The sequence below is a fragment of the Gymnoscopelus braueri genome (genome assembly GCF_963280865.1).
Source record: "Gymnoscopelus braueri genome assembly, chromosome: 14".
Lineage (NCBI taxonomy): Eukaryota > Metazoa > Chordata > Actinopteri > Myctophiformes > Myctophidae > Gymnoscopelus > Gymnoscopelus braueri.
In genome coordinates, this window is record NC_137619.1 from 20567408 (window position 1) to 20639496 (window position 72089).

At 42.4% G+C, this 72089-nt stretch overlaps 3 protein-coding genes across 4 annotated transcripts in view; all 3 read right to left on the minus strand.

The window, feature by feature from the left end:
* Positions 1-19410: 19410 nt before the first annotated feature.
* Positions 19411-29917, minus strand: LOC308101009 (elongation factor 1-alpha 1-like). The gene is made up of 8 exons (XM_080450280.1): positions 29869-29917; positions 26820-26996; positions 26273-26452; positions 25044-25340; positions 24176-24326; positions 22481-22737; positions 21208-21442; positions 19411-20491 (listed from the first exon to the last, which is right to left on the minus strand). The coding sequence occupies exons 2-8, from the start codon at positions 26961-26963 to the stop codon at positions 20367-20369; spliced, it is 1389 nt and encodes a 462-aa protein (XP_080306406.1). The 5' UTR covers positions 26964-26996; positions 29869-29917; the 3' UTR covers positions 19411-20366.
* Positions 29918-31314: 1397 nt separating this feature from the next.
* On the minus strand, positions 31315-51289 carry slc17a5 (solute carrier family 17 member 5). The gene is made up of 11 exons (XM_080450275.1): positions 51104-51289; positions 45938-46134; positions 43737-43970; positions 41838-41925; positions 41188-41274; positions 39352-39470; positions 38667-38828; positions 36203-36335; positions 34732-34879; positions 33997-34087; positions 31315-32201 (listed from the first exon to the last, which is right to left on the minus strand). Exons 1-11 carry the CDS (start codon positions 51186-51188, stop codon positions 32049-32051), a joined length of 1497 nt encoding a protein of 498 aa, XP_080306401.1. The 5' UTR covers positions 51189-51289; the 3' UTR covers positions 31315-32048.
* A 15578-nt stretch (positions 51290-66867) lies between these two features.
* Positions 66868-72089, minus strand: part of ugp2b (UDP-glucose pyrophosphorylase 2b) — a 47903-nt gene continuing 42681 nt past the window's right edge. For both annotated transcript variants that reach the window (XM_080450274.1, XM_080450273.1), the window contains 3 exons: positions 71774-72016; positions 70682-70786; positions 66868-70305 (listed from right to left, as the gene is read on the minus strand). In XM_080450274.1, the coding sequence (XP_080306400.1) occupies positions 70198-70305; positions 70682-70786; positions 71774-72016 (456 nt within the window). In that variant the 3' untranslated portion in view covers positions 66868-70197. The remainder of the gene's footprint in view (positions 70306-70681; positions 70787-71773; positions 72017-72089) is intronic.

A 72089-nucleotide genomic window follows, 5' to 3' on the forward strand; every position in this document is an offset into this window, starting at 1 on the left:
CAATTTTGGCCCTGTTCACATATTCCTATAAAAGACCATGAAAGTCGATAGCAGAATCCTTGAACTTGACCAATCATGGAGTCGAAAACCAGACAGGCGTTCTTCTCTGTGGCTGAATAGCAGCACTGCAGCAGCTCATGAAATCATACAAGGAAGTAAAATGTATAATAAGCAAGAAAGGAAACGCGACGGCAATAAATAGATCCAGGGAGAAAGCGTGGCAAAGTATTGCAAGCACACACAGAGTGACGGGACGCGCGACGGGACGCACGGAGGGGGGGGGGGGGGGGTGGATGTTGACGCGCAATAACCCCACATTTGCAAGACCACTTTGGTAGAGGTTTGGGTTGTGTAGTTACCTTGCTATCATGATGTAACTCCAAAGGTGGACAAGAAATAAAAAATCACACCCAGTGTGAAGTGGGCGGTGTGGTCACAGTGGTCATCACAGTGATGGAAGTTCACTTAAAGAAAAGTTATATTGTGGACCAACCATTGTACACCCCTAACTTAAAAAAAACGTAAGTGTGTTTTTTTTAAGTGCATAGTCCTATTTATAGGGCTATGCACATGTGTCATGTGTTCACTAGCCAATCACAGTCCTGAATAGTCCTGAATTGGCCACCATAGTGTACAATGGTGGCCAATCACGGTGCAGGGTTAGGGGGGTACAATGGTGGCCAATCACAGCGCAGGGTTGGGGGGGTGCAATAGGTGGTGGGGGGGGTACAATGGTGGCCAATCACAGTGCAGCAAATATCAATGTCCAAACCTCACATATAGGGGCGGTTTCACCGCCCAAAAATCACACCCAGTGTGAAGTGGGCGGTGTGGTCACAGTGGTCATCACAGTGATGGAAGTTCACTTAAAGAAAAGTTATATTGTGGACCAACCATTGTACACCCCTAACTTTAAAAAAAAACATAAATGTGTTTTTTTTTTAAGTGCATAGTCCTATTTATAGGGCTATGCACATGTGTCATGTTTCACTAGCCAATCACAGTCCTGAATAGACTGTGATTGGCCAATCACGGTGCAGGGTTAGGGGGGTACACTGGTGGCCAATCACAGCGCAGGGTTGGGGGGTGCAATGGGTGGGGGGGTACAATGGTGGCCAATCACAGTGCAGCGAATGTCGATGTCCAAACCTCACATATAGGGGCGGTATAGTCCTATTTATAGGGCTATGCACATGTGTCATGTTTCACTAGCCAATCACAGTCCTGAGTAGACTGTGATTGGCCAATCACGGTGCAGGGTTAGGGGGGTACACTGGTGGCCAATCACAGCGCAGGGTTGGGGGGGTGCAATGGGTGGGGGGTACAATGGTGGCCAATCACAGTGCAGCGAATGTCGATGTCCAAACCTCACATATAGGGGCGGTTTCACCGCCCAAAAATAATTTCTCCATTGACTAGAAATTGATAATTTAAATGTATATGTCAGACATTTTTGGGCGGTGTAACCGCCCCTATATGTGAGGTTCGGATATCGACATTCGCTGCACTGTGATTGGCCACCATTGTACCCCCCTAACCCTGCACCGTGATTGGCCACCATTGTACACCTCTAACCCCTACACATTCAATGCAAATCTATACTTTTCTTTAAGTGAGCTTCCATCACTGTGATGACCACTAGCTGTAATATGATTGGCTGACTTTATTGGCTGACTCTATTCAGGACTGTGATTGGCTAGTGAAACACATGACACATGTGCATAGCCCTATAAATAGGACTATGCACTTAAAAAAACACTTCTTTTTTTTTTGTAAGTGAATCACCCATTGTGGACCAACCATTGTACACCCCTAACCCCTACACATTCAATGCAAATCTATACTTTTCTTTAAGTGAGCTTCCATCACTATGATGACCACTAGCTGTAATATGATTGGCAGACTTTATCGGCTGACTCTATTCAGGACTGTGATTGGCTAGGACTGTGATTGACTTCAGAAATATTACTTTTCTTTAAGTGAACTTCCATCACTGTGATGACCACTGTGACCACACTGCCCACTTCACACTGGGTGTGATTTTTATTTATAATATTAAAACAAATCTGTAATGTATTATCAAACATCTAACAACAATATGAACTATAGTGTTAACAAAGTGACAATGACATACTGACTGATGGATATGTTTTGTGGACCAGATTGATATGATCTAGAAATATCGATCTAACCAGTCAAATCACTATAGTGGTGTCTTTTTGGGCCTATACTTCAGTCTTTTAAACATGCTTTTTGTAACTCTACTATACTTTCTCTACCAAGGCCATGTAGCTGGCTCCATATTTGCTATCTGGTGCCAGCTCCATATGTTTCCAATCAGTAAAAACATGTCTTGGTCAACGCTTTGTGATTAAATATCAAATGACCTATATCTGTGTAAGATGACCTGTATGACCGGGATATTGTCACTAATTTACTCTGTCAGCTGTCACCCTGTCACAGATAAACCTGCCACATGTCCTATGATATCGAAGGAATAACTTATTTATGGAACCAAAAGTTGTACACAAGGACACTATAAGATGAACAACAACTTATTATGATGACACCTTGATGCCTGACAGCTCATCAGATATGATCTGACGTCTGAGGGTCTTAAAGCCAATCATAAGGATGCACCTACAGTATGTCTGATGTCATTGAAGTCCAACTGTGTATAAATACCATTGTTTGTTATTGTTATATTAGTGTGATTTTGTTCTTGTCTGTAACTTGTACTGTCCTCGTGAGCACGCTCAAGTAATACAGAATTGTTTCATCCTTGGACTTTCATCCGTCCTTCGTCTGACTCTCTTTTCTTTGTGTCGACTGGTCAAATCTTGGGGTCTTAGAACGAAAACCATCTCTTCATCTTTCTTGGGCTCAGCCCTATTTATAGGGTTCATATTTTAACCCTATCATATCACCTGAGTCATTGTGAAACAATTATGATTCATGGTCACACACTATTTCAGTAATATAATTAATTTGATTATATTATTGTATTTATTTCATTTTATTTGAATGCAGGGTCATTAAAATGAGTCCATATACAAACACATGTTTTGAATTAACTGTGGAAAAACTTGAAGAACAAGGCACTGGATTAAGTAAGCTTGACTTCACAGCTAAATTGCCATGGTAACTAAGGTAGGCTTGCTTCAATTCTCTTTCGTGGAATCGAGTCATGGCTAAACTTAGCCAGGGTGAACTGGCTAAACTAATCTTCAAGATAATTCAGCTTTCATGGAACCGATTCATCCCTAATCCTGGCTAAATTAAGCCAGGATAGGTGTTAAAGCCAGGCTTTAGCTCTAATTCACCTTTCGTGGAATAGGGCCCGTTTTCAAGTTCACCGTTGCCAGGGGCGAGAGCATTTATTTTAAAACTGGCTTTCTATTTCATCTTCGAAATTCACTCGATATGGGTGAATGTACTCATGATTCATAGAACCGGTGGTTACATACGTAACCTAATGTTTTGATTTTTTTATTGGCGGCTTGTTTTTTTATATTTTTGTAATCTGGTTCTCAGTTGGCTGTTCAGCAAGTATTAGCAGTAGTAGTAATAAAGATCATCTTAAATAAAGAAGGGAAAGCAATGTGAAAGGTGTATTTCTTTCTTTCTTGTTGTCGTTGTCCTGGCTTGCAGGAGTTTTGGTTACGGCTGAGGTGGACACAGGACGGGGGCTGTGTCACCGTGAGCTGGAGGGCAGTGCCTGGGGACACGAGACAGAGGAGGAGACGGTTTGTTGAGAACACACAACACTAGTCTGTCAAACATTTAAAGCAGTGTGGTCCCCAGCCTTTTCTGCATCAGGGCCCACTTGACATTTTCAGAGCATGTTATGATAAATGATCAATCAATCGATTGTGTTCCGTCTTGGATCAATGGATACTTTCAAGTTCCCATATTTATCGGTATCACAATGAAAACTATTTTTTACACCAAGGTTTTTAAGAAAGAATACTACGACTTATTTTTCTGTACATCAAGTTTCTAATATTAATGTTATTTTATCATTAAAATTTCAGTTTTTTGCCAATTATTTATTAAGTTTATTGTTTAAAGGTTAAAGTTCTACAATGGTCTCCCGATCTCCAGCTCTTTAGTACACAGCAAATACATTTTCAGATGGGTTAAAATATCATCCAATCCGTAGCGTGATGGTCCAGGCACCCTAGGCTGCAATGTCTAGGGTTCGCCTCCTGTTCCCTACTTTCCATATCCCTCTCGAAATAAAAGGCATTAAAAAATAAGAACTTTTAAAAAATATAAAAAATCATCCAATCAGGAGACAGAACCCCACAAAAATAATTTATCAGCTAGTGTTCCAGTTCAAATTTTGCTCGCACATTTTTTGATTTTGTTTCATCACTTCCGATTTCACTTGTTTATCCTGTACGAGTTCTCTCTCCTGATTGGATGAAATTGGTATCCCAACCGTAATAATACCGAATGTATTTCTGTTTACTAAAGCTTGTAGATCGGCTATTTTCAAACATATGGATTTGAATATTGCACGCTGTGTTCATGATTTGAGGCATTTTGTTCAAAACGGAGCACTCCTGCAAACTTTGGAAGCTATACTGGCAGCCATTTTTTAGTCTTTTTTTTCCTCTCGTTTTTTTTTCCATTAAAAGGTAGTATTAAATGGCGTTTTCTAAAATCACATCGCGGGCCAGATTTGACGACATCACCAGTTTGACACCACTGGTTTAGATGATTGATGTCACTGAAGGCGCAAAATAAATGTCACTTTTCAAATCACTTTTTTGCCAGTAACTTTCACTAAAATGCCCATAACTCTGTTTCTAAAGAAAACCTAGGGCTACGTATGTAACCCCGGTTTTATTAGTAGCGTAAGTAAGGTACTTACTATGGGATATCATCGCCCTCTAGCGATGCACAGAGCAACAACAGGACTCCCGAACTCCAATGTTCATTGGATAGGGTCGTGAGACGTAAACCTGGAAGAGGGTTGGGGTATAAATACCCTTGCGTCACATGAGCACTCCCTCTGAAACCTTCCACTCTGCATGCACACTGCACACAAATAGGGTTAAAAACGTAGGTACCTTACTTACGCTACTAATAAAACCGGGGTTACATACGTAACCCTAGGTTATTATAGCGTAGCTTCGTAAGGTAATTACTATGGGACACATCCTGTACACGTCCCCCGGGGGAGCCCCAAGTTTTAACAACCCTACCCAAACGCGTGCCCAGGGCCTCAGGTCCCGCCCCCGGCAGGACCCCGGCCTCCAGGCACCCCAGACCCCTCGGGTCGGGGCGCGAAAGGATTTTAAGGCAAGACCTTGACAGACCAAAGTCCTGTCCCTGACACTAGTCCTGGACAAACCCCAGTTTGTCCGGCCAGTGACAGAGAAACCAAGGCCTCCTCCTCCCTGGACCACGCCTTGCCGGTCCCGGGAGGGCTTGGAAGACCGGTTAGGTAGGGAGAGAAAGCAAGCCCCCAGGCCTGCATCGCATTCCCCACCTTAAAACCAGCTGCTGCACATAAGCAGGGAGAACAACATGCCCCAAGGCATGTCTGCATTCCCTTAGCTTGAGGCAGCCACTACACCCAAGACCGTGCGCGCCATCTCAGATGCCGCCACGTCAAGGCTGTAGAAAGACGCAAAGGTCGAGGGAGAGGACCAGTTAGCCTTGCATCGACACCCCTTTGTAAAGGGCCCAAGATGCAGCTACACCCCAAGTAGAGTGGGCCCTCAGTCCCACCGGGATAGGGACCCCCCTACTCACGTAGGCCAACCGAATCGCCTCCACGATCCATCTGGACAGGGTCGGTTTAGCCACCACCTTCCTCTGACCTCGGCCAAAGGAGACGAAAAGCTGAGACGACCTATGGCCAGCCGCTGTCCTCCGACAGTAGAGCCTCAAGGCCCTCACTGGACAGAGACAGTGCAACCGTTTATCCTCTGCCGAAGTGAACGGTGGAGGATGAAAAGCCCCTAGTTCTACCGGGGCCCTGGCGACCGCGCCGGTTTTGGACACAAAGGCCAAGTTGGGTTTCAGCAAAACCCTCTTGCCGTCGTGCGAAAACCACATACAGTCCTCGCTAACTGAGAGCGCCTGCATGTCACCAACGCGTTTCGCCGTACACAGGGCCACCAGGAGCACCGTCTTGAAACTCACGATCTTCAGATCTACTGTTTCAAACGGCTCAAAGGGGGGCCGACACAGTGCCTCCAGCACCACAGTCAGGTCCCACTTAGGGAACAAAGGTCTGTTCACTGGCCTAGCTCGCTTGGCACCGGCCATAAACCGTTGCACCAGCGAGTGCATACCCACCGGCTTGCCATCGAACCCATCGTGGCAGGCGGAGATAGCTGCCAGGTACACCTTGATGGTAGAGAAAGCCAAATCCTGGTCCAACCTGTCCAGTAGGTAGACCAGAATGCTTCTCACTGGGGCCTGGAAAGCAACCACCGGAGGTGAACTGCTCCAGGCACCAAGCTTCAAACATATTCCACCTGACGTTGTACTGACGTCTGGTAGAATCTGCTCTAGCCCCCTGTATGGTGGCTACCACTGCAGGGGGCAGCCCTTGCGAGCTCAGACTCGACCTCTCACGGGGTAAACCCACAGGTCCAGTCTCTGGGGATCCTCGTGGAAAACCTCGTTCCCCCCTTGTCTCAGGAGGTCCCTGAACAGGGGGAGAGGCCACGGCTCGTCGTAGAGGAGGGGAGAGATCTCCAGCAAAACCATCCCGTCCCGGTCCTGATCCTCTCCAAGGTTAGAGGGATCAGGTCTAAGACCGGAAAGGCGTAGAGCAGACCGCTCGGCCACTCGTGCGCTAGAGCGTCTACTCCCAAGGACTGGTCCTTGCCCTTCATCGAGAAGAACCGCGAGCACTTCGCGTTCTCCTTGGATGCAAATAGATCGACCTGGGCCCGGCCGAACCGGGCCCAGATTAGATCTACTGCCTTCTGGCAAAGCGACCAGTCCCCGTACCGGAGCCCCCCTCTGGACAGCAGGTCCGCCCCGCTGTTCAGGTGGCCCGGTACATGGGTGGCGCGCAGCGAGGCTAGGCGTTGTACGCTCCAGAGCGTCAGCTCGCGCGCCAGTCTGTCCAATACAAGGGAACCCAAGCCTCCTTGTTTGTTGACATAACACATCGTTGTGGTATTGTCCGTTCTGACCAGGACATGACACCCCACGATGCGGCTCTCGAAGCGTTTGAGAGCGAGGAAGACACCCAGCAGCTCCAGGTAGTTGATATGGGCCCTCCTCAGAGAGGAGTCCCACAACCCCCGGGCTGAGTAGCCTTCGTGGACAGCCGCCCATCCTGAGAGGCTGGCGTCCGTGGTGATCACCTTCCAGGACACAACTGCGCCTATCTTGACCCCTTCGGATAAGAAGGTTGCATGTGTCCACGGTTCTAGTGGCGCTACACAGCGTGGTGATACTACCACTTTCCGAGAGCCCATGGAGTGCGGTATCCTCAGAGACCGCATCCATCTCTGGAAAGGTCTCATGTAGAATCTGCCAAACTGGATCAGATGTATGGCCGAGGCCATGAGACCCGCTGCTTGCATGCATGTCCTGTACGCGACCCGGCGCCCCAGGTGCAGGGAGCGCACACATGCCAAGAAGCCCGTTATCCTTTCCTGGGACAGGCGCGCCATCATCGTGGTGGAATCCAAGGATATCCCCACGAAGACGGTCTGTTGGGAAGGAATCAAGACGCTCTTCTGAGCGTTGATTGTGAATCCCAGGGACTGGAGGTGCGTAATGGCCATCTCCGTGTGCCGCGCAACCTCCTCCCTCGAGCCCGCTGCCCGCAGACCCTGCTGCCGCAGTGGGGCTATCGCCGCCTCCGTGCATTTCACGAAAACCTGGGGGCTCAGTGACATGCCAAACGGAAAAAAATAGGCATCCTTGAGATCTATACTCGTCCACCAATCCCCTTGACGTATCGTTTGCAGCAACGTTGCCGTTGTGAGCACTCGAAAGTTGAAGACCTTTAGAAATCTGTTCAAACCCTTCAGGTTCAGAATAGGTCTTACGCCCCCCCCCTTTCTTTTTCACCAGGAAGTACTCCGAATAAAAACCCAGCCGGTTCTGAACCGGAGATAATTCCCTGATTGCACCCTTGCTCAGGAGAGCCAAAACCTCTTCCCTCAGCGTTATGGCCGCTTGGCCCGACGCGTGGAAGAACACTACTTTGGTTGTTAGTGGAGGTTTACTCGCGAATTGCAGCCTGTATCCTTTTAGCACGGTGCGCAGCACCCAAGGATTCGGCTGGCAAGCTTTCCACTGGGAAAAGCATTGAGCGAGAGGATTCGAGGGGATGGTGGGGGCTGCTGACGTCACCTGCCCCGTCGGGCTCTGACCGTCCGATAGTGGGGGAAGCCTGTGACGTAGACGGGGGATCCCGCACTCCGTCGACATCCGCCCTGTAGCATTGCTCGTTAGCGCTAGCTGGGCTAATGTCGGTATTGTCACAGCGCGCTCGCCCGTTTCCAAGGAAACCGGGGGCGCCGTCGCTCTGCGTGACGTAGCATCGGAACCCTGTCGCGGTGTTGTACTTACCCGGATCAAAACTCCCCTTGCCCCTGGGGAGTGTTGATGCAGCGACACCGGGGTTCTCTGATGTGGCTTCCGTCGTACCTCGTCCACCATGCTGGTGAGGTCGAGGGGAACGGACCTTTCGTGCGGTGTTGCTAACCGGAGCGAAAACATTGTTCCCCTGGGGAGTTTCGCTGATGTAACACCGGGGCTCTTTGGGACGTAAACATCCGCCTCTCCTCCGCCATTTTGGAGAGGCTGGGAGAGGCGGCCATTTTGTCCTTCTGCCGACCGCCAGAGGCGTTTTGCCGCCCTCTGCCGGGCGGAAGAAGGAACTGCTCTGGCGCAGCTGGAATTAAAGTTTTGTCTGCAAAGAGCCCCCTTTTTACACAAGGAAAAGGATACATTTGATTCATAAGCAAAGGTTTCTTTACCTGCATTTGATTCACAATGTTTACAGCATGCACAGGAACTGTCCCTACAGTGTTTGGGATGTCGCCCCTCTTTGGGGGACATAGCGAACGCTGAGGGCTCATGAAAGTATGCAGAGGACAGCATGATGCCGGCCAAGTGGCCGTGACGGGGTAATCAGCTGGGGGCCCGGTAAGACCGGGAAATGAGTGTCACTTACTCTGCCTCCCCCTGCGACTGGGCCCGCTGTCCTTGCGCTGGGGCCTAGGTGAGGGGGTAGGCGGAGGAGCTCGTTTCTCATCCTTGCGCCTGACGTCCTGAGCACCGCAAGAGCCTTGTGGGCGCTCCCAGGAGCTGGCTCTGGTGGAGGACGCTCTGGACGCGCCATGTTTGCGTCCAGAGGTGCGCTTGCCACCCGCAGCCCCCTGCTGACGCGGCCTGGCCGCAGTGGGGGCGGAGAGGAGGCCTGCGGCTGTCTCCTCGAGTTCTTTCTCCACTGCCTTGGTCCTGGTGATCAGGTCGGCTGCGGTGTCGAACAGGTTGTCCGGCTTGAGTGGAAGGCCCCTGAGACCTGTGGTCAATATGTCCTTGCATCCGGAAGCGAGGTCGAGCCACTGGAGTCTCTCCAAGTCTGCGGTGAGAGCCATGGCTCGGCCCGTCCACATCAGGGCGTTGCATGAGCAGAGAATCGCGAGCTGGACCAGCCTCGCGAGCTCCACGGCATCGGCGACGGAGTCGGCGTGCATCTGCGCTGCTGATTTGTTTTCGTCCAGGGGCCGAGTCTCCAGCTCCTCGAGCTTGGCTGCGGCGGAGCCCTGGAACAGCGACCCCACGTTCATGATCTTGGCAGCCGTTGCCGAGGCCTTGTAGAGCGTGGCGTGTGTAGCGGCCCCCGCCGAAAGATGGTCAAGACTTGAACTGATGATTGTGAATTTATTAAAATCCAAAGACCAACGTAAGAACTGACAAGACAGTACAAAAAACACAAACAAAAATACTCTGTTAGTTTTCCATATTTTGTGAAAGAATAACTACCATAACATTACCATAAGCTCCAAATGTAAATAAAGGCACATTCAAAACTGTACTGAAAGTTCTTTTTAACATGGCTTTGACCATCAGTCAGCATTACTGTAATTACCTTACCTGGAAGCAACTTGGACTCGATCTCTCTGGGGGGAGGGGAGTCAGGCCTTGAAACTCCGGTATCGGGACCCCGATGGAGAGCTTCGCTGGCTCCATGGGCTGCGCCAGGCCGCATCTGGCGATGGCCCTTTTGAGCACGACGGAGACGGGCTCCCAGGATCCCTCCGCCTGGCTTGGGATCACTGGAGCTACCACCGGCTCCGGTGTCGGTTCAGGGTCAGGAGGACCCGGGCTGGTCATCGTTACCTCCTGAGACTGTTGGTAGGATGTGAGGCCTACATCCTCGTCCTTGTCCACCACCACGATGAGGGCCTCGTCCTCATCCTCGGCTCCGCTGTGGCTGTGCCGTCCGGAGTGGCTGTGTCTCCCCAGGCGGCGATGGAGGTGGTGGGGGAGAAGACGAGGGCGTCGCTGTCTTGGGACTGGCTGCTGACTGCGACGTCCCCCCGCGCAAGGCACCACGGACGCCAGCAGCTAGCACTAGCATGGGGGCTATGGGCCCTCCTCTCCACTCGGCCCCACGTGCCAGTGGAGCCATCAGCAAGGTCCGGGATGAGCATCCTCGCATCGCACACGGGCGAGGCGCCTCCATCTTCTTTCTCCGTCGAACACGAGGTGAAACAAAGGCTACTTAGCCTAGCCGTTAGCTTAGCGTGTAGCGCCTCGTGGCTCGAGAAAACGGAGAGGACAGGAAATAAATAAATAAATCGAAGTAATGGAACTCGGGAGAGTTAAATAACTGAAACAAATTAAACGAAAGCGCCCGTAGAGTTGCACGTTAATGCCCTCGCTCTGGGTTTTGTTGGATTTCGTAGTTTCTCCGTAGATTGCTAGTTGGCTCCGTGTGCAGTCGCATAGCAGAGTGGAAGAAGAGGGAGTGCTCATGTGACGCAAGGGTATTTATACCCCAACCCTCTTCCGGGTTTGCCTCACACGACCCTATCCAATGAACATTGGAGTTCGGGAGTCCTGTTGTTGCTCTGTGCATCGCTAGAGGGCGATGATATCCCATAGTAAGTACCTTACGAAGCTACGCTATAATAACAGCAGTTTTTTTGCCAGACCCAGAGGGTCGGCCTACATGAGGCTCTGCAATGTCTTCTCCATACATGGGCGAAAAAGACCGTTTCGTCCATACATGGGCGAAAAAGACCGGCTGTATAAAAGGGACAGACAGCCTACATACATGGGCATAAAAGGGACCTCGGTCTGTCCCTTTCTTCTCCATACATGGGCATAAAAGGGACACAGGCTGACACGTCATGTGAAGTCCGGCGTGACGTAGTGCTCTGATCTTATAAAGTACTAGGAATTTATTCTGGGTCTGGCAGAACCAGGTCTCCTGGTCTTGTTTGTGAAATCAAGCTGTATTCAACTACCAATAGCTAAAAAAGTCATAGCACAACATATTCTGTGGGTCCTCAAAGATTAATCAGAATGGTCAAAGACCCTGGCAGTGGCTGCAGCCTGTTATAGACAACCTCTGGCAGTGAATGTGTTAAAGGCAATGGCATCTGGCACGGTGATTGGTTTTATTATTGTAATGCTCAAACCACACCTATGCATAATGTAACGGGTGCATGTGTTTTGCGGGTAAAGCAGGTCCCAAAATAGCAACTGTTGCGGGAGAACGCCCCTTGCCTTGTCCTAAATCCCAAATTAGTGGCTTTAGCAACTTCAGCCCATTAAAGGGCCCCCAGTCTGTGTGGGACGGATCAATGAAATCCATCCAACCTGCTCTTCAACAACAATACAACATGGAAAACACTTTATACAACACCTATTACCCTATTCTGTATTCTACAGTCACTATAAGAGACACAAGAGGCACAGATGTCAGGATAGACTGGAAGAACTTTAAGTGACCTTTACTATAAAACTGATAATCGGCTGGTTGTTTAGAACCGGGCTCAAGAGCCGCTGTGAAGGCCTAGCTGGGTTGTAAGGCCAACTAGTCGTCCTGAATATGCAATCCGTGATTAACTGGGTTGTAAGGCCAGCCAATCTCCTGGTACTCTGAAAGGGAATTGATGTTTCTCGGAGTCGCTCTGGAACAGGCCAGCTGAGATGTGTCGAGCCTCTCTTATACTGCTCTCCTCTACGTCGCATCTTTGTTTCAAACAAGAGCCATTCTGCCAGGTCCGGTAGGGACGGGGTCCGAATCCGTTTCGTATGGGCGGACTTTTCGAATGTTACCCTTAAATCCGACGGCAGCCTAGCTAAGAGCTGGATGACATAAGTTCCACATTTCAGCTCCGCTCTTCCTGCTCTCCCGGATTTTGATAGTAGAGCCACCAAACCTCAGACCTTCAGAGCAAAGGTTCGGAATGCCTCAGTGTCTCCATTCCTAATGCTGGGTCCCTGAATGAGCTCCACCATACCCTGCATCGCCACTTGATGAGGCTGCCCGAATTGCTCCGCTAGGGCTGCCATAGTCTCCGAGTAGGGGCGCGATGAGTCTACGTAGGACTCTGCCACCAGGAGGGCTTCTTCAAGCTTCAGATGGTCGCATAGAATGCGGAACCTGAATTGTTCTGAGGTGTTGGGAGGGAATGCATCATCCAATGCTCCCTTTAATCTTGCAAATTCTCTAGGATCCGGAGAGGCGAACACCGGTATGATGGGTACCGGTCCCCGATAGAGAGTCTCCCCTGGAGGGCCATGTCGCCGCTCAACTGGGGTTCTCGTTCAGGCCTCGAGTATCGTACCCTGCGTGCCGGACTCTGATCGGTCGCTGATGAGCTCTGCCTTGAACGGGTCACCCTCTGGGACTGCCGTTCAGGCCTCGAGCGTCGTCTCCTGCGTGCCGAACCCTGATAGGTCGTGGAGGAACTGGAACTCTGCCTTGAACGAGTCACCCTATGGGACTGCCGTTCAGGCCTCGAGTATCGTACCCTGTGTGCCGAACTCTGATCGGTCGCTGATGAGCTCTGCCTTGAACTGCAAGGAAATGTTCTCGGATTTTTACGTATTTCAATCGGAAATCCGTGGGGCGGCTGTAGAAAACATTCAAGGCATATTTGCCAGCACTAGCCTATATATGGAGATCCCCATAAATGGAGACTATCAACTTACAAAGTAGTCATAGATACCTGAACGCGTGTCATATATACGGAGATCCCCATAAATGGAGACTATCAACTTACAAAGTCGTCATAGATACCTGAACGCGTGTCATATATACGGAGTCTGACATCAGCAACCTTTTACCCAGATCTGCCCAGGCCGCCAAGACAGGGCAAACGGCCGGTGGGCCACATAAAAAAATAAATAAAATTGCTCTATATAGAGATAACCGTCACGTCCAGGACTGACGGCACAGTCCCATATTCGGGCATAACCGACGTAGGCTGACCCATATATGGAGATGTCTGACACTACCTGACATCATCGAAGGGACATTAGGGCCACAGCTAAACAGTATAAAAGGCTCAACGTGCCTTAGTTGGACACAGTTCCAGCATCGACTCCGAGCAACGTTAACTAACAGAGAGAGAAGCATCAAGAGATTCCAGCAATAATCTAGCCGATAGCCTGACACATATTCTCATAAGTGGCTTCCAGATTTGGATAACGAGCCAGCCGATTAAGAGTTTCTATATTGGTATTCGCCTGCCTTCTAACAACCTTTTATGTAAATTAGTTGCACTGATTCACAAAGTGGTGCTGGTGTGTGAAATGTTTCACTGGACGATACATCCGAAAGGAGGACATATGAATTACTGTCAGTACTCAGTTAATGTGGTAGTCGGACGCAAGGTGTACTCATTTGGAGGATACAGTGGTTACGGTAACACGAGATACAGTGCTCCGATTGATGTCCACATCTTCAACACAGTGTCTCTACGCTGGAGGAAGTTGCCCCCATGGACAAATGGAAGAGGAGAACGTCCCCTTGAGGTTCCCTGCGTGCGCTATAGGCACACAGCTGTTCTGGTAGAAGAAATTGTCTACATCTGGGGGGGATATCCTTTCTACTGTAACATCCTTTATGCATTTGATGTTGACAACCACAGATGGTCCAAACCCAATATTTCTGGGACTGTTCCAGAGGCGAGGCAGGACCACTCAGCCTGTGTCTTGAGGAAGGTCATGTATATTCATGGAGGAAAGACCAAGCTGACTGGATACCTTAATGACATGTATAGGTTGGACACCACCACAATGGTCTGGTCTTTAATTAACACCAGAGGCACTCCACCACCCGTATTAAAAGGTCACTCTGCCACCATCATCGGGACAAAAATGTTTGTATTTGGGGGCTGGGGGGGCCAGGGATACTGTTACAACAACATCACAGTGTTTGACACAGAGACCAACTACTGGCGGAGCACACCTTCTGCACAGATTCTTCCAGAAGCACGCTGTAGTCATTCAGCCTTTGCCTACAATGGAGAGCTGTACATGTGTGGTGGCAACAACAGCAACAAGTCCTTAAATGATGTGTGGAACTTCAATCCACAGACCTTCTCATGGAAGAAGATTGAGCCCAAAGGGAAAGCCCCATGTTGGAAATATTGGATGGGTTTTTGCATGGTGGGAGATTGTATCATCCTCTTTAGAGAATACAACATATATAATGATGTGTATATCTTAGATTTAAGTCCTAATCTGAAGATGTTATGCAAGCTAGCAGTTATTCAGTACGGTTTGGAGCAGTCTGAACTCACACATGACATCAGGTGGGAACTGGCTGCCATGCAGGGACGTGCTGACCACCGGGAAATTTCGGACAATTCCAGAACGGCCGCGCCATTCCAGGCCGCCAAGACAGGGCAAACGGCCGGTCGGCCACATAAAAAAAAAAAAAAAATTGCTCTCGTTTTAGGATTATTACGGTCATTTCCGGGTCGCGCGGCCCAATTATTAGTTACGTTAATGACTGGGCTGGGATGCTTTTCAGCAGATAGGGTTGCTGGGTTAAAACAGTGAAACGCCCCCCCCCCCCCCCCCCTTGACAAAACGGACCCCCCCCCCAGCCCGCCCCTGCTGCCATGACTGCCAACAATAACTGAAAACATAACATAGCCCTATAAAAAGAGAAACAAACTGTGATCCCACTATAAATAAATAAACACATAAACAAATAAACAAATACATAAAATACACTGCAAGTGGCAACGGATTCAAGCATATAAAATGCAGATGAAAAAGATACACAAAAACATAATGTGGTTCACAGTGACAGTGTAGACCAAGGACCAGTAGAGATTATATCTCTACACTGGCCATGGAACGCCTCAGGATTCCCCAGAGGTCAGTGGCTGATGTGGGAAGATGGATTCTCTGCTGGAACTGTTACCTCAGACAGACAGAATACTCTCACTTGTCAGGAAATAAAAACATTATTAGACATTGCTCTTTCTGCATTAGTAGTCATCTTCCAGTTTGTTGGTGTGGTGTTTTTTTTTTAACCTATTCCTTTAAAAAGAAAATCTGATTAAATATATAAAGTGCTCATGTGAGCTTGTAGATCTGCTATTTTCAAACAGCCAGAGTTGGAGAGGCAGTGTGACCCCCGTTATTGAACAAAAACCCTATAGCAACTACTCTACTACTATTGGAATATAGAGCTATTTAACAATAATTTCAATTTGAAATTATAACCCCTTTTCTCTACAGTACATCTCACTCCGTTTGCCGCACAACGCACCAGTGTTGATTTTGACAGCACATTTTTATTTAGTTTTAGTCATAGTCTTTTGAATAAAATTCCATTTAGTTTTAGTCATATTTTAGTCACCTGAAATGTTTTAGTTTTTGTCTAGTTTTAGTTGACTAAATCTACGGTTGATTTGGTCGACTAAAATGTATTTTGGCGGTGCCTTGATGGCGTCCTAATGGCATTTTTTTCAGGGGCTTACCGGGTTCTTGAAGGCATCGTATGTGTTCATGAGCTCCTCCATGCGGTACTGTTCCAGCACCACCACGTTGGACAGAGTGGGGTTCAGCTTCCGGGCGCAGTCCTCACAGTGCACCACGTACGTCTTCCTGCTGTTGTTCTCGCTGGTCACAAACAGCAGGAAAGAACAGAAAGAAAGAAAGAAAGAAAGAAAGAAAGATTCCACATTTTACTCATGAATTATTTTTAATAGCGACACGTTGTGAGCTTGCAGATCGTCTATAGCCACTGCACGTATAGGGTTAAAGTGGTTCAATTTATTTTGATGCTATATCATCTCATTTTGCTGTCTGCTTGTTTCTCACAAACAATCCGGCAACGGTGGATGTATTGAGAGGGCCTGCTCACCGTTGAGAGGGCCAACTGTGGCTGGTGTTATTGCACCAGCCCACAGCCTGCACCCAGTGAACCGTCCCGGTGTTGATCCACACCAGATCCCCGGGTCTCTGGATGAACCGGTACACCGGGATGTTGGCCTTGTAGAGCTATGTTGTAGAGGTCCTCCAGAACCGGCCACCAGGACCCTGTCAGGTAGTTCACTCCATGCCTGAGCGGAAATAGGAGGAGTGGAGTTAAGAGTTATGTAGGGGGGGGGGGGGGGTCCGCTCATCTACAGTAGGATTTATTTTTAAAAGATCAGGTTGTTTTCATATCGTTTCCGTCGGTCAGAATCTCCATATTCAAAATGTTTGTGTTTTTCTGTAAATGAATGTTGTACAACACTGTAGTTCAAAAAATAGCGATTCCTAAAAGTCCTATTTCTGACATTTTTAGAACATAAAAGTGATTAAGTCTGTCTGAGGGTTTTGTAAAAATGTAACCAATGAAAAGTCTTAACAAGAGCTTTTGACCAAAATAATAACTACACTGGATCCATTTGGAACACAGGTTCTTTTTTCCCATTTCCTGAAAATGTACGTTTCCACCTGACAGCAATGATATGCGACTCTGTGCCGCCAATCAAACTCACTTTTTACAGAAGTCGCTGATATCATGCCAGTAGTTCTCGTGTACAGAGAACCACTCACTGTCTCCAGGGCCGATGTTGATGTTGACCGAGCAGAAGTTGTTGTTCTCTTGGTGGCCTGTGGGGGCAAAGCAACGCTTTTAGTCATTTGCACACTGGGTGGACAAGGTATATGCCTGCACGATATTTGGGACAATATGCAATATGCGATAACATTGCTGTGTGTAGACATGAATGCCGTTACATTGTTGGAAAACACATTAACATGAACTGCCGGCACAGGCAGTGGGAAAGGCGTTCGCACATGCCCTCTTTACCAGTACAAGTAGATGGCATGGTCACGTGGGAGATGACTGTAAGCATAATACTAGTCTTTTGATGAGAAGCTACTTTAACTGTAGTTGCAGTAGTTGGTCCATGCAACATATAGCCTATTAAGTTTCACCTTTCTCTAGTTATGTCAACATTGCTCGGAAGTATTTTGGTCACTGAACAGTTTTCGCCACGGGTACAGGCAGCCTTGCTGTCATAGGCTCTCTCTCTCTCTCTCTCTCTCTCTCTCTCTGAACCACGCTTGAGTAAAGACCTCTTGATATAAACCTATGATCACTCGACCATCGCTCAACCATCTCTCACTACCTCTCTCTCTCTCTCTCTCTCTGCACCACAGCACACTTGTACCCATATTGTAGCTGAAGTTCTTACATGAACAGATCGAGGTTCATGAACAGAGCTCGACTGTAGAACACTCCTCCGTTCATGTAAAAACTGATATTGAACACAACAGTTGCACTCACTGAAAAGCACTGTCATGGAGGTATGACGTTCACACTTGCGTGGATGGAAAAGAATGCAGGCAAGGTTGTAGGACAGGATAGGTGGGCACTAGGGACATCTGGGCACCTCAATGTAATATTGGTTATTTTGTCCAAAATGTATAATGTACATAATGTAGAATAATGTAATGTAAAGTATACATAATGTGAACATGCACGGACCAGCATGGTACATCATTACCAGACTTAATTGCATCCTTCATCTTCTTGTTTATGCCCCAAAATGACTGGATATACAGGTTTTGTAGCAATTGTAGGAATATTAGACCTTAAAGGGATACTTCACTCTCGGGCCGGGGACACATTTAAAAAAAATATTAAAAATAAATGAAAAAAGTTATGGAAAATTCATGGCCCACTCACGCATTAGTAGGACACTCTAATGCGTGAGGGGGCCATGAATTTTCCATAACTTTTTTCATTTATTTTTAATATTTTTTTTAAATGTGTCCCCGGCCCTAAAGTGAAGTATCCCTTTAATTGTCGAATGTTTAAGCATGTTCTAATCATGTACTTTACTTTTTTTTTTACATTTTGGAAAAAAATGTCAATTTAACACAGAGGTGCCCACTCTTCCTTCCTTGCCCACCTATCCTGTTACCATTGTAAATCACTCAACGCACAGAGGGGGCGGGGCATCATCAAATTACAGCCCGTCCTTATTGGCCGTCTAAGAGCACCCACCAAGTCCCAGGGGCCTTTAGCATGCTGGGAACTGGAGTTATGGCTGTTGAAAGCCCAGCCAATAGGAACACAGAGGGGCAGGGCTTAAGCAATTATGTCCGGTCCCTATTGGTCGTCTAAGAGCACCTACCTAGTTTGGGGCCTTTAGCACCACTTTTGTCACACGTGGTCCCTGGTGTGACTATTCTGATGGCAGACCCCTGATCAGTGTTGGTGCCAAGTTTGGTGCGGATTGGAGCAACGGTGCGCCTCGCCAGTCCGCATGTTACGTTTGTGACATCCACCCACCCACCGTCGGTTGACTCTCTAGGCAATTTTAATATAGGAAGGATAAGACTCCTGGCTCATTGCCTTGAGTGGTCTGCTCTCCCTCCGCTAGTCAAAGCGAGAAATTGGACTTTCTTGCCAAACAGTTTCCAGTTCAACTCTTGAGTGCATGCCCTTTTATGGCTAGGACTCAATTTGAGGAATGATAAACAATGGATTCATAGATTCATAGATTCAAGACAGTTGCATACTATTAAATAAGGCTGCATCAATGGCATACAATAAAACATTTCATAGCCAGAAATGTAGTATGGGAACACATTTACAACATTTCATAGCTGGAGGACCACAATGCAAGACAATTTACTTCCTCTGGAAGTTCATGATTGGTGAGCCGTGTAACCCAATTCCCAAATCAACAGCTGCATAATGTGGACACAGCAGTATACTGCAAGTAAAGATGAACATACACAAACATTCACCAATTCACAACTTCAGAGACAGCTTTGAAACATCTTGTATTGTCTGTAGACTGAGGTCCTCATGGTGAGAGCCAAGCTTAAGAATTTTAGCAGGACTTGATCAAAGCTTACCATATAAAAATATTTCCTGATCTCTTTTTTTCACCACACACAAGTTAATCAAGACTAGAAAAAAACGTGTTTGGTTGAAACAGGTTTAATGTCGCAAAGAGTTTCACGCCATCCTACGAATAAGGTGCAATACTGTAGCTTATGCCAATTATTAAAGTATTCCAGTGCATGTGCGAGGTTAGCAGAATGCCAATCAAAGTGCTTAAAGAGTTCAACAAAAGGGCAACTCAATGCACCCAGGGAAGGAAAATTTGGAAGGTATTTTTTAAAGCTTAAACACAACATATCACTAAATACTTATACCATTATATACTGTATGTAACATAACAATACAGTAGCTTATGCCAATTGTTAAAGTATTCCAGTGCATGTGCGAGGTTAGCAGAACGCCAATAAAAGTGCTTAAAGAGTTGAACAAAAAGGGAAACTCAATGCGCCCAGAGAAGGAAAATTTGGAAGGTTTCTTCTAGGTCTTTTTTAAAGCTTAAACACAACAGATCACAAAATGCGTATACCATTATATACTGTATGTAACATAACATACTCAACATTGTTTTAAATTTTTACCATAGGCGCGTATACAGCAGCTGGTATTTGCAAACAAACACTAAAAGCAGGACAGCAAATAGCATGTAGAGTAACTGGTAACTGGTAAAGGAGAGGAAGGGATGAACGCTACCATACCTCTCAATGATTATACAACATCTCACTCACAGAGGGGTATGGCCATTAAACCCAGCCAACAATACACAATTAAAACCATCAATGTGCTGCCACATTGTATAGAATGGTAATCTAACAACCAAAATGGAGACTGAAGGCAGTCTCCAGGACAGACGGACGGACAGGGAAGGGGGTAGGACTAGGTAACCTATGTGGTGTTCTTTCCTTCTGATGCTTTTGCGATGCATTGTGATGATCAACCAGTCTCTGATTATCCAGTTGAAGCAGCCAATTGGGGGATGGGTTTGGGTGACCAACGCCGTGCCCTGGGGAACCCTGGGATCGGCAGTGGAGCACAACATTCATTTGTTCTTCTGAGCCTTCTGGGCGGACTTGGTGACTTTGCCTGCAGTAGACACCTTCTTCTCGACAGCCTTGATGACGCCGACCGCCACAGTCTGACGCATGTCACGCACCGCAAAACGACCTGCACAGAGGATGAAGAGAGAGACAGAATGTGAAGGTTTTACAATTTTAGGCATTAAGACCTGAGGCCGATTCTACAAATGTCTTCTGAATCTTCTGAAAACAGTTTTATGAAAAATTTATTTTTCTATATCAGTGGTGCTCAAACTTTTTCTTGTCAAGGACCCCCAAAATTAAATGTATTTGGCCGCCGACCCCCATCTCAAAATATTTTGTTCCAGGGACCCCCAGAAGCAAAGATTTGAGTTCAAATGTTTCACTTTAAAAAAGTATACAGTATATATTCAAAGATTTGCACAATCTTTCAGAATTGTTCCAAAATATCAGATCTACAAGCTCATAGGGCAGCACGAAGTGACGCGCTATGAGCTTGTATATCTGCTATTTTTGAATAGCCAAAGTATAAAATAATGCTTTTTAGCTCAAATCTAAAATGACACATGCTTTCCCGGTTTTAATGGGTTAAGCTGAATATTAAGCAGCTTTTTACGAGTAATGGAATAAAACATTTATTGGCAGTTTTTATGATATTATCAAAACATTCTGAAGCTGTCTGTTCCAGGATGTTTATTTGGTTTTCACCAAGGCATAACAACCAACAGTAAATAAAATATGAAGGAAAACACATGCAAACATACAAAATGGAAAAAGATATAAGATTGAAAAGCTCTAATCACCAGGAAAATGGGGAGCATAAAAAATAACCAGTTTTCATACCCAGTGGAGGGTACTCGGAGAAGCTCTCCACACACATGGGCTTGCCGGGGACCATGTCCACGATTGCAGCATCTCCTGACTTGAGCGCCTTAGGGTTGTCCTCCAGCTTTTTGCCGGAGCGGCGGTCGATCTTCTCCTTGAGCTCAGCGAACTTGCAGGCAATGTGCGCGGTGTGGCAGTCCAGCACCGGGGCGTAGCCAGCACTGATCTGGCCTGGGTGATTCAGGATGATCACCTGAGGAGGAGGAAGAGCAGAGAATTAAAGTGGAAAATACCTCCACTTGGGTTGAAATGCAAAAGACAATGTTCAAGTAAATACTCAACTAAACACTACAACTAAATAGAGCCTAAAATGTTGACTTATTTAAGAGTTTTAGAGAAAGCTCTGCCAAAGTCCAAGAATCGTTTTCAACTTCAGGTGTATCCTTTGATTTGTTAAGGGTTTTAGCACCCCGTTCCTGAGCACAACCAATTCTTCAGTGGGCGTAGCCCATCCATTGATTATAAGTAAAACAGATATCCATTAGAGTTGGTGCACACATTCAAAATGTCTGAGGCGTCTTTATGAGCGTCCACAACAGACCAACTACCTGATGGTGAGAATTAATTCTCAAATCAAATCGGGGTATTAGGTAATTTATTGCCAAAAGCGGGTAGGATATACAAATTAGTTTCATTTTAATGACAACAAACTTTATATAGAAGATCTGTTGGATAATAGATCAATGGGCTTCATCCATATTTTAAATTAGACAATAGCAGTTCTAACATTTTGGGTGACTTTGCATCAATAAACATTCTGTTAGAATCATTGTCTTGATGCAAGATCCTCCATAGGAATCATGCATCCATGCAGTGCAGAACAATCTAAGCAACACTAATCTGACTAATAATACAAGATTCCAAACTGGTTTTCAAAGTAGTGAAAATACTAACAAACATTAGGAATGAATTCAAACATCTTATTTTCACTGCTGTAGCAACTTTGCTGTAGCATCTCAACACCATTACACAAGGATTAATTACCAGATGAAATATTACAAAATCATCTTTTCCCACCAAAGATAATCATAATCTTGATTACAATATTCAGAAAAATAATCTGGACTGTCATTTTAGTCATAATCATGCAGCCCTAGAAGATAGTTGCAAAAAGGTTAATCTTCTGCACACCAAAAATGTAACACGGGTGCAAAGTGTCTAATCCGTTAAATAGTTTAGAATAGTCAACCTTCTAAAATACAGATGACAATAGCTCCTTTCTGGTAACTACCTGAGCTGTGAAGATGGCAGCCTCCTGGGGTGGATCATTCTTGCTGTCACCAGCAACATTGCCTCTGCGAATGTCTTTGACAGACACGTTCTTGACGTTGAAGCCAACATTGTCTCCGGGCATGGCCTCAGTCAGCGCCTCATGGTGCATCTCAACAGACTTGACCTCAGTGGTCACATTGACAGGGGCAAAGGTGACCACCATGCCAGGCTTCAGGAGGCCGGTCTCTACGCGACCCACAGGCACTGTTCCGATACCTGAGAGCGTGAGCATGGAGGAGGGAGTGGAAGAATTAGTAGTTTAGGCGTTAGTGATTCGTGATCTCCATCACTGGATCCAGGTGTGACATTTGTCACCGTATATTTGCACATATACATAAGCTGTGTCATCATACAGTTTACACTTTACAGTTTAGGCATTTAGCAGACGCTCTTAATCCAGAGCGATTTACAGTAAGCAAGGACACAAGATAATACATCATACATTTCTCCCACCCTAACTATTAGGAGCAGAGGTGAAGTGACATTAATACAGTACCCAGGGAGGAGCTGGTTAAGTGTCTTGCTCAGGGACACTTCGTCACATAGACTGAGTGGACCAGGGGACCAGTAACCTTTTAATTACCAGATGGTCTCTCTACCCACTCAGCTACGATCAACCCTGGCATAGTCTACCGATTAACATCTTCCCAAGCTCATATCTCCTGTTTCAATAAATACAGTACAATACTAAGGAGAGTAGATTGCTGCTCATTTCCAAATGGAAATGGATAGCATTATGGATAATACATGGCCCCAAGATTTCCAAGGCTTCAAATTTACACTTGGGAGACCCATATATAAAGATTGTATGCACACATTGTACAGTAAGGGGCTTTTGGTCACCATGGTCCCAAAATGGCATATCTTATGTCACGCCGTGTAAGGGTATCCTTCATCAGTTTGGACAATGTTTTTGTATATCACCATAGGAATACCTCTGCTGATTCAGCTTTGACTGAAATGTCAACCACCAGTGAGTGCAGCGCATTCAGTGAACATGCTTATGGTGAACAGTGAACTGAACATATCCGTTTGAAACTAATAAAGGTGAAGTGTTGTTAACTCTTGCAGGAGTTAACAACACTTCACCACGATCATTGGTGAATAAAGCCACAAGCTAGATTTTGGCCGTTTCTCAATACCAAGAATGCAGAGAACAGAGTTGCGTCTTTGCATCTACATTATATCATTACTGCATCTCTTTATACTTTAAATACTATGACGCAAAATGTTCGTTTTTTTATAATTTAAGTTCTGTTTAGTTTATTTTGGGAAGTTGGCAGTGGCAATGATTGGGGGCTGGGGATGGATAGGTAGGAGGAGGTTCCATTGAAAAATAATTGCTTGGAGCAGCTCATAAAAATAAATCAAAAATTAATTTTTGGGAATGTGAATTTAGTTCAGAATTCAAGAGCTGTGAGTGTGAACTAGTTCAATTTAATCTGTGAGAAATGAAATTTGAGCTAGCCCCCGTAAAGTGTGAACTTGCAGAACACTGTTAACCACATGGCATACAGTATGTTATCGTACGCAAGACTATCATTTGTCTATTTGGCCAACACTGCCATCTAGTCCCAGGGGAACATTACAATAATCAATGTCAAGCTTATCGCTTCAACACATACTGTGGATACCCTTCTTTGTTTTAACTTGCCTCCGATCTTATAGACGTCCTGCAGTGGCAGGCGGAGAGGTTTGTCTGTAGGACGGCTTGGGGGTTGGATGGCATCCAGAGCCTCCAACAGCGTGGTCCCAGAGGCGTTGCCATCCTTCCTTGTGATCTTCCACCCTTTGAACCAGGTCATCTGGAAGAACAGAAGAATAGTAACACCTGCAGATGAAGGACTGTCGATCTAAATATATTTTGGATTTGGATATTGCCCACTTGGCACCTATTGCATGTCTACCCGCCGTGGAAGGCGGTCACCTCTTTTGTGATCTTCCTAAGGTTTCTTCAACTGTCAATGCTTGCACATTAGCACCTAAATCTAACACACCCAATGACCCATTATACATTTTATTCACTGCAGCTGTATTACTTACATCACAGTGTACTAAGTTCAGCACCTGCTATGTTTTTACCTTCTGTAGTTCTTAATCTGTACAGGAAAACAAACCTCAAAATCAGCCTAGGGTTTCGTTCCCTTTAATTGTTACATGACATTCAGTAACCAATGTTTAAAAATGTTACAACTGTAGGCTTACTTACCTTTACTTGTAATTCTTAAAGTAATTTGCTTTGATGCTAGCTGTTTTTCTATTAGTGTGCAGGTCAGTCTTTTTCACGGGTAGCTCTAAGCTGTGTGATTTTAGAATTAAGCTTTTTATAGTGGAATGTCCAGGCAGCCTTAATTTTGTTCTTACGTGTATCAAAAATGTCTTAAAAGTCCTTTGGTTTAAAACTGATTTAATCATTTAGTTAACGCAATCCCATACTTCTTCACACAAATAACATTCAAATTCAAACCTACCTGAATTGTACCTAATACCATTTGAATTGCTACATTTTGCATTCTGCTTACATTGGGGCTGGCCTCCAGCATGTTGTCTCCGTTCCAGCCGGAGATGGGCACGAACGCCACGGTGTCAGGGTTGTAGCCGATCTTCTTGATGTAGGTGCTCACTTCTTTCACAATCTCCTCATAGCGCTTCTGGCTGTAATTGGGCTCGGTGGAGTCCATTTTGTTGACGCCCACGATGAGCTGCTTCACGCCCAGGGTGTAAGCTAGAAGGGCATGCTCACGGGTCTGCCCGTTCTTGGAGATGCCCGCCTCAAACTCTCCCACACCGGCCGCCACTATCAGCACGGCACAGTCTGCCTGCAGGCAGAATAGATGGCAAGGATACAAGGTTAGTGAAGGCACCGTCTTTAAAAGGATCCCTGGCTAATAAACCTTAATACATTATAATTGCCCTCAATAACTAATATGAAAAATACCTTAAATATTTTTTAAATAGTTAATCTTTTACTCAAGGGGGACAACGCCCGTCGCAAGGTGATGATGTAATTTGTACAGTGGTCCAGCCCTATGGAAGGTGTGGAATGCATGTGCTACTAAAAACAACGTAATACTTTCTAAGGTTAATTTGAGCAGCATATGGGGGCGTTGTTCCCCTTGAGTAAACTATGAACTATTTGTAAAATAAATAAAATATAAAAATATTTAAGGTCCTTTTAACCTATAAACTCCTTACCATTGGTTTGGTCATTTACTCAATTTACCAATTTTGACTTAATCTACTGTGCCTACTTTGTAGGCAGAGGTAGAGATTAGGGATTCATTTAAATGTCTAACATGTAAACACTTATCTTGGGTATCTTTTCAAAGCTTTCATGTGGTTTTAAAGTGCCAACAGCAGTCTGTGCTTGGAGCAGTTTAATTAAGGACAATAAAGATCAACTGACTTAGCTTTCTGCTGTCTACTGTCAGAATGCTACAACTTAACTGAATTTAAGCTTGCTGTTGCACACGTTTATTGTCACTGTGGGCAAAAGAATCAGCTTAAAGTATTATGTATATGCATCTGTGCTAAGCTGTCATCATGATGTACAGTATGTACAGTAACAGTACTTCCATAGCTTTGTGCTTGAGATGCATTTTAGCAACATGCAGCCCTTGAAATCTGATGCCAGTGACCACTGAGTGTGGACTGTGGAGTAGATCTTGGATACACAATCGAGAGCAGGGACCCCGTGGCTATACCATAGCGTAGTGTGGACAAAATGGCCAGCCAGCGTCACGTTACACACCTGAGAGGTCCCAGTGATCATGTTCTTGATGAAGTCCCTGTGACCCGGGGCGTCGATGATGGTCACATAGTACTTACTGGTTTCAAACTTCCACAGAGAGATATCGATGGTAATACCACGCTCCCTCTCTGCCTTCAACTTGTCCAGAACCCAGGCATACTTGAATGAGCCCTTCCCCATCTAAGGGAAAACAAAATGTTATATATAGTGTTCTCAAGAACATTATTTCAGTTCATAAGGTCTTTCACACTGTGAAAGAGGCTGAAGAAAGACTGACAAATTTAAAAAATAAGTTAGTTATATATCAAACTAACTAACATTACCTAAAACATTACTTTGATATAAAGGTGCCCAGTTGCAAAATAAATGCATGTAACATGTAAGTAACATGTTAACATCTAATACAACATCTACACATTTAACATCTAACTATGTTATGGATGAGCAGAGACAACAGTCACATGCAGAACTTGGGTGCTGTGACAGTTTGTTCAATAGTGCTATACTTATGATCTCTGACTACATTCTACAATTAACATTGACTCACCTCGGCAGCTTCCTTCTCAAACTTCTCGATAGTCCTCTTGTCGATGCCACCACATTTGTAGATGAGGTGGCCGGTGGTGGTCGACTTGCCAGAGTCAACATGACCGATCACCACAATATTGATGTGGACCTTTTCCTTTCCCATGGTGGCTAGGGTTGGTTACAGTGACGTGACAATCTGCCAGCACAGAATAATGTAGATTTGCAGTTAGTACAGCATAGCACTCCTATGTTGCTTGATTAATATGAAAATGGCACAAACAGACAGGTTTAGATGTTCAATTCCATCATGTGTAAGGGGTAGAGCATTTCCTGTGGAACCAAAACTAGTTTAAGTGACAAATCTGCTAGCACAAACCAGTATACTACTGTTAGTACTTTGTAACAATGCAGAGTAGCTTGCTTGATTGGTAGAGCATACTAACATTTCTAGGGTTAGGAAATGTATCTAGCTTGACTGGTAGAGCAGAGCATCACAGACTTCACAGTAACACAATCAGCCAGTATTAGGACCAGTGGGGCTAGCCAAAAGGCACAGACTTAGGACATAAACAAATTGGGTACAATGCCGTTTACGGACAGGGCAGGTGGATTGCTTAACAAGCACTCCGTAACATGTCATTATGACAAATGGACTTCAAAATTCACAAGCTTAACATGCCATTGTTTTACAATGAAAAATAACGTCAGTTTGAGGGCTGGCTAGCGGCCAAATTAAGCTGTTATAGTAAACACCCTCATCACACATGTGACAGGCAAAAATGGTTCAGCATTTGGCTTATTGCTGGCGGTAATTTAACACTCTCTTTGACTGTCAATGCACACACATAAGTGTTGCAGCTTGGCCAACAAGGACACTGATGGCATCAGTGGTGCAGGTGATTTCCCACTGTGCTAATTGCCCCAAAGAGACTGGCTCAGCTAGCTATGGAAAGGTCCCTGGAAACATTGCACTATTTGGCCAGGAGGTATTCCTATGGGGATGAACTGTTGTCTCAGGTGTTTATGAACAGAACATACTGGCTGAGACAGAGGCATCTTTAGAGCGACGTTTTATCAGTGACCTGAGTACGTAGACTAGAGTGACTGTGTTGTAATGTAAAGGCTGCTGGGTTCAGTCCCCTTTGCAGCCATCTCTACAGTCCTTGACCATGGCAATGAGACCTAGAGGCTCTCCCATTTCTAAGTTCCTCTGAATAACGGCATCAGCTAAATGGCTAAAATGTAGGCCTAAAATATTGGGGATAGTAGTCCTATATATTCACTCAGCTTTCCACAAAGCAACTGTGCCGAGAACAGAATGCCCTGCCCCTCCGCTCTGTTTGCCCGTCCATCCACAGCCCTGCTCTTCTCTTTCCCAGAATCAAACCACCATCCAGCCACCTGTCCTGTCCTGTCCTGTCCTCAACACTCTGCTTGGCTTGGTTCTGCACTGGCCGTGACAGGCAGCAGGACTGAAGAGACAACTCTCTTTTTTTTAAGCCACTGGTTTCAACAGAGGTGTACTCCTGAGTAAGACTCCACCATTTTGTCAAGATCTTTCCAACCAATGGTGTAGCAGCCATTTCTACAAAGCCACAGCAGTAAATTGCACACACACAGGTTAATGTAGGGATGTACATGTTGTTTAGGTACAGTACCTCGAGGTACCTAAAGGGCATATGGGATGAGTACCAGAGTTGCTATGGGGACGATTATAATAGTTGGTAAATGGCAATTGCACAGTCTACTATAAAATATAGATAGATTTTGTCATATGACTAAATCAATGTTATTGTAATTGACATAGTAGTTGGACCAGTTATAGGTAGGTCAGTGGTGTAATCCAATTGGCATGCGAATCCCCAGATGATCTCTAGACCTGTCACAATTATTACATAACCGTCTAATTGCAATTATTTGAGATAAGCACAATTATTTTGCATGAGTCATAATCGTTTCCATGTTGAAAACTTAAATATCATGTCATGTATTTTCAATCATTTAAAACAATTTTGGAAAATAGCAGATCTACAAGCTCACAATGCATTGTGATGCCACTTGCTGTGAGCTTGTAGACTGGCTATTTCCACTATTAATGTTCTTTATATTAAAGTTATTAAATATGTCAGTCATTTCTTTGCATTGAATGGGTTATTTGTCATATCTGCAAGGCAAACAGAAAAGTAATTTGTATTCATAATATTATGTTCGACAACAAAAACACAATTAAATCGTTAATCGCAATAATTAATCGTCAAGTAAAATGTCATAATCCTGTGACAGCCCTATTATCTCTCCAGACGGGCTCAGGTGTATCATGGCAGCCTACTACTTATTACCACCAGGGTGTTTTATTTCGACGCACCCACCTCACTGACTGAATTACCATTTCGTTACACCTGTGTCTGCCGCTGCTGTCTATTTTTTAAATGCCGATAAGGGAAATAAACAAAACACCACAGCAGCACCGTGCAATTTTAAGGTGTAGGCTATTATTAGAGGTTTAGATGGCTCTCGACCCCAATTGTTGTCGCCGCCATATTCCCTCGCATCTGCCCGCTCACTGAAACCTAGATGCGTATTTACCAGTCGCTTGGAAATACCAAAACGCTCGCCCCAAATCACAGACGCCCGGGGCAAATCCGGCGGTATTCATCTGGTATTCCTAAACGCAACCTCAGTGAACCATGCCTGGCGGGCCGTAACCTTATTCCTAAACGCAAACTCAGTAAAACGGTGCCAAAACCTAACCTTATTCCTAAACGTAGCCTCCGTAAAACTATACCGAACCCTAAACTTATTTCTAACCGTATCCTCAGTAGGAAATACAAGAATACAACAATCGCTGGTCCACGAAAAACAATGGGGGCGAGCGTGTTTTGGGGCGAGTCTTCCGGTTACCTCATCGCTTGCCCTCTTTCAGCATCATCTTAAAAGGCTACTCTAGACGCGCTTGCAGACGGAAAACGCTAACTTATTTTGTTTTGTTTGTTGACTAAATATGTTCATTTCTCCGATACAAATAAGCCGTTAAAACAAACTATTGTTGGGCACTACGACGACTATACCTGTGCGCGACGGTGTCAGGTTCGGTGCAGGACCTGGAGCTGGAGAGAGGAGCTGATCCGTTTTAGAACGCTCTCCTCTCAGGACGGGCGGGGGTTGCGTAATGTACGCCACTCTGTGCGCAGTTGGTGTAAAGTAGCAAAGTACATGTACTCAAGTACTGTAAGCTAAGTTTGTATTTCCAGTTTTCTATACTTTTACTCCACACCACTACATCTTAGAGGCCAATGTTGTACTTTTACACCGCTACAATTATTTGAAAACTTTAGTTTACTAGTTAGGCTACTTTGTAGATTTTGATTATTACAAAACATAGGCCTACAGTAACCACTTCAGCCTTATATGCATTTTGGCCATTTGAAAATAGCTGATCTGACTGTTGATCTTCTATTTTCAAAATATTATTTTTTGAAAACTTGTGAAATGGGGCATAATGAGTACTTTTACTTTTGGTCTTTAAGTACATTTTGATGCCAATACTTTTGTACTTTTGCTCAAGTACATTTTTAATTCTGGACTTTACTTGTAAGTTGTAACAGAGTATTTCTACATTGCAGATAAGTCAGAAATGTGAGTACTTTTTTCACCACTGGGACCCACCCAGGTGCAAAGTTTCACCCAGACATTACGTTTAGTTTGTAATGTACATGAGTCAAACCTTTACACGAACACATATTTATATGTTCTTTTTACATCAATGGCGGTATAAAGAAAGGGTTGTATAGCATATTAGTAACGAATCATCCGATCGGAACCAATAGTTATATAAATTGGCTTGAGACCGGACCTGAGGTCTCAAGGAATCAAAATATTATTAGCCTAATCATTTACATAGTAAATAATAAACACACATTTTTGTTTAGATCATAATTGAATTTAGTTAATGCCTTGACATAATACAATGCAGACAATTTCTTTCTGGAATGTTGCCAGAGGACAAAAATATTTGTGAATATGGCATACAGACAGTGTATAGCTTAAGCATTGCCCTTTTAACGTTTGCATAACACAAATGTTAGCTAAAGCATACACTACACACATTAGACTATCTAAAGAATACAAATAAGTAACTTTTAATGGCATTTCACTTTTGCAATGAGTAATGTAATTTTCTAGATGTGATATATAGGCCTAGTCCTGAATTCTATAACCCTGATTAGACTACTGTAGCTAATGTACGGTATAAGGCACAAGGGCAGTGTAAAATATGATAGGATGTGGATGATATTAGTTGGCAGATATAGTAAAATGGTTCACATAATGTTTACTTCACATTCCCTTAGGAGTCTCATTTATGAAATGGCCTTCAACAAAACCCATTAACCAAATCCAACCCAAAACGGTAATGAAAAATGAGACTTCATTTGATGCTTCTCTCCAATTTTAGGACATATCAATGGCTATGTTTTGTGTGTGTGTGTGTGTGTGTGTGTGTGTTTTTTATACCTTTTGTTTTTGTATGAGTTCCATAAACTGCATTTCATTTTGTTTGATAAGATGCTATAGGACAAAGGTTCATTTCTATAATTGTAGCCCCAGGCAACAGTGATGTTCTATTCCACCATATTTTACAACAATTTAGATGGCTAGAATTAAAACCGTCGGTTGAGAACCAGTACTGCAGAATGAACACCTGGTGTTCTATCCTACCAGGAAGATTGTGTCTAATACATCCCTGATTAAAATGACAGGGAGGCCAAGTGAATGCAATGAACTTCCTTGTAGGACAGAAAACCAGACGTACTGGAGCCCCCCACGAACAAGGGTTGGGAGCCACTACTAGGGATCTGTTAAATGCTTTTCATTACTTAATGAAAAAATAATTGACACCTGATATTTGACAAAGACAAAGTGCAAGCCCTGTAAACAAACCTTAAAATATGAATACATAAAAATTTACACATATATAAAAAAAATAACAAAATAATATAATTTTTAAAACAGGGCCTTATAACCAGGAAATACAATGGTCCACTTACCATCATAAAATAACAAAGAGAACTTTAAAATCAGCTTAAGAGGCTTATATATACAGTATAAGGCTACGTCTTCCCAATAGTGTTTGTGTGCAAAGCAGCCACAATATGGTAGACACAAGTGTTTACGCCATGATTGACAATCTCCAACACATGACTGACAATCCCTCTCTCTTCCGTTAACAGGTGACTGTCTGATACTCGTTTCACTGAGACTCAACTAGGAGTCCTTGAGTATAGGGTCTGGGAACGGCCCAGGGTTGCACTGTGCCTCTGCCAAACAGGGTGTAGAAGGTCGCTCCCATCAGGTTGATCCCAGCAGAGATGTAGAACACCAGCTGCCACTCCTCAATAGTGTTCTAGAACAGAATCAGTCAAACACGTTATTGCACTGTTTCCCAAACAGTTGGTTTGGTTATTATTTCAACAACAAAACATTTAATTAAACATTTTTTTTAAATACATTTTATAAATACAATTCCATAAACATATATATTTTTTCAAGAAGTAGAGAAAATAGCAGCTCACATCGCGACTGCATAGATTGGCTATTTTCACTAGTTTGAGTCCCAGGGAGACATCAAATGTGTCTTTTAGGTCTCAAGCTAAAAGGTTTGGGAACAATTGCGTTTTTGTACCACAGTTAATTCGGACCTCACATTGTGATTAATAAAAATAAAAAAATACTAAATACTACCTTCAAGCTGTTTATGTTGGAATATGGGCCACTGCTCTTTTCAAATTCAGTGTTTATATGCCTTTCTCAGAAAGGACATTTTAACTTGTTTTTATACAGATATTCGACATCAGTAAATATCTGTTATCGGCCATGACAGCAATGTTGACATCGATTATTGGTATCGGATAGAAATGTCACATCTAATAATTCCCAAGATGTCACTCAACATCTAAAGAACTCTGAATGCCTCCACCTTATTTAGAGTACATTACCTGTAACCTAGCAACGGTCACCGATAGTTTATATTCATAAATATTATTGATTGCAATAATTCAGTCTCTAAATCATAAATATTATTAATCGCAATAATTCATTCAAAGTCATATTATAACTTGAAATACTGGTTCTGGTTTGCTGATCTGTGGCACTAAGCATTGAGCCTAGTGCCTACGACTGCAGTACACCAGTGCCAATTTCTTGCAGTATAGCATTCCCTCTCAAGTATAATTGCTCCTTTGTATTTATATTATATATTATTATACATAATATTATACATAATTTATTAAGTGCTGTAAACACATTACCCGCATGAATAATTAAGTCCAAACGTAATCATAATCAAGGACTTATGAACCCTGCTAATACTACTCAAAATACTATGTTCCACACTGTGGTGGGGAAACTGATAGCTAACCGAAAGCTTATCAACACTTAAATAATGTCTTGGGCTATTAGAACATTTTCAAAAGGGCTTTTGTTTAAATAATTTGTTAACTATACAGAAATTGTCCAGCACTGCTCTCATCAAAATTACTGACTAAAAAGAAAAGAAAAATGTGACAAAAATAGCATTAATCATCACCAGTAAAAACCTAATGTTTGTGCTTCCACCTATGATAGATTATGTACACCCTCTAGTGGCCAAATGTATACTTCCTAATCCTGCCTTCAACCCTAAACCAATTACACAGGAAATGAAAGTCAAGGTGACGTTACCATCTGGACACTAGGGCAACAGTTTATAAGCACCATGACTGACTCCATTATATTATATTTGATTTAATTGCAGTAAATGTTTGTCTGGTGGCATGGCTCTGATCTGAGATCTCTCTGCCCTTCCATATGCATACATGTAAGAGAGCAGCAAGCAAACCCATGTGTACTCAGAAAAGAGCAAGCAAGCAGCACCAATGACATGAGACAATGACATTGGTCAAATCAGACGAGCATAGGCGGAGCTGGGTGCAGAAACTGTGGCTTGCATAGGAAGAATTAAGCTGTTTTAAAGGTCTACATTACATGAAAAGCCAATGACTTTGACTATCATGACCTGCTGAACTAACGCTATGCTCCATTTTTTGTTGGTTAAATTTTATGGGGAAAACGTTTACTTTGTTTGTAAACGGCTTTAAACAAATAAATAAATAACAATACAAATAAAGATGTATTATGATAAATGCAACCCTGGTACTCACATTTTTTGTTAGGGCTCTGGCAATGACAGGTCCCACCATGCCAGGAATGGTGGCAAAACTGTTGGTGATACCCAACAGAATGCCAGCATATCTAGAAAGAAACACGTTTGTTAAATGTCATGCATTCATAGAACCTGGTTAACTGCTACACTGGGAACATTTGAGCAGACGCTATTATCCAGACAGAGTGGTATAGGCCTATAAAGTCTGGATTAAGTGCCATGAGCCTTTGTCCAAGCACAACAGGTAAAGTGGTCAAGGAATTGCTATGAAAAGTATGTGCTACAAAGTAACTAGGATAACAAATAGACATTAATCTTAGCATCTGCAAAGACAAGTAATGTAGGGCAATACTTATTCCCCCACCTCGGCCCGGGCAAGTCAGATGCACTGTGGCGGAACCCATAGTCTCCTCAGTGGTGGTCAGAAACTCTTCCCTTTAGCCACCTGAACCCCACTGTTTACCTTATATTTGATCATCATAGGCCTTAGGTATTGGAGATATGCTTAAGACAAGTTCTTGGACAGACAGAAGTAACCTATAGTCCCCCCCCGTCACCAGGAGGATAGTAACATACACACAGGATCTGTCTAAAAGTAAACATAGAAGCATCCATCAAAATAATATGAATACAAAATATTCATCATGCAATACAGGTCTTTTTTAGTACAGTTTTCTCAGTCAAACTCGTTACTAGTGCAGTTTCTCCTTGCAGATAGATGGTAAAGTCTTACGAGGGGGCAATGTCCAGGTGGTTAATGTTGAAGCCGGAGGCAGACAGTCCACCCAGGGCAGAGGAGAGGGTCAGGAAAGTAATAGCCAGGGTATAGTTACAGCCCGTATAGCCTGTTGCAACCAGGAACACTGCTGGACCGATCATACCTACAACACACACACACACACACACACACACACACACACACACACACACACACACACACACACACACACACACACACACACACACACACACACACACACACACACACACACACACACACACACACACACACACACACACACACACACACACACACGTATGTCAAACTAGATTTTTAGAACTCCAAATATGGATGCTGTCTCCAAGGAAAAAATTAAAGAGTCCAATAGTGGCATGGCCACTCTATACATAAAGTAGTTAACATACATCCTTCTATAAATAAATGCACGTAATCTCTGCGTGCATGTGAATGAGTGACTGTTATGATTATCTGTCAACATGACATGATAGTCCTGACGTTATAGACTGGCCTCCACTAAGTAGTCTGACAACGGGTACAGCGGGTATTGCATAGCGGGCATCGTTCCCAACGGGCATCACCATAGTTTGGAATAAATACAAAATTGTCATATTATCAACTCAGAAGACACAGGTTTGCTTGTAAAACAATGGTACACACAAGACACCTTTAGAATTTATTCCATGAGTACATCTTATTATAGGCAAGTCCTCAAGAATACAACATAATCTATGACAAATGTACAAGGATGCAGGCCACAGCTTCTGAGTTGATATATGACATTGTTGGATTTATTCCAAATGTATGTTAATTATGTAAACTATTGTATCGATTGTGTTCTGTATATACAGAAGTATATTGAAATTTCTTGTAGGCTTCTTGGCCACAACATGACTAAAAGGCTGATTGATAGCACCTTGTGTTGTTTCATTCCCATTGGCCACCACTAACATACTGGTTACCTAATTAAATCTAAGACAGAAAACATAGAATTAGTGCAGCTGGTCTGAGGACCAAAATGGTCACTCGTTCTCGCTGTCAGTACACTATCACTTTTTAAATAAATAACTTATTTTTGCACCCAAAAAGCCTCAATATATATTTGTTGTCAGTGTGCAGGCTTTCTCTCCTTACTGTGGATTATTATACTGGCCTCTAGCATCTGCCCCATTCTTTGGTAAGCCTCGAGTAAAGAGCACAAACCTTTCTATATTTTATACATACATGCGTATATTTATCACAGCCATTCTGTGCACTGTCGAATTACACCAAACCATCCGCAGCAACCATGTTTGACAGAAAAGTTACGTCAGACTTCCTGTCACTCTCCGTCCTATTATCACTCCCCTCTCCCAAGGCAAATAAAGGCTGGGTATGTGATGAACATACAGTACATGAAAGGCAGCATGTCTTCCGACAGTGCGGTTGGTGTGTGAACATGTACTATGCCATTGCTGTTCCTCACCAATGATGGAGAATGCCTTCCTGACACTGACAGTGCGGTATTGGCAGGTCTCCCTCAGGTAATCAGCCACCTGACCCCCCAGTATAGCCATCAAGGCACAGCCAATGTATGGCAGAGCTGATAGCAAGCCATTCTATAGAGCAGAGAAACAGCCATGTTCATTAAGGTTCAGGTTCAGGTTTATTTGTCATATGTATAGATACAGAGTATAAATACAATGAAATTTATTTTGCTCAGAGCATTCTCAGTCTTACATACACAGGACATAGACAAACATCTATAGTGCAAAGAAAAGGACAAAAACACCAAAAAAAAGTGCAAGTGAAGTGACAATACAGTGCAAAACAGTTCAAGGTCAGCTGTTCAGCAGCCTGACTGCATGGGGGAAGAAACTGTTACTGAGACGGGTGCTGCGAGATTTGATGCTCTGGTAGCCTTACGTAACACTTGGAAGAAAGGCCCTCAATTACACAGTAACACAATGAACAGTAAAGATAATAATAATAATAATTAGTGTGGTTGCCCTAACAGGGCAACCAGACTAATAGTACTCTTCCGACTTTATTCTTCTTTATAGATAAACTTTATTTTGTCGCGCAATTTCTCCCAGTTTATTTTTCCCACGCTCGTGCCATATATCAAATTGACCGGCTTCACCGGGAATCGGTGGTTTGTACTTTGCTAAGAGATTGGTTACATAGTTTAATTGATATTGATTTATTAGTGCATTAAATGTCCCCATCCACTTTAATGGGAAAATAAAAAAACTAAAATTCAAGTATTTTTTTCTCAGAAACCGTAAGGGCTAGAGTTGCAAGACTTGGAGGGGAGGTTCATAATTTAGTGCGGAATTATTAAACTATAACAGCCCACTTTACCTTTTGACCTATAACCGTAGGTCGTAGAATAAAAACATATTTTCCCCTGGATTCCTTGGGTCATGACGCAACTCCCTACATAGGCCACACCCATTTCCGTCTGGATAGATTTTCCGCCATTTAGAATTTTCTTCAAAACACGCTTTTAGCTCCTCTTCCCACATATTTTGTCAGAATTCGGTAAAAATCGGTACACATGATCTCTGGACCCATGCGATGAACATATCCAAACGGCATTTTGATAGTCCATTCCGTTCGTCCGTAATTGGCTTCCAAATTTAGTGGGAGGGGCCCGTTTTACAAAAAACGCCAAAAATCACGAATGAAACGTCCAGTCAATCCCAAATTTGAATCACATGTCAAGCGTGGTTTATGAGAATCCCTATAAGCATTTCCACTTTGATCCATAGGGGGTGCCACAAATGCGCAAAATGTAACCGTTTGATGCAAAAACAAGATTTTTGGAGTGATCACTCCTCTCAAAATGAAACGCAAGTGATCTCAGGAGTGAAGTGACAACGTAATTGCCCCGTTACATTTATGGAAGGGGCCTATTTCTTTAGTGGGAGGGGCCTATTTCCTAAAATCAAAACGGCACGTATCACGAGCGCGGGATCCGATCGCCACCGAATTGAAATGGCACGTCTTGCGGCCTCCGACGGTATTCCTCCCGGCGTATCCCTCGCGTCCCGAACCACACTTTTTACAGAACCTTGAGTGGATGCCCCAAGTCAGGCTATACCTACCTAATATGATTTTCATTGATGTAATTATATAAAAATGTTAATAACCTAATTATTTGGATAATACAGCAGTCAGTAATGCATTTGTAGATTACATTTTTAATAAACTGTGCTGCCCTAACAATCTAATCCATCTATCAGAATCTGCACATGCATCTGTACTGCGGAACATGAATAAATGCCTGTATATGTGTGGGTTTATGCTTATGCATGCGTTTGACAGAATCAGAATCATGTTTACATACATACAGTACAAGTGTAATTGTATGTACTTAACACATTGACTGCCAGAGTTTATTCATAATGTACTCACCCCCTTGCCAGCGATTTGCGTGTTTTTTTGTTTTGTTATTTTGTTATTTAAATGCATTTAAGTTTCTCTGGCCATGGTTTTAAACACATACGAGGATCGACCACCAGAGAGCAGCAAAATGACACCTTGATGACTCGCTGACTCACCCCCCCCCCCCCACAGGCTCAAACAGTCAAATACGTCATAAACCGGATGTGACGTTTTCGACAATCGCTGATCGGGCTTAAATACGATGTGATACACGACGCCGATGACTGTTCGTCACCCAGACTAAAGAAAATAGAAGTGGAGCTCTCCGTTCGTGTTTTGGCCGCATTAGCGCATTTTTCAAGCTAAAACCGGAAACTTCCGGGTGAAGCGGATGTGACTGGGAAGGAATGTAAATGAGACAGCGTGATCGTCTATTAACCAAATTAAACATTAGGACGCAGATCTGCGTCCTAGATTACTCTGGCAGCCCACGGTTTTATCTAATAGGACGGAGATCTGCGTCCATGGCAGCTTATGTGTTAAGTTCCAAAAGGCATCACCTGCTGTATGCTGAAGCCCAGTATGTCACTCATATATGTTGGCAGCAGGGTGAGGAGCGTGTAGAAGGTCCAGTTATAGGAGAAGTGAGCGACTACGATGGCCCACAGTGGCCTTGACGTCAATATGGCGCGCCAGGGGATGTGACTCACCGTGGTAGACAGCTGGACCAATGACAAAAAAATTACCAGACATTAGACGTGGACAGACAGATACAATACATTAGCGTTCAGAATTTACTGACATACATTTTTATACTACTCTTGGCACAAAGAATGATAGGGTTCAGAGTTTCATAACAATATTAAACCTGCGTCCACATATGGTACAATAATTAATGTTTTTGCCAAACATGTACACACATTCAAGGGAGAGTTTGATTATGAGGTCAAATGTCATAGCCTAACTTAGCTCAACAGTGATAAAGGAATAAAATGCTGCAGTATATAGAGATTGTACAACATTACTGCACAATAAAAAATTCGTAGTGTGGTATGATAAAAGGAATGTAAAATGTAATTATACTCATAATGAAGTGTCACATGAGTGTCAAATCAATAAATGGCAGAGAAACCTTTCGCTTTAGCGATAAACTGCAAATTGCGTTACACTTACTAAATAATGTACATCAGTGGATGAGATTTTACTTTAAAACAAAACTCCCATGAGCCCATGCAGTCTTGTTACCTCATTCTTGAGGGAGTTGGTGATGTATAATCTCTCTTTTTCTGAGATGTAAGGGTGAGTGCTGGGTGTGTTATACACTAAAGCGGCCCACAGGACAAACCAGACCATCCCGACGGCTCCTGAACAGACAAACACCAACAGACATTAATTTACAGTATTTTAGATGCATCTTAATATTATCCTGTATTGTGGAAACAAAGCTTATATTTTGTAGAGCGTTCATCATTCACAACTGTACAATATACAAAGCCAAAGGTTGACTGAAAACAGCGGGGGTTCTGAGCATTGGATGTAGTCAGCTTGGTTGTGTGTGTATTTTCAGCTGGAGTCCAACCTCTCTGAAGATGATGCAGACACCTGTATTCGGTCAATGTTGAGCCAATCAGCATATAGCTAAGTAGAAGGAGTGTGGGGTGGCAATGTTTTCTACACTGAGATATCCCAACAACCAGTTGATACGTTCTCAGTGAGAACGTATCAACTGGTTGTTGGGATATAGTGATCATGGCATTTTGGAATGAAGAAAACGAAAATCGACTAGACAGAGGATGCCACTATATTGTTCGTATAATATTTCAGAGAGTGCCTATTGTGACAAGAAATAGTTAAGTCCAGGCAAATCCTGGCAAGAAATACTGGCTATCATGTGTTCGGATAAGTTTAAATCCCAGTTTGTTCTGGAGATAATTTAGTTCAAATGAGGGAGACAACCCATCGCCACCAGCGAGGAGAAACTGTCTAGCAGGCCCTGCGCTTCGAAGCAATTTGCAGCGCTTCAGTGTGAACCCGGCATACATTTCTAGAATACTTGCAGTATATTTGTCTCTATACAGTAGGCTCTATAAACAAACATTGGAAACCAAGTTCATTATTATTTAATGAAGATGCTTAGTTAACTAAAAATTCGATATTCGATATCCACATATAAAACGGTGGTGTCATGTGGGTGGTGACTGATTTAAGCAGTCACACCTAGCCTGAGACAAACTAACCGGAACATCAAACAGCAGATCTGCAACACACTGAGTTTGTAGATCGTCTATTTTCGTTGCACAATATACTGTATAGTATAGAGGTTGTAGAGAAAGGCAATAAACAAGGGTTGGAGTGAAGCGTAACCACAAGCCAGGATTCAGACTCGGTCAACACTACTGTACTACATTGTGCCCGCACATTGAAGGATTGAACCCCTAGAGAGCCCAAACACTACATTCTCCTCTTAAACTTGCAAAATAATCTTTTCCACAAACAAAATAAGAAAGAGGAACAAATATACAGAAACTGTGCATTCTGCAAACTGTGCATGACTAGTGAAAACTTGTGCAGAAGTGCAAACAGCTTATCCAACAGAAAAAGAAGTCTGGCAGACTAGTAGTGAACAAAGAGGCAACTTGAGTTCACAAATGCCAAAATAGAAGACTTAGACGTAGAACTATAGTGTGCATCTCTTATGTCTTCTTTTCTTTCTTCTGCATTTTATGCTTTTATGTCAGATTTTTATGTCATATATAGACAAAATCAAATATCACACTCAAATATTGTGAGCTATTAACAGCTAAAATAGCACATCTTTACAATCACAACACCTCACAATGTTATACAGTATTTTGGAAAATGTTATTTAAAAACAAGAAGATATAATGTCAGGCTTAAGTGATAAAATCATGTCACAATATCGATACATTGTCCAGCCCTACTTTTATTGCCTTTTTACTCCTTGTGTAAAGCACCTTGAATTGCCCTTGTGTATATACTTGCCTTGCCTATGTACTACATACTGTAAGAAGCAGGTGTGCAGTGTTTCAAGCTATGTTGTTTAGAAAATGGCATCATTACCAAACAGATAGAAGACATAGGTCCAGTCCAGGTAGAAGCAGATCTCTCCGGACAGAGGGAGGGCAATCACTGTCCCCAGCTGGGCTCCTAAAGACGACATGTTTTCAGGATGTTAGATGTGTAAAAAGACATTTATAAGATTAGAAGCTTGTTTTGATAACAGTAACATTACTAATTTGATAGCTACCATTATCAAATGATCTGCAAACTTTTATTAATTGAAGACTGAACATTGATAGCCTTTAATAATGGGCTAAAGTGAGTCCAATTTATACTTCTTTTAAACGACCCTTTCAGACACATTTTAGCTGCAACCAAGCTGCTAGTATAAGCTACTCTGTCGGTCAGTTGGTCTGTCGGTCTAAAATCTTCAAATTCTGCCAGAATGCAAAATCATAGATGGATATCTCAAGCAAGGTTTTAACATGGCAGACTTTGTAATTGTTACAGATATTTAACCTTATCGTTTTTTAGATGTAACGCTGTAAGTACATCGTAAGTCACACATGAAACCTCAGAGAGCTGGTCACAGCTTGTCACAAATTACATGCTGGTTTTAGTTGAAAATACAGTATGTCATTTTGAGCATCATGTTGAGCGAAAGGGTCATGAAAAAATATAAATTTAACTTAATATTATGTGTGGTCTACCAGTGTAAGAGATGGTGAGCAGTCGGCTCCTCTCCATCGGTGGGGCCCATGCTGCCCACATAGCATACATGGCAGGAAATGTCATTCCCTGAAGACCAACAAAATGACAGCATCAACAGGATTGCACACCACAGACACAAATCTATTGAGGATAAAGGCATAACCATCACATACCTGAAAAGTCACAAGTTCAATCCCCTGCAATGGTAAGTACTCACCTATACCCATTTTGCCTCCTTGACCAGTACACTCAATCAGTACCTCTATAGTAGCGGTCATCAACATGTCTGCACACGGACAAACGTGTCCGTGGCAAGACTTTTGGTTATAATGTGTACATAATCTATCCTAAATATTCACAATTGTTTTTTTTAAGAATTTGTTTGAATGATTTTTGTGACTCGTAAAGTGTCGGGATGACATGCTCATTAATATGTTGTGTTGTTAACAAGCCCCAGAGCCACGGTAGAACAGTGAAGCAGTATTGCATTCTCAGCAAATCTGAGAATGCAATACTTCCGCATTTCATTGTTCCACTGGCACACCTTACATCACCTACACATGTTCTTTTCTCACTTTCTCATCAACATCAAATACTTGTTCACCTTAACGGAAAGCACAACCCTTGAAACTAACAAATGAGTGGGGCAGTGTGAATTAACACAGTATTGACCCTGGCAGCATATCAATGGTACAGGTGTGTTACCTGTTTATTAGCTATTACTATCTTTCAACCACAACTAACGAGACAAGACATCAGTTGAATGAGTTTGGGGACAGACGTCATCATGAGACAAAATACATAGTTACAAATTGCAACAACTATGCAGTGATAGTGAAGAAAGGGAACGTGCAAAGACACTTTCTGACAAACCACAAATCATTTGACTAGACCTTTCCACCAGACAGAGAACTGCAAGAACTGAAATCTCAGCCATATGTATTTGTGTACCATACATGGAACTGGATAGAGCTCTCTCATCATTATTCTAAGTATTTGTCTCATCAGCCAGAACTGCACACTGATGGTGAAGGAAGAGAACTTGGAAAGACACTTGCAGACAAACCACACGTCATTTGAATAGACAATTTCAGCAGGCAGAGAACTGAGAAAAATAAATAAACTAAGGAACTGAAATTTCAACCATTTTGTCGTCAAGTGCAATCATCAGTATGTTCATCATAAATAATGTTTTTTATTATTATTGTTTGAACACTTTTTTCACAATCATAAATATTAAGCTATTAAAATATTCTCTTTGCATTATTTGAATTAGGGGTCTAAAATAAGATGAAAAGGTAGTGGCTAAATAGATCTCATGCCCATAATGGGAATGTTGGGGCCCAGAGCTGGCCCTTCTGTTCTAACCTTCTTGAATTAGCACTCATGTCACAGATGTGTTTCATTGTGAGTTGTAGATAGTTTAGCTTTTTTACGAATATATATATATATATATATATATATATATTGACTCAGTGTTTGTGGCACTAGTGTTTATGCAGACGTCCATTAGTTTACATTTAGGGCTAGTCATTTGGGTTTCTGGTAAAAAAAGATTTGACCAGTTATTTTGTATGTCTGTGACAAAAATAAAATATTGATCAAAATGTCCATCACAAGCAAGCATGGTGATGACCCCTGCTCTATAGGTTTGGATAAGACTACCTAAAATGTAAATGCCTATTAATAAAGTCAAAGTTACTCTTCAGTTTCTAACTAGCATACACTTAAAAAGCTTGTCTCAAATGCCTGGATCTCTTCCCAAACGCCCACATATCCTATTCCTTATAGCGTCCGGAAAGTAATGACATTTACATTGTAGTAATATTAAATTAGAAGTAGTAGTAGCAGCAGTAATTACCAGCATCAACCTGGGTAAATAACATTGTATTGCCTACCTCTCCTACTCCTTCCAGCACTCGTACAGCGATGAGGTACCCAGGGCCCAGGTCAGCAGCTATAGGAGTCAGCATTGTAAAAAGTACTGTTCCCAGAATTCCTAGGCCCATCAGCCACTTGGCTCCATAGCGGCTAGCCAGGTAGCCACCAGGCACCTGGGTCAGGATGTAGCCATAGAAGAAGGAACCCAGGATCCAGCCCTGGGTCTCTGAATCCCAGTCATACACACTAGCCTGCAGGCAAAACATACCCATGCAACGTTAGAGACAATGTTCAGTATCTCTCTGGTGAACTAGGTGAACCTGGTGGCCTTTGTGGTTGTCAGTTCAATTCATGGTTGGGGTTCGAAAGGTTTTTATCTACTGTAAACGCAATTCTGATTATATAATCTGTGGGTCTTTGGTACAATATTCTTTCAGGCTTCTAAAACAAATGGACGTCTAGTCTAGCTTCTATTATTTTCATTTAACCACTTAGTTATTGTATGGCCATTAGTACTGATGATGATTTATCAAAAATATCATTGTGTAAATATTTTAACAGTCATCCCCACAATCTCTTCACAATATTGATAGGTATTTGGTTAAATATAATTTGTGATATTAAGGCCCAGCCCTACTTTAAAACCAACGTTTTATCAGCATCATCTTCCTTAGAGCTCTCCTCCCACTTGTCCATCCTGCCAAATTCCATAAACAAAAGTATGCTTTACCTACATCAAGTAGTAGAACTAATATAAATGATCTGTTTCACAGTGTGCTTGCTACAGTAGTGTAGCAAGCACTGTTAGAAAACAGAAGTGTTGGAAAACATATATTGATAACTAGATTATGTATAAATTCCTTTAGTAAGGGTAGAACAAGCCAATCCTATGCATTTAACTCATCTTCTAACATAATGTCCTGCAATATGTAACCCTATTATATTCTTGTGACATCCTTGTGAACATGCCCAAGGTTGCCCCATACACACAATCATACAAACAGACGCATAAGCATAAGTATAGCTTAAGAGACTTCAATTGTCTATTGCGGTCTGTTCTAGTTCCATCATGCCTGTAGAAGTGTGGTCAAGGTGATTGCAGCGGCTATTAATAGCAACCTACCGTACCATGCCCTTTATAACCTCGAACACCTTAATCCAGAGGTGGGCATCTACCAAAATGCAGTTTCCACTGGAATACCGGTTCATTGCTAGATAAAGACTTAACCGTTAAGATGGGCATGACTTTCCAGCATAGGCAGTGGAAAGTCATGCCCATCTTAACGGTTAAGTACTGTTGTCAATCATGTGCTATTGTGCTTGTTCCCACGTTAGATGAATGCAACTTGATACTCATGCGAAGGTGTGCTACCCAATTTATTAGAGCTATAATATCTATATAAGCAATTGCCCAACAATCCATGTCCCAATATTGCACTTTGTGCCAATAGTTTTATTTGCCATTTATAAAAAGTAGGTAGGTGTCTTAAATATGTAATTTTAGGTACTTTTGCAACTTGCGAAATAATGCTGTCAAACAGCTTGTCTGTTAGCCTCAGGATTCTTTTGCAGTGTTGCTGCTGGTGGAACTGTAAACACATGAAGAACTGGATCGAGCGGTCGGTAAGTAAATAGGCTAGCCTTGGGAACAAACTGTTCCTGGGCCATGTGGCTGTAGGTCAGGCACTCTCATATATGTACACTCTCAAAGAGTAATAGGGGTCCGTGGCCTAATGCATGCCGAACTGGGGGTCCTTGAAATGTAAAAGTTTGAGAATCACTGTCCTAGAACTCCTCAACTGTAGTTGTTGAGGGGGCGGAGAACTATACTCATTTGCGTCACTGCCCAGAGTTTGATTCAAACATAAGACCCTCTGGTCAAAACCTAATTTCTCAAACAGCATTTTTTCATGGCTTAACATACCAGATTTACAGATATATGCCGTCTGCAAAGTGGCGCAATCATGCCTTCATCATGACTGTGTGCTATAATCCCCACACCACAATTGCCCTGTGGGGAGGAGAACCACTTCATTTCTCAAAAGAGACACGTTTACAACATAACTGTAGTAGCCTACCATCTGCATTGTGCTTAGCTTTGTGCATTTTACATGTAAACCCCCACATGCCCACCTGTGATCGCTACAACAACCGTTTTGACTGTGCACACTCCAGCTCTTGCATTAGTGAAATAAAACTTACAGCGAGAGTTACTCACTGTATGATTGTGCTTGGGACGTGCAGGGCTGGGGTGCGCAGGGCACACCGAGGAGCTTTGGTTGGGACTGGCATGATGGGTGGCGTTCAGCATGTCCACCATAGCCACACTGAGGTTGACCCGCAAGGCATAGGCCACGAAGAAACCGAAACAGGACAGGAAGGCCAGGTTGTAGCGTGCTGAGCAGCATGCTGGGGCTGGGGGAAAGGGGAAACATAAACAGAATTTAATTTACAATGTCTTTACAAAGTATTAGATCATATATTATTATAATAAATTGCGAGGCTTTGACATATCTGAAGTTTGCATATACTCCCTAACTTGACTTTGGTGTTTAACGTGTACCGCTGCAAAGTTCAGGTAGGTCTGAATTTACAATTTTAGGTCACTCGTGACCCATCCCAAAGTGGGCCAATAAACGTTAACTACCAGGTAAAGGGAAACATGAGACTTGCATGAAAAGATGAAAACAACCCTGTTTGATGATGTGTATGCTGTTGGAAATTAACGTTACAGCGATGAATTACAGTAGCTGATACTTGTGCTGTGAAAAGATTTTAAAAAGAAAAAGAAAAACTAAGCGCAGATGACAGTTAACTTCACCATGTCTTTCTGTGCATTATATATACACAGTCAAATCTCCAGGAACACAAGATCATGCATGAAAAGATGCATGCATGGTTATAATCGTGATGTTACAGTGGTGAAGTGCAGTTCACATATATGGTGCAGTAAAATGTAAACAAAATCATGATCAGCTGTGGTAAAAGTGCAGATGCACGAGCTCTCTAACCCAAAAACAAAAACGCCTTGCAACACTCAGCACATTAATCAAATTAACTTAAGGTCAAAACACAAACAGTCAATAGGCCTAATTGACTCCTAGACTTGGAGTTGTTTGTTCTGATCACAAAAAGAGCAACCAATGCTCTCTAGACTGCTGGCCTATGACAGTCAGCCATGACATGGCCCCTTTTATGGCAGTAGTAACACTCCCTTTGCTCTTTAGAGCCTCCAGGTGAGGTACTGGGCACACACCGAATGAAAAACCTTTACCAAGGGGTGTCACAAATACCTCCTTATGGGTTAACACATAATCGGCACATATTGCTCCCTCACAAGAGAAGAAACTTTCTTTTCATTCAGATACATGACACAACGCTCTGGGGCACATTTCTCCTCCTTCAATAGAATTAACTCTCCGAGTGCCTTAAAGTCGTTTACCTTGCTAGAAACACACCCATTTATCAAATAAGGCTCCCTTCTCCCAGGCAAACTCAACAAGTCAGAGTGGAACCTTTCCAGTAGTTTCTAAACTGTTGCCTGTGTGCCTCTGGCACCAATTCATAGGCACAGAGGACGGCAACCTTAACTAAATTATAATCAAGACTGTAGACAAGAGGCAAAGATGTGATTTTATCTTGTGCCCGGTTAACTGCAGTAGAGTGGACCAGTTCTGCTTTGGCCAAGTAAGTACAACAGCAAGGCGTTCAAAAGTGTTGAACAATGTATCTACTTCTGACTCCCGAAAGGAAGAAAGCTCAATGTGCCTAAATAAATGAGCATTACCAGGTAGTGTTGAGGAGGTAGTGGAGGTGAGTGTACCAGTAGAGGCAGTAAAGGCAGGCGCTGCAGCAGTTGGTGGAGGAACAGAGGCGGGGGAGGTGGACGCTGCCACAGTTTGTGAAGAGCCAGACTCGAGCTCCAATTTACGCAGCCTGATGGCTGACTCTAGCTGGTAATCCAGCTCGAGCCTGCGGATAGCGAGCGGTTGCTCATGCTCAGCTTCCTGAGGTCTTTCTGCAGCTTCTCCGACTTCTCTCTCTCCTTTCGCCTCCCTCTCTCTGTTAAGGCGGGCCAGACGGACCTTAAGCCTCGCATCATCCAGTGACCCTGTCGAGGTCGGTGAAAATGCCATGGGGTCCCCCTTCGACAAGGCAGGTCGTGACCTCCCCTTCTCCTCCAATTCAGGGAGAACTGCACCAACCTGCCCCGCCTCTAGAGAACGCCCCAAGACACCCTTGTCTACTAAACCTTCCAACACCACTGGCTTAATCTCCCTTTTAAGGGACTGGCTACTGATTGCAATGCCAAAATGTTTGGCTATCAATATCAAATCGGCCTTGCGACACAATTCAAAAGAATTACGAGAAGGATTTGCAATAAAATGGTCCAAATCAAAACTGTCCGAAGCATTGTGCAAAATGCACAGTTGAGCATGAGGTGCAAATAAAGAAGAGTATTTACAACATGTGTATGCAAAGGGAATACAATAAACCAATAATGAGCCACTACCAGGGGACACGGATGTTGCCAAAATAACAGAAGAAGCAGCTAGGGGAAACAAAAACAGACTAACTAACTAAATCTTAACTAGTAGTGGAAACAAAAGCATGCCTACCTAACTACTCTAACCAAACCAATGTTAAAAAATACATAAGTGGCAACCTCCCCTTACCTTGTGTGTATAACAAAGGCTCTGCCTACGTGGTGCTATCTGTGAGTCTGATGGTGCGGGGCGGAGTTATGGGAGCAGAGACTGACGAATGGGGGAGCGGAAACACAATTGGTGGGGTAGCGTGATAGTTTTATACATAGATATAGAAACCTAGATACCTCATTGGCCTCTGCAGTTCATTGGAACTTGTCAGAATCTAGTTGTATAGAAATATCGCAATATATTGTTATACAACTAAATTCTGCCAATTCCTGGAAAAGACGCACTGTGATTGGCCAGTAGTCAGGAACCTTGCCTTCTCCAAAATGGCGCCCGAGATACAGACGCCTCAGAGCCGGAGGAGGCGTCTACCATTATATGTCTATGGTTTTATACAACTAGATTCTGACAAGTCCTGGAAAACACGCGCTGTGATTGGCCAGTAGTCGTTTTGAGTGGCAGTTGGGGCAAACACTCGCCCCAAAACATGATTTACGATTCTGTGCCTATCGTTTTTGCATTCAGCCAATCGCAAGGCAGGCAGGGCGGGGCTTGGTAGAATCTAGTTACCATTAAATAATACAAGGTGGGCATACGACCAGGTAATGAGTTAATCAGCAGCAGATGGGGTGAAGGGTGACTTCACTTCAGACTAGCATAGATTGATAGATGGAAGGAGAGACAGAGGGAGGGATACACAGAAATCCCAGACAAAAACTATGTGGAACGTAAGTTAATGAATACAGGATTAGGTGGGCACTATAGTCCATGAGCCAGACAAGATTTCATTATCGAAAGAGTGGGCAAAACCATACCTATATTAATTAAATTGTTCATAGGGTCAATACGAGTAAATATATACATGATAACCTTTCCACAGGAGCATCTTTTTCATGGTTATCACACATTTTGTTATTTTCCCCATACGTACATGACAGGTGAAAAAATGACAACATTTAAAAAAGAGTTATCATAATGAAACTTCCTGAGTTGATTACTTACATGAAGACAATGATTTATCGTATTACAAGTTTTCTGAAATATGCAAATTAGGCATTATGAAAAATATGCCCGAATTTGTATAACTTTCCAGAATCAACATTGGAACATTGGACAAAGCCAGAGTGAACATTCTTATTTCATTTTGTTAAGATGTTGGAGTCAAAGGTTTTTAACGAGGGAATATCCAATATCTGGCTCAATTTTGGGGCTCTGGCTCATGGACTAAATGCCTAATTTGCATATTTAAATATACAATTTCAGAAAACTTGTAATACGATAAATCATTGTCTTCATGCAAGTAATCAACTCAGGAAGTTTCATTATGATAACTCTTTTTTAAATTGTCATTTTTTTCACCTGTCATGTACGTATGGGGAAAATAACAAAATGTGTGATAACTATGAAAAAGCTGCTCCTGTGGAAAGGTTATCATATATTTATTTACTCGTATTGACCCTATGAACAATCTAATATAGGTTTGGTTTTGCCCACTCTTTCGATAATCATTGCTCAATTTTGGGGCTCTGGCTCATGGACTACTAGGGACATCTGGACACCTCGATGTAAAAGTAGCTATTTTTCCCAAAAATGTAAAAAATATATATATATTTGAAAAATGGGTCTTAATTAATGTAAAGTATACAAGATGTGAACATGTATGGTATCGGTACATCATTATCAGACTTAATTTTATCCTTCAACTTCTTGTTGATGCCCCAAAATGACTGGATACAGATTTTGGAGCTATTTGTAGCAATTATAGAGCTATTGTCGAATGTTTAAGCATGTTCACATCACTTTATATTAATTACATTACTTGATACCATTTTCAAATATTCTATTTTTGGACAAAATAGACAATTTCACATCGAGGTGCCCAGATGTCCTTGCCCACCTATCCTGTTACCAACGTAACAGCACAGCAGATGATGGTCCCATTTGGAACCCCTCCCTCCGCTGTATAGTTCCGAGATATTTCCTCCGAGGTGGAAAGACTGGTGATGCGAGGTTAGTTCCGAGATGAGGTGACCCTTTTCCGCACATCGTATCCAAAAAGTAAAGGTCAGCCGCGCTGCTCTCAGATGTTTTACACTTTAGCGGCCAAGAACATCTTACCAACGGGTTGAAACAAGCGTTTAAATCGCTTTTTTAGTCAACCTGTGCCATGTTTTCCCGATGCAATCTTACGGGAGCAGTACAGCGCATGCGGACGGGGGTTGACTGGCCACAGGCTGAGACTAAAAAAGCGATTTAAACACTCGTTTCAACCCGTCGGTAAAAAAAATATTGGCTGCTAAAATTTTAGACATCCGAGAGCAGCGGAGCTGACCTTTACTTTTCGGATACGATGTGCGGAAAAGGGTAAGAATCATGCATAGTGCCAATTTTCGCCGGTATCGTCACCTACCGGCACGCGACGCTGTGGAACCACATCTCGGCGCTATACAGCGGAGGGAGGGAGAGGTTCCGATTGGAGCTAAGCATAAGCAGATGATAGTTAACGTTACCATACGTTCTCTTTGTGTGTGTGTGTGTGTGTGTGTGTGTGTGTGTGTGTGTGTGTGTAGACAGTCAGTATTCACCCATTTGTAACTCTCCGACAGTCTACAAATAACCAAATTACTGTCCATTTGGTATTGTAAATTGTATATAATCCCAGTTACACCCTTAGATTTCACTGACAACATGAAGCTAACTTATTAGCTGCTAAACCAACACATCATCACCTCTTTCGACTTTGTCCTCTTGGTCCCGGCGGAGCAGTGGTCGTTGGGAGTCGTCCCCCTCGGTGTCCGTCCCGTACGGGTCCATGATGGTGGCACATTCACAGGTCCAGTACTCTAGAGGTCTTGTGCATCGCAGGACAGGAAGAGGGCAACAACCTCAGGTCTGATATGATGCCGCTCTCTCAACTCACATGAAACAACACAATCACATGACACATGAACAGGGTTGCCAGATTTTTGCGAGAAATGGTCAACCAGGTCTATGAAAACAAGCCTAAAAGAAGCGACTAGGTTACATGAGACCCTTAAACCTGTATGCATTGGCTATTTGAAAATAGCCGATCTACAAGCTCAGAAACATTTTAACAACACCAATCTTGTATGGGGGGCGGGGGGGTCCCTGGTACAAAATATTTTCAGATAGGGGGGGGTATTTTAATGTGGGAATGTGGGGGTCCTTGACATGAAAATGTTTGATAACCACTGGTTTAAACAACATTGCACAGCAAGCCCCAAATAAGCAAATACACTTTAGGGACCAGTCGAAATTTACATAAGGGGGGGTATGGAGGAAAATAGGGGAGGGTCATGCCTTTCTAATTTTGGTCCAAGGGAGGGTCAGCTAATTTTACTTTGAATCCAAGGGAGGGTCATGCAATTTTGAATTGATAAAATAGTCCGTTTTTTATATACCTTTTTAGTACTGCAGAACAGTGGTCAATGACCCCTCTCCATTTCAAAGGATACAAAGAATTCAAATCAAGTAACACCTTGTCTATTTAGAATCAATGACGGTCGTTAACAAGCCATCAACGCACAGCGAGTGTGAACGACCCAGTCAAATCTATTCAGCGTCTTAACGATGGTGGTTGAACAATTAAGCAAAACTTCAACAGGCGTTATTGGAGAGATGCATTATAAATAGGCCTACTATAACTGGATATTCATAATCATTTGAAGTAATTCTGTGCATGTGATTAATGTGGATCTATATGGACAGTTGTGTATAGATGCCTAGCTCCACAAGTAAAACCAGAAGCATCAGGCCATAATTGATAGCCTAATTTGTTTTATGTAGGCAACAGTGTAGTTGTAGTCACTGTAGTTGATAATTAAAAGGGCAGAGTGACAAAAGTTTTAAACTACTGGTTACCAAATATTCAACTTTCTTCAATCTGACCAGGATTCAATGGGTTTCCCACATGTAAGATTAGAACACTATCCATTCTGCTACCACTACTACAGATACACTGTGCATTTAGCAAGACTGACTACACTACAGCAATGTTCTAATCAATGTGGAAAGCAAAACATTTGACATATCAGTTTTAAATGTCATGTTGTATTTGATGGGGAGGGTTAGGGGTGTCAAGAATTTCACAATACGATACATGATGTTGGGCATGATATCGATATGATATATTATTAATGTTCTTTTCTCATGTATCATCAACATTGGCCATCATCTTATAAATAACGTTATAAAGCAAGTTAGAAACAATTACAAAGTGCTTTGTACACACAAATAAATACATTTGTGCAAGCTTAATGGAGAAGTGAAGTTCTCACTAACTATAAACCCATTGTTTCAGAGGACAGATAGACACTAATATAACAAATATAATATAATATAAGACTGCATAACTATAAATTCCACAAACCTCATATTTTTGTCATCTGGACTTTACCAACCAAGTGCAGCCTAGTTATTTCCAACAGCTAAAAAACATCTATAATACCAGATACAGTATAATACAATCTTAGATTAGATGTAGGCCTATTTGAGAGTGCAGATGCATGTCACATTAACGAGCGTCAACGAGCATCAGCTGACACACAACACCTCCCCTCTGCAGTGCTTTAAACTGAAAGTGACTGACTGGAGTCTGTTTCATTTCTCTCCAAAATACCTTGAATATGATGGAGGGCATGATTAATAATTACTATGATTATGATAAGCTTTACATTTCATATCATACAGTAAAAACTCCTAACTTTCACCGGCAAAAAAAAAGAAAGTGTTTTTTTTGTATTAAAAAAACAATTAAAAAAATATTACGATACAGTATGACATCATGACAATACCTATCATCACATTTTAATACCACGATAGGCTATATCGTGACACAATATATCGTGACACTTCTAGGCGGGGAGGGTTACTCTTTTTTTTGTAATCACTTGGGGAGGGTCATTGATTTTTTTTTTTTGTCAAAGGGAGGGTCATGGCATTTTAGATCAGGGCACATACATTTCCTCCATGCCCCCCCTTATGTAAATTTCGACTGGTCCCTTAGAACGCAACCTGCAACTACCAACTTTACAGAAAAACAAGCCCAACGTCGCTTATAATAAGCAGACATGGCAACCCTGCTCTCAGCTCGCATGAAACAACACAAACACATGACACATGAAGATAGGTGAAGAAGGAGGGGTCATTTCTTTGTCTCTCAATGCATTCCATTGAAAGTCCGGTCCAGTCCTAGTAGTGGTGTAAAACGTACAAGTTACAATTAAGTAAAAGTATCAATATTGCGATGTAGAAATACTTTGTTGTAAGTAAAAGTCCAAAATATTGGTATTGGTAAAAGTAGAAATAACTCATTATGCAGAATGTCCCATTTCACAAGTTTTCAAATGTATAAAAATGATAATACAAATAGTGGAGTAAAATGTGTTAATACAGCATCAATCATTTTAAACATGTTATCCATTTATACATTGGATATTCAAAAATAGCAGATCTATAGATCTTGTACACCAATTTTCTTTTTTTCCCCTTTTTTTAAAACACAAATCTTCTATTCTGGGGGTCCCTGCCTGGCACAAAATCTTTTCAGATAGGGGTCTGTGGTCAAATACATCAACTGAGAACCACTGTTCTAATGCATGCATGTCCATTGAAGCAGGAGGTCTCTCCACGATTAAAGTCCTAAACTCCCAGAAATTTCAACCGATTTCAAACGGTTCAGTTTGTTAACAAAATAATGCCAGACACGGAAATGGATCCAGGATACCTGGTTACATTAAACATGCATCTTTTCATACCAGTAATAGTCATAAAAACAATTTTTCTCAAGTCACTGAATAATGTACATAAAACATGCAGAAATGGCCCTGTCTGTCTATAGCCAACAGTCTCATCATGTTAACTATTCAGGTCAGAACACAGCTATCAACTTTGAAAGACTGAAAAATAACTGACCATCATTGAGAAAAATGTAACAAGCTTATACAAATAAAATGATTTGAGACACTGGCAGTCAGAATTCCATATTTTAATTGCACTGAAAGCATAACATAACACAACACTCCAAGAAAGCCAAAAGCTTATAATACCTAAGTCACAGAGCATTATAACAAACTGGTAATTAAAAAAAAAACTGTTCAGTACAGTAAAATAACTCAAATCCCCTGAAGAGAACTGTTTTGCACAGCTTTTGCAGTGTGTGGCCACTATTCTGTAATTTTGGTGTTGCAAGTTTGGCTATGTGGTGCAGCCACACTTTGTTAAATAGAATAACTAATGACAATAATAGAAAGTGATATTGTCGATACCAAACTGGGTATCTCGGTTCTGCTCAAACGATGTCGGTACAGCATCTGTCACTAGGCTAACACGGCATACATCACAAGACCGCTTTCTAAGGATCTGTCCAACGACAAATCCAGAGATGTAAACAATATCACAAGACCACCTAAGAAGGTTGGCAGATAGCTATGGTCAGACTTTATAGCTGCAATATTAATGAATGGTGATGGATGCCCTTAATCTGATACTTCAGCTAAGGACATCTCCACAGCTGATAGGGATTTGGTCTCATCCTGTGCTGCTACGTTGCCTGCAGAACTGGGGGGGGGGGGGGGGGGGGACACCATTCAGGACCATAAGGTGGCAGAAAATGCCCTGCAGTTGGGTTGTTATTCCAGCCCTGGAGAAAAGAGGGAAAAAAACAGATGCACACAACAGTTATTACAGATTTTTTTTTAGACATGATTGCTGACTTAATTTGTTGAAAAGACAAGTTATTAACTTGTGAAATCCCTACCCCCTGATTGAACTAAAAAGAAACTCCAAGTGGTCCTGGCTAAACCGGTACGTGTAGATGTAACGCTGCACTTGAAGCAGTTCAGGAACCATCATCATCATCATCATCAGGGTGTGGATGTTAATGATGAAGCCCATGACTGACAGGTACCTTCAAAAGAAGAATATGTCATTAATAAGATCATGGCAAAACAAGTTGCCTCAAGAGAGCATCATGTACGGTATGTCCACATATAACCATCCATGAGACACAGGTCGGTGACAATGCATGGTGCCAGTAATAGATATTTGGCACAACTTGGTAAAAAATACAAGACATTGTCAGCTTTAAGGTCCCTGAAATAAATGATCACCTTTAGGACGCTAAACCAACTAGAAACATTGTTAGAACAGAACTGGGAAAGCTTGAATAATATATGAACACAGTGACATACATACCTGTATGAACTGAAAAACCTGCAACATATTCCATGTCAGTGTCAACATGTGGCAAGTGTCCATCCATCACAAAAACCCTCTCACCAGTCACTGGATGAGGAAAAAAAGTTTTTTAAAAGCTCAAGAGGGTTTTCCTTTAGTTGGCACCCAAGTTGTTACACAATGTTAACATTGCAGGCATGCCCATCCATTGTTACACAATACAACTCTTATGTTGCATGAATAAAAAGGACCTTCTGTGTCTGGTGACAGACTTGGTCAGGTAATAGGCAATCAGAGTCTTCCAATGGCCCTGTAGGCCGACCACCATGAAAACAAGAGTCTCAACGGCAACATCCGTCTCTTGTACACCAACCCCCATAGCCACAAATCTGCAAATGTTCTGGGAATGAGGATTGTACTGGACATGCTTCTAGATGGCCATGGCGTCCATGGAGTCACATGTCCGTACTTATCCGGGTCTTCCTCACATCTTCTTTTCAACATGTCCAACATCATGTTTAGGCCAGGTTTGGCATCCACAGTGATGCGATGGTGTGGTCTAGCTAGGGCTGTCACGATTACAAATTTAAGTTGACGATTACGCACTAATAATTGTGATTTAATATATATGAATTTAAAAAAATGCATTTCTGTTTGTAATAAAAAATTGCTAGGTCTGGCCAACACCAAATTGGAACTCCTGAATCGCTGCCATCCATACCCTCCTGTCTAGCATCTTGAGCTCTGCTGTGTTGTTAGCTCCGCTGTCGTGCCGTAGTGTACCTACGTAGGTGGTGTGCCTCTTTCCTTTCCTGGCTGTGGCCTGGCTTGGCCCCCACAGCGTCAGTTTGCTTGCCACTAGTTCCGGGTGCCTGACGCAGTGCCCTGCCAGCCTCATCCTTCTCTATCCGAACGTGGTCTATGACCCATGGTAGGTTCCCGTAGAGGTCCACATTTCTGATTTGGTCCGACCATGCGACACCTAGTGCCAATCGTAGCATTCTTGTGTAGACTCCATCCAGGGCCCTTTCCTGTTGTGCTGTGAAGGTCCGTGTCTCGGCCCCATACAGCAGCACCAACTCCATAGTAGCTACGAACAGCCATCTCTTGAGGTCTTCTCCAATGTCATATTGCTACTCTCATATCCCATGCAAGTGCCCTCCGGACCCTCAGATTCTGTTCCGTTGAAGCAGTCCAGCCCAGAGATATTTGAGGTCCTCGTCCACCTTTGTAAAATAAAACAATTAAGTAATTTAATGTATTTGAACCGGGTTCAAATTCAACACAAGTGCAATCAAACAACACAAACAATACCTTTGTAATGTATGTGGATGGGGGAGATTAAGATGTAGAGTGTTTCTCAAGTAGTCGTAAGCTTTTGGACCATGTAGGTGGAGAGTGAGGGCAAACTCTCTCTGGTCCTTTGTGTACTCATGGCCCTGCTTTGCCAAGAGAGCCATCGGCACATCTGAAATTCAATTATCACAAAATAATTAGGAGTCAAAATTCAAACAATATCTGAGCATAAGATATAAAGTAGAATTGTCATTTTACCTGAGAAGAAACCAAGCTTCGCAGTCAACTCTTCATTTATCAAGTTCTTCTCCTCCAGATCCTTCAGAAGACTCGACACCTTCTCTTTTGCCCTCCGTTCTCTGGCCTTGACTTTCCTTAGCTCTAGCATCATCCTCTTCAAGGAGTCTCTAAGTTTGGATTCTCTGAGTTTGGATTCTCCAAGTTTGGCCTTTAGACCATTGAGAGTACCAGGCAACACATAGGAGTGATCCTAGTAGGAAGAAGGATGAAAATGTTGAGTGATATTCATATGACATCACTCACAATTGGCAGTCAGATGACATTATGTCCTCACCCATCAATCCCACTAACTGCATCATGGTTTTGCGTGCGTGCGTGCGTGCTGCATTTTCAACAACAGCATGTTTCACTGTGTGCACAAAGTATGTCTGAAAACAGTGACAGAGATTTGTACCAGTGCAGTGGCCTTGATGCTCGCAGTGGTTTTGTACATAGCTGCTACAAAACCATTTGGTTGAGTGTGTTGGGAATGTTGAGGACCATCCACTGACAGGCGGCTCTCTTCAGCTTTTCTTGAGGTTTCTGTGGTCCTTGTTGCTACTGCCTAGAATGGAAGAACATGACTTAAAAACTGGTTAAAGTATCTGACATTATACTGTAATATACAGTGCATCATTGATGCCAATGTCCAGAAAGGGGGAAAAACTGTTCTTGGCAGAGTGAGATATTGACTAGCTAGCAAATACGTAAGATAGGCAAGGCAATTTTATCTGTACAGAACATTTCAACAACAATGCAATTCAATGTGCTTTACACAGAACAGCAAAGGAAACACAATTATGACATGAACATAGATATATGAATCATGGACATCTATGAATGCCTATAGCCTAATGATACACCTACTTTTCGAGGAGTGGAGAAGCTGAAGACAGACGGTATGGTTCCATCTCTAAGCCGGACAGTCTGACCTGTCCGGTCAAAGTCCTCCGGCTGGAAGTGTTCACTGCAGCACAAGGAGTTCTTGGTGGCAGCAAAAGCTTTCCTCCGTAGAGAAACTTCCCATTGCCTCCTTAACCTTTTCTCTTTGGGGAACCTTCAAAGAGTGAGAAAGGTTACATCGGTTAGCAGATGTAAAGTGTCTACTCTACACCAACATATCCACCACTACATTAAGACCTGAGGCCGATTGTACATTATGACTTATAAAATCAGTAACCTCGCGTCAACAGGCTGTCCAATACATCAGTAGTTCTCACACTTTCAAGATAAAAAAATAGCAGATGTACAAGCTTGCACGTGAGTTTGTAGATCTACTATTTTTTAATAGCCAACGCTAAAATCTAAAATGACACAGATGCTTTCCCAGTTTTAATGCATTTAACGCATTTTAGTTGACGAGTCCCCAAGGGGTCTAAAGGGGTCTATAAAAAGGTCCCCTCCTTTTTCCCCTCTACACTATAACCACCTTCGCTGAAAATAGCCTACTTTGCAACTACCTTGTAGATCTGCTTGCAGAATGTTCACCCCAGGATAGGGATGCTAGGGTTCATGACTTTAATAAACAGACATCTTTATTATTATTATTATTATTATTAAGGTTAAGGACAAACAAATCACCTGATTTGCATATTAATTTATCCTAGAACAAGAAATATTACACTTGTGTTGCGTATAATAACCGTCTCAACTTCAACCTTCATCTAACCCCTGCTCATTTTGCTAGGATTGGATGGCTTAGGGTTGAGGACAGAGTACAGCAACTTGCTATGGGCCTGGTCTTCAAGATACACCACAACATTGGGATCCCCCTGTATTTGTCAAAATACTTCCAAAATGTTAATGCAGTCCATGATCATAACACCAGAGGCAGCTCCACGGATCATGTTCAACCCAGATTTGGCTCAACAAAAGGGAATGAACTCGTTCTCATGCTATTCAACAAAAATGTGGAATGCCCTATCAAAAGGAGTAAAGGAGTGTAAAACCCTACTCACTTTCAAAACTGCCCTAAAGATACACCTTCAGGAGGCTGCAATTCGAAAATGGCCCCTGTCTAAGTCTTAACCTACCCCCCCCTCCTTCATTTTCCTCTTTTGTATATAGATATATATTTTTTTCTCTCGTCATACCAGTAACCTGAAAGCTGATTGTATGACATTCTGTATAGTAGTGTGTATATCTGCCTGCCTCTTATATTTCATCATGATTTGTGTGCATGGGGTTCTCATCTTAAACAAGCTTAGTGCTTAATGAGGGTTTCCAGTTTAGTAGACCTTGTATTGTGAATTTGTACTTCCATGTACTGTCATGTACTATTCTCATGTCTTTCTAAATAAACTACATCAATCAATCAATAACCTTTTGTGTACCAACACACATGGCTCTGATGTTGCTAGCCTGCATATGATCACGTCATAAAATCAGTTTGAAAAACCCAAATGCACGTGGAAACATCGATTATGGTCAGTTTAGTTTATAATCAGTGATCTAAAGTCTCAGCATCCATAAGCTTTAGCTGCCTAGAGTGGCTGTATAGTACGGCTAATTCGACAGTAGTATATAAACATGATTTTTATAATGGTCAAATACCAAACATTATTGTTCATAAACTTACTTGTGAAAAGTGATTCCCCGCGATGTATTTGCCAATGTGCGGCTGTTTTTACAGCCCGGAACTGAACAACAACTAACCATTGTCTACTGTTTTGAATCTCTTCACAGTGGACTTAATGGCAACTTTCAACAACAGCTCCCTGCACAATATGGCGCCCATAAGAGCTGGAGAGGAAACAGTGTTGCCACAACTTGCCAGGTTATGTGAGAGAAATAAGCAACCAGGTCTATGGAAACAAGCCCAAAAGAAACGACTATTTAGGCCACATGAACACTTCGAACCTATACAACATCAGCTATTTGAAAATCTCCAATCTACAAGCTCACATGAGCACTTTATATACACTATATATACATTGGCTGTTTGAAAATAGCAGATCTACAAGCTCACGTGAGCACTTTATATATTTAATCAGATTTTCTTTTTAAAGGAAAAGGTAAAAAAAAAAAAACTCATCACCAACAAACTGGAAGATGACTACTAATGCAGAAAGAGCAATGTCTAATAATGTTTTTATTTCCTGACAAGTGAGAGTATTCTGTCTGTCTGAGGTAACAGTTCCAGCAGAGAATCCATCTTCCCACATCAGCCACTTACCTCTGGGGAATCCCGAGGCGTTCCATGGCCAGTGTAGAGATACTGGTCCTTGGTCTACACACTGTCACTGGTGAACCACATTATGCCAATGTGTTTCATCTGCATTTTCTCCTGAGAGCCATCATCTTTCTCTTCATCATCATGTCATAATATTCTTATATTATATGCTTGAATCCCTTGCCACTTGCAGTTTATTTTATGTATTTGTTTATTTGTTTATGTGTTTATTTATTTATAGTGGGATCACAGTTTGTTTCTCTTTATATAGGGCTATGTTATGTTTTCAGTTATTGTTGGCAGTCATGGCAGCAGGGGTGGGCTGGGACCAAAATTCAGCCCTGGCATTTTGGTCCGAACCGCCCCCGGGGGGGGGGGTGGCGTTTCACTGTTTTAACCCAACAACCCTATGTAAATTACGCCACTGCTGAAAAGCATCCCAGCCCAATCATTAACTTAACGAATAATTGGGCCGCACGACCCGGAAATGACCGTAATAATCCTAAAACGGGAGCAAACTTCTTTTTTTTGGGTGGCTCACCGGCCGTTTGCCCTGTCTTGGCGGCCTGGAATGGCGCGGCCGTTCTGGAATTGTCCCAAATTTCCCGGTGGTCAGCACGTCCCTGCATGGCAGCCAGTTCCCACCTGATGTCATGTGTGAGTTCAGACTGCTCCACACCGTACTGAATAACTGCTAGCTTGCATAACATCTTCAGATTAGGACTTAAATCTAAGATATACACATCATTAGGTAGGCGGCGGCCTATGTTGTATCCTCCAAAGATGATGATACGATCTCCCACCATGCAACAACCCATCCAAGACATCCAACATGGGGCTTTCCCTTTGGGCTCAATCTTCTTCCATGAGAAGGTCTGTGGATTGAAGTTCCACACATCATTTAAGTTCTGGTTGTTGATGCCACCACACATGTACAGCTCTCCATTGTAGGCAAAGGCTGAATGATAACCGCGTACTTCTGGAATAATCTGTGCAGAAGGTGTGCTCAGCCAGTAGTTGGTCTCTGTGTCAAACACTGTGATGTTGTTGTACCAGTATCCAGTATCCCCAGCTGGCCAGTTTCGATGGCCCCCCCAGCCCCCAAATACAAACATCTTTGTCCCGATGATGGTGGCAGAGTGACCTTTTAATAGGGGTGGTGGAGTGCCTCTGGTGTTAATTAAAGACCAGACCATTGTGGTGGTGTCCAACCTATACATGTCATTAGGGTATCCAGTCAGCTTGGTCTTTCCTCCATGAATATACATGACCTTCCTCAAGACACAGGCTGAATGGTCCTCCCTCGCCTCTGGAATAGTCCCAGAAATATTGGGTTTGGACCATCTGTGGTTGTCAACATCAAATGAATAAAGGATGTTACAGTAGAAAGGAAATCCCCCCCAGATGTAGACAATTTCTTCTACCAGAACAGCTGTATGCCCCGAGCGCACGCAGGGAACCTCAAGGTGACGTTCTCCTCTTCCATTTGTCCATGGGGGCAACTTCCTCCAGCGTAGAGACACTGTGTGGAAGATGTGGACATCAATCTGATCACTGTAGTTCGAGTTACGGTAACTACTGTATCCTCCAAATGAGTACACCTTGCGTCCGACTACCACATTAGCTGAGCACTGACAGCAATTCCAATCCAATCCAATTCCTCCTTTCAGATGTAGGCCTATCGTCCAGTGAAACATTTCACACACCAGCACCACTTTGTGAATCAGTGCAACCACTTTACATAAAAGGTTGTTAGAAGGCAGGCGATTATGTTTCCAGAAGTTGCTGAATGGTGTTGTGTTGGAAAATACAATAACAACATTAAAAGGACAATTATATCTGATGTGATAATGATGTTGTGATATCATTGCGTGATGACATCATTATATGGAATAGCTAATGACGTTACTCAACCCGAATGTCTATTTTAGCTAAATCTATGATCAGAATTGTGTCAGTACTATGACATCAGTAATCCATATTTGGGCATAGTGTGATAAAGACACACTATCTGTGTGTGAATGAATGACTCCTCTGACAGGAGGGAGAATTATAATGTATCTTTGTGATGCTGAGCTGGCATTAGGACCATGCTTATTAACATATTAACATTCATTCGATAACAAAATATTAATTCTGCATTCTAGCAGCCTGTATGAGTTCCAGTCTGTGCACGAGGAATGATTTAGTCATGCTGCTTCAGTTGAACCACATAAATGATTTTACTGATTACATGCATTTTATCTATTGCAATGTGACTGACACTTTGTTCATAAACACACAGACACACATGCACACCCTGCTCACACAACACACACAAGTTATGTGAGTTACAGAGCAAAGGCTTTGTTCTACAGAAACGCGACTCCACTATTAGGCCTCTCTCTCTCTCTCTCTCTCTCTCTCTCTCTCTCTCTCTCTCTCTCTCTCTCTCTCTCTCTCTCTCTCTCTCTCTCTATGTTAAGTTATCAGCTTAAGTCCTGCCACTGAGTGATGATCCATATATCTATCTATCAATGTATCTATCTGTATAGCTCTACAGTTGTGTGCCCGGGTAGCTAAGGCGGTAGAGTGTTCCCATTTGAGTCACAAGGTTCTGGGTTCAATCCCAGGCACTGTTTCAAGGCAAGTACTGGAAGCTGATGGTAGGTGGTGCTCCACCTCCACAGTCCAGCTCCCAGGGGTCTAGACGGTCTAGTGCGTTGCAATGGTGACCGGCTTTGCACCAACAATAAGCCACTTTGACAAGATGTACAGTATACTGTAGTGTATATTATAGACATACATACAGTAGTGTGTAGTAATGGTTTTGTATGATATTGGACTTACATACAGTTCTCTGTGTAATGAGTTAGACATTCATAACAGTAACTGCATTACAATTACTCCTGTTAAAATTATCCATACAAAAGGTTTTATTATATATATTGATAAAGTAATTTAGTCAATCAAGTTATATGTATTCGGATAGGCTACTGACAGAACATTTTTTTTCTCCTAAACAACAGTAACCGTCCTAACAACACAAAGTCATTGTAGTTCTACTGTATAACACTGAGGCAAATGTTTAGCATGTTATGACTGAAACAAGAATATATCAGAATATGTCAATATTACATTGTCCATAATGAGACGATCCTATAGAACATTGAACTTGGACTTTTGTTTTGTCAGAAAGTTTATGAGACAAAAAAACAACTCTGGTCTTTGTTTTCTGTTGTGTTTTCTGTTGTATTTTCTTACCAAGGTAAAGGTCACTTAAAGTTCTTCCAGTCTATCCTGACATCTGTGCCTCTTGTGTCTCTTATAGTGACTGTAGAATATAGAAGAGGGTCAATAGGTGTTGTCTAAAGAGTGTTTTCCATGTTGTATTGTTGTTGAAGAGCAGGTCATGGATGGATTTCATTGATCCGTCCCACACAGTTGCTAAAGCCACTAATTTGGGATTTAGGACAAGGCAATGGGCGTTCTCCCGCAACAGTTGCTATTTTGGGACCTGCCTTACCTGCAAAACACCTGCACCCGTTACATTATGCATAGGTGTGGTTTGAGCATTACAATAATAAAACCAATCACCGTGCCAGATGCCATTGCCTTTAACACATTCACTGCCAGAGGTTTTCTAGAACAGGCTGCAGCCACTGCAGGGTCTTTGACCATTCTGACTAATCTTTGAGGACCCACAGAATATTTTGTGCTATGACTTTTTTAGCTATTGGTAGTTGAATACAGCTTGTTTTTTTTTTAAACTGCTATTTTCTTTAGAAACAGAGTTATGGGCATTTTAGTGAAAGAGACACGTTACAGGCAAAAAAGTGATTTGAAAAGTGGCATTTATTTTGCGCCTTCAGTGACATCAATCATCTAAACCAGTGGTGTCAAACTGGTGACGTCTCAAATCTGGCCCGTGATGTGATTTTAGAAAACGTCATTTAATACTACCTTTTAATGGAAAAATACCAAAAAAACGGCTGCCAGTATAGCTTCCAAAGTTTGCAGGAGTGCTCCGTTTTGAACAAAATGCCTCAAATCATGAACACAGCTGCAATACTCAAATCCATATGTTTGAAAATAGCCGATCTACAGTAGTGTTATAGATCGGCTATTTTCAAGAAAGTATTGTGGAAAAAAGTGTAAAATGTGTAATATGATTTTATATTTTATTATTTTATCAACACAAATCTGGTACGGGGGTGACGGGTCCCTGGCACAAATTCATTTCAGATGGGGGTTCGTGGACAAATATGTTAAATGTGGGGTTCTTTCTTGACATGAAAATGTTTGAGAACCACTGGTTTAAACAATAATTAATTATTATTTTTAAACAAGCCCAAATAAGCCACTATACACTTTAGAAACCAGCCCCAAAAAACGCAATCCTGCAACTACCAATATTTACAAGCAACTTCACTTCACAGAAAAACAAGCCCAAAGTGTCTTATAATAAGCGGACATGGCAACACTGGCTGGAAGACGTGGCTTTGATTGGCTGAAACGGGGGTAGGGAGCGCTCGGCTCGGCTGTATCAGCAGACTCAGCACGCCCCCATTTTAAAAGCCCCGCGCCGGGCGGGGCTTTAGAAGCTCCGGCGGGACTTGTCAGAAAACAAGCACTCCCTTTCAGCTCTCTTCCTGCCTGGAGCAGTGGTGGAGAAAGTACTGACATTTGTGTCAAAATTAGCCTATAAGGACCCGTTATATTATACCTCTATGATAAGGACACATTTTTACACTGGAGGGAGAGATCGGGGCAAATGTAAAATGCTGTAGTTGTTAAATTTTCGTCCACAACTAACTGACTATACTGTATAATGATAAACATATGAGCACTAATTTATGTTCACTGAAAAGGATAATATTGAATTTAATGCAGGCTGCAACAGTGGCTGTCCACTCTGTATTAGTAGTAGAAGTCTAGTCGTCACCTTGCTAAACTAATGGCCTAAATAAGTAATTTTTAAAAAAGTTTTTCAGGAAAAAAATAAACTGATCCAAAACAAAACTATGACATTTCTTAATAATTTCACCCAAAACGTTTATAAAAAATGATGTCTATTAAAATAAAAATAACACTGTCTGTCAGTTATGTAACATAAGAGATTTAAATATGTTTAAATAGGATTAAATCTGACTTGGGCCAAAAAAAATCCCCCAAAATGGCCTAAATCATTAAATAATTTGGCCTAAGTCACAAAACCATGTGACTTAGGCCCCAAAAAATGCCTATTTTGCCTTAGTCACACTAGGGAGTTAGGCCATTGTACTAAAAGGGGAGGGAACAGCATGATCCTTTTCAATTAGGAGATGGGCGATTTTACCAGAGGTGGCCAGTCATGAGGAGCTGACTTAGGCAAAAATATAAATTTCCTCAAAAATGACTTAGGACATTAGTTTAGCAAGGTGACGCAGTAGTAGCGACTGAAGGTGTATCAAATTGATTTATCCCAATATAAAAGTGGTATTGTGTGTACTGTGTGCCTCAATGGAATCATGTCCCTAAATCCCATTCCTATTTCTAAAGATTACTGTTAAGCACCTCTTCCTTATTAATGTTTCTTGTTATTGGGTCATGCAGTAAACAACTGCATACAAGCAACCATGCTTCAGCCATATTGTTGTTACAATTCTCTAATATTAATGTTTAATCATAGTGGCACTTCAGTGGCACAACAACCTAATCTTGCTCTTCTCTGTGAACTGAGTGTGTGTGTGTGTGTGTGTGTGTGTGTGTGTGTGTGTGTGTGTGTGTGTGCGTGCGCGTGCGTGCGTGCGCGTGCGTGTGACCTGTGTGTCTCTCTCTATACTGTGACAGTCAGGACCTTTGTTCGGGTGGGGTGCCTACCAACAGTTTGTTTGAATCTTCATTCCAACTGTCAATACAATAGTGTGCCTCTTCCTTTTCCTTGCAAAATTATGAAATGCTGAAAGAGCTTCTCTTTCTTGCTGGGATGAAACTGATTATGAAAGATATTGAGGAAGATTAATGAACAATCTTTGAACAATGCTCTGTTTAGTAAGATTTATGTGTGCTATTGTCGTAATTCTATTGTTTCCTGCACAGATATTCTAGTCTAATCTAATTGGAGTATGTTTACTAATGCTTGCCATCATGTACAGAAATATATTTGAAATAAAATAAAAACTTCCATTCATTCCAATTCCATTCAACTCAATGTCTTTGAAAGAAATGTTGTACCACACTCCATTTATTATTCTATAAAGAAATAAGTGTATTTACTTTTATTGTCCTTAGATCTTCAAGTCTGGCTTATTTGAGATTGTTCTGTAATATTTCTCATAATGTAGGCTACCTTATCTTATCTATAACTCACAACTCACAACAATGTCCTTTATTTCATAATATCTGAGTCACTTGCAGAAAATCTGTTATTTTCTGGAAGTGACAATTCTTGCCTGTAGTTATGAGCCATAATCTGGCTCATAGTAACAGGTAAAATACTGGGTTGGTAATCCAGGCATTTCATTCTTATCACTTTGGTCGTATTTTATGTTGAAATGATTCTGAACATTAACACAAGTTGACACAATGCAGGTGTTCCATATTGCACTTTATTCAGCTCTGGGGGGACAGAACTGGGCTGAGATGAGACCAGTTCGCTGTCACAGAACAATACTTTATTGCTTTCGGGCTTCTGGTGTCCAACATGTCAAAACCCATCTCACTGTGCCTGCACACTGACAACACAGATAGCATGTGCCTACTCTCTTCTAAAGTGTATATTTGTGTACAGTATAATCAACACTTGAAGATAAAATACTGTATCAGCTCTTAGAGCTACTGTACTGTGTTGACTGACAGAGGGAACCACAAGGAGATAGAGAGCGATAAATGATTGGAGAGGAGACAGAGGGATGGATTGACACTGAGTGTAAGGTTTCTGGTGGAGGCATAGCGAAATAATGTAACATTAAAAACACTGACACGTTAATTAAAAACAAAACTATCCAGATAAAAAGACTACAGATGAAAAAGAGCATTGTGATATTCTTTCAAGGTAACTAGCGGGTCCATTGTTGTACAAAGAAATGCTGTCACTTTCGAAGATTTAATTCTACATCATGATTACTTACAGTAGATGTGTTTTCATATGGGCATATTTTAAGAAAAATACCCAGAATGAAGGAGAGATCCATTTCATGGATGCTATATTAGTATTTTCTGGCTGAATCTACTGTATATCTACTGTATGTGGTATATGAAATGTCATTGTTCTGTCACATACAGATGTAGCCCTAAGAGAAGTCCTTACTGCTTATTTGCTCAATTGGGGGAGATCTAGGATAAAGTCTAACACTGTGCAGAGTGGTGAAGTTATGCTTTCCCTAGTTTGAAATAACTGGCGTCATTAAAGAGTGTAACATATTCACCCCCTCTCCTCCTGTTTCAAGCTAGTGTGAAACTGAGACTGTCTGTCTGTCTGTCTGTGTCTGTCTGTACGTGCTGTTCTGTATATACTTGTACTGCTGTATAGCATATTATGTATATATGTCACTATCTGCAAATCTGTCCACCACAGGCTGGTCCTAATGGCAAACCAAACTTGGGCTGAAAACACACCCACATTGCTCAACTATGAACACCTTTAACCATTGCCTTGGATTTTGTCAGAGAGGGAGAGGTGTGATAACATTCCAATCTTTTCCTTTGTTTGTCACTCTGCCATTATAATGAAATGCTCCACTTAACGCTTAGTGTTTGGTGTGGTCCAGAACATGCACAGTACTTAATCATACTGCCCAACCCACATCTTTTCTTTTCTACAGGGCTGTGATTGTGTCAACAATATGGTTTGTCTACAGTGCTGTGATTGTGTCAACAATATGGTTATGACCATTTAAAGGCAAGGAAATTAATTAGTCGAGACATCAATACAAACCAGTGCATGGACTGTGGTTTGGTAGTTTATGGCGCTGTGCTGGTGGAAGGAGTTTGATCGGGTTTTGCAACTTCTGGCCAAGCTAAATGAGAAATCTCTGTATCTTTCAAAATTGCTGATCATGTTCTTTTAATGTTTAAAAGTCTGTCTCAAATTAGAAAGATGCTTTCTCTGGTCTCATGAACTCGAGAGAACGTTCACCCTGAAGTTAACTTGATGAGAACATTCTTCCCAAGGGCACAAGCCTGTTCTTTCCATTATTGGTATTGACAAACAGCTCTGATTTTGATTATTTTAAACTCATTGCAGCGTGACCAGAAAGTGCTATCCTAATCTGAGTGCCAATAACAGAGTAGCCTCTAGAGGGCGACTTATGCAAACAAAACTCAAGTCCAACTAGAAAATTTAGCTACTTGCACAGGTCTTCACCAGGCTGAGTGGCCTACCTAGGGCTGTGTCAGTCCTGGACTCAAATCTTTAAAGTCAATTACATTGACAGGCATTGTCACATGACTCACAAGACCATTTGTACATCATTTGGTGCAAATAGTGACTTTTCTAGCATCTATGGTGCCCACTAAGTGAAATCACATTTGTCTCTGTGTTGTTTAGAGGCCCCTCAATGTGTGATACATCTTTGGGGCACTGCACTCATTATTTGTGGTATTTCTTGCTAAATGGGCCACTCCCGCAAACTTTGAAGCAAATCCTAACCAATCTGAATGGAATATGATTTTCCTACAATTTGTAGGAGTAGTAGAAAAAAGTGTGTTTTGAAGAACACGCAAAATGGTGAAAGATTTTGTCAGGCTTGCGTATATGGTTTCATCATGATCCAAGTAATCGGGTGAGGGGGGGTTGATTGTATGGCCTACGGTTCAAGAGTTATAGGCCAAAACGTGTAACGGTCTGTTTATAGTGCTACCATGAGGCCAACTTGAAACGTTTGGGGTGGAGGTTCTTCCTTGGCCTACTGGGAGTGAGAGTGCAAAGTTTCATGCCGATCGGTCCAGTGGTGCCCAATATTAGCTGCTCAAACACAGACAGACAGACAGACAGACTCACGGGAGTGAAACATCTTCACCTACTGGCCTGTCAGTCTGGCCAAGAAGACAATCATAAAAACCAACTCCTGCCAACCAGATGGAAGGCACACGTATATGACTACTTCCTAGAGTTGTGCAAGGCTATGAAAAGAAGGCAACTAAAGATACGTTCTACACCATAGCATGCGCTATAGATGCACTGGCAGGCAAAAACTGGAGCAGGCAGTTCAATGGAATTCACTGAATTCAATGAGACTCGGGTGGACAAGTGTATGAATAAACAATATTCTTAAGGATTGTGACCGTTGTCAGATAATCATTCATGAAAATAAAGAATATCATATCACACTTTGGTTTCTGTGCTCTTGTTTGTGTACACTATTTCATTTTATTTGAGGTATCTAAAGAGCACAGATTAAGTTTCTACCTGGCCAGTCCATACTTCCTGAAACATACTATGTGCTCTTTAGATACCTCAATAAAATTATATTGTGTGCCAGACAACATAAAACAATCTTTTATATTCCTGAAATGATTATTTTACAAAGGTTGCAATCATTCAAAGATACTGTTTATTCATACGCTTGTTCACCCAGCTCTCATTGTCTTCAATGCGTTCCATAAAACGTCGGGTTCCAGTTTGTCTCCCAGTGTGACAAAATCTGCCAGCTGAAATAGCTGGACCAGAAAGGTAACGGTTATGTCCTTTCATTATTTAAATAGCCTTGGAGTTGTGACTCATCACAGCACTGCATATGCAATTACAGCCTTCATTCACTGCTGTCATCAGTCTCTAGGTACAGTACAGTAAACGCAAGGTCTGGAGTCACATAATTGCAAGTCTATACTAAGTCACATGACTGGGATGAAGGCGTCTTGGTCACACGATGTGGGAGTGTGAAGGTTGTAGGCTGAAGGGAGGAAAGGGAGAAGGCCTCAGTGGTCCAAGATGCGGAGGTTGCCAGATACAATTTTATTTTCTAGCATGGAGCCAGCAGGAATATCGATCCGGTCCCCATGGTTAGCTATGATGATTACTGTTCCCTGTGAAGCACAAGACCACACACCATAGGTTTAGGCTTGCTTTGTTAGCTGCATACAAAACCTAATGATTTGTACTGACCTATTTTCTTCATTGGCGAGACAATAATTTGCAGGTACCATATCATTTTTATTTACCAAGGTAGTGAATAAAACTTCACCTAATTATCACAGAAGTCCCTGCCTCTACATCTGTGTAACTCCGGTTTTAGCCAATTATTTGGGCATTTTGTGTTGGCTGCACTAGCCTGGAGGGGTCCAGCCAGATTTAGATCAGAAAATATTTCTCCAGGCTATGGCTGTACTATACACATACGAATGAATGAATTTGAACAGCTACTGTGTGTGGTGGTTACATTTTCCATGTTAGTATACTGACCTTCAGTGAAACGTGTTTGCCAAAGGTGACGTCTCCAGACACCGTAAGGTGGTCTAGCTCCAGCATGTCAGGGATGCTCTCAAACCTTGTCAGGTACTCCTGGACCTACAGACAGAAGGAACAGAACAGACAGATTTATCAATGACTGCATGTTTAACATGTTTACTAATACAATACAAAAATGTATGGGGAAACTGCTGAACAGCTACAGTACATGCTGTTTTTACAATGCCAATCCATTATGATTGAAGTTATATTTATAAAAATGAAATGAAAAAATAATAACCCTAACCCTAAGGATGACAGTGTTGCTCTGTCTAACACTTTGTTATCAAACAATAAATGCACAATGGAATTTGCTGTGCACCTTCATGCTCCCCAAAGGTCACCACTGATTTAGGTGACGCCGTGGCCTTGCCTCTAGCATCACCCTTAGGCCAAAATTGCCACTTGCACACATAATATTTCATAGAGCGAATTGTCATGAAACCAGCTGAGCGCTAGTTCCCAGAGGATTAACATTTGATTGACTTCATGACCTTTCCTCTTTTCTTTCCCTCAATTTCCACTTGTTTTCTGTTCTAAAGGCACTTAGTAGCTTTTTAATCATAGTACTTTATTTTATTTGACTTTAAAGCTTTTGCTGTCATTTACAATATGTGTTAATCCTTCAGTGAATATACAGTACTTATATGTAAGTGGCAGCGTGGCCTCTAGTTTCTGCTAGTGGGGCTTTTAGACTCTTTTTCATGTCAAGCTAATTGTACTTCAAATTAAAACTATAGTTGCAGTTGCAGTAGTAGTAGTTGCAGTAGTGCTTACTGTACATCAGTGGTACAGCAGTAGAAGTATTACTACACAACGAAATCTTCATGTTGATTTAACAGTAGGACCACTAATAGGACCACAATGGAAACAAGTCCCCTGGACTTTTTTTGTGTTATCCTTTTAGCCTAAATGTCTGACTGTACCTCGTGCTGTTTACATTTCTGTCTAATAAAGCATTCAATCGATCAAAAAAGTCGTAGTAGCACTAGCCACTAGTATAGACAAGAGTATACTGTAACAGAAATGTGGACCAATGTACAGTACCTGTGTAAAGGAGCTCCCCAGTTTGACGTGGGGCGTGGTGGGGAACTCTCTCTTGCAGCTCATGGTGAGAGAACCTGCGTCCAGGCTGTACAGGTTGGACATGACCAGTAGCAGGTCAGAGGTGGTCTTGACAGGAAGGAAGCGGCTGCGCGGCACGTTGATGCCCATGGCGTTGTCGAAGGACTTGATGGCCGCGCCCACCGCAGTCTCCAGCTGGATCACGTTCAGACCTCCGTCCAGCGTCTAGTGTTAGTGGCAGAATATAGGACAAAATTACAACACGTATTCACGAAGGCAGTGGCAGCACTTCTGTTTA

Bases quoted from the DNA above. Each gene is read 5' to 3' on its own strand.
- LOC308101009 (XM_080450280.1), bottom strand. From the start codon at position 26,963: ATGGGAAAGGAAAAGGTCCACATCAATATTGTGGTGATCGGTCATGTT. The intron at 24,327-25,043 runs GTAAGCAGAATG...CTGTTCTTCCAG, and splicing joins TGCTGGAGGCCAGCCCCAAT to ATGACCTGGTTCAAAGGGTG. The intron at 22,738-24,175 runs GCAAGTTAAAAC...TCACGCTCTCAG, and splicing joins GGACGTCTATAAGATCGGAG to GTATCGGAACAGTGCCTGTG.
- slc17a5 (XM_080450275.1), bottom strand. From the start codon at position 51,188: ATGGACCCGTACGGGACGGACACCGAGGGGGACGACTCCCAACGACCA. The intron at 46,135-51,103 runs GTGATGATGTGT...CCTTTCCCCCAG, and splicing joins AGAGGACAAAGTCGAAAGAG to CCCCAGCATGCTGCTCAGCA. The intron at 38,829-39,351 runs GTAACAAGACTG...TCATTGGTCCAG, and splicing joins CCAACTCCCTCAAGAATGAG to CTGTCTACCACGGTGAGTCA.